This window comes from Miniopterus schreibersii (assembly GCF_964146895.1).
Source record: "Miniopterus schreibersii genome assembly, chromosome: 1".
Lineage (NCBI taxonomy): Eukaryota > Metazoa > Chordata > Mammalia > Chiroptera > Miniopteridae > Miniopterus > Miniopterus schreibersii.
Window position 1 is genome coordinate 30,870,419 of NC_138101.1, and position 71,740 is coordinate 30,942,158.

General features: G+C 44.4%; 1 protein-coding gene and 1 pseudogene across 7 annotated transcripts; one reads left to right on the forward strand and one right to left on the reverse strand.

Annotated features, from left to right (window-relative positions):
- Positions 1-18,375: 18,375 nt before the first annotated feature.
- On the reverse strand, positions 18,376-48,836 carry HOPX (HOP homeobox). 6 transcript variants are annotated; one of them, XM_081141430.1, is made up of 3 exons: positions 44,695-44,768; positions 28,213-28,372; positions 18,376-21,494 (listed from the first exon to the last, which is right to left on the reverse strand). In XM_081141430.1, exons 2-3 carry the CDS (start codon positions 28,354-28,356, stop codon positions 21,417-21,419), a joined length of 222 nt encoding a protein of 73 aa, XP_080997556.1. In that variant the 5' UTR covers positions 28,357-28,372; positions 44,695-44,768; the 3' UTR covers positions 18,376-21,416. The 6 variants fall into 6 exon arrangements, with proteins under 6 accessions (XP_080997556.1, XP_080997557.1, XP_080997560.1 ...); XM_081141431.1 differs by lacking the exon at positions 44,695-44,768 and adding an exon at positions 48,380-48,836 and having other exon boundaries at positions 18,377-21,494; XM_081141434.1 differs by lacking the exon at positions 44,695-44,768 and adding an exon at positions 48,380-48,664 and having other exon boundaries at positions 18,416-21,494; positions 28,213-28,369.
- Positions 18,748-19,130, forward strand: LOC308559133 (small ribosomal subunit protein eS12 pseudogene; annotated as a pseudogene). The gene has a single exon. The product of its transcript is annotated as a small ribosomal subunit protein eS12 pseudogene (transcript).
- Positions 48,837-71,740: the final 22,904 nt, after the last annotated feature.

Sequence of the window (71,740 nt, forward strand, 5' to 3'; positions counted from 1 at the left end):
ATGAAATAGTGTTGATTGAAAACAATTAGAATTCAAAATAGTACGCAGTTATTACAGCTATGGAAAAAACATAAACTCGTCTACTGATAAAGATGGGGACTTAATTTAAACTGATGTAAATTGTGCTTATATTCATTGGATCCCTCATTTTCTCCAGAGTTGTTTGTGTGATGAATAAAAGTAAATTGGAGTGGTTGCCAGGTTTGGAATGAGAAAGAAGCGAGGGATGAATTGGTGGAGCACAGGGGCTTTTTAGGGCAGTGAAACTGTTCTGCAGGACACTGTAATGGTGGATATGTGTCATTATACATTGTCTAAGCCTTTGGGCTTCACAACACAAAGAATGAACCCTAATGTAAACTATGGACTTTGGTCGATAATAATGCATCAGTATTGGCTCATCAATTAAACATATGCACCACACTAATGCATGATATTAATAATAAAGGGAATGGGTGAGGGTGGGGGGTAAGAAGGTGTATGTGTTGTAGGTGGCAGGAAGGGCACCAGGTGTTAGACCTGTGGGGTCAGGCCGGACCTGGGTTCGGCAACCTTAGTACTTGAGCTCTGACTAGGAAAGAATTCAGAGCCAAGATTCAAACTGTAAGAGAACATTTATTTATAAAATTACAGAGGTGGAAGAAGTAATCTGTAGAAGGAATGGTCTTAGGAAACAAGTTATAGAGTAAAGGAAGGGCCCCTGGAGCTTGGAGGTGAGGAAGCTAATGATAAGTAATGGGCGGGGGAGGGGGAAGGAGAGGGGAAGATGTGGGTGTGCTCCCAGGAGGGAGAGAGCACTGGGTCCTCCCTCCTAGGGGTTTTAAGGGTGGAGTTTTAGGGGAGGCCCCAGGGGAAGATCTTAATAGAATATTCAGCAGCTTTCCAGATGTGCCCTTTCAGAGTCTAGGTCTCCATTGATTGATTGGTCAGCACCAGGGCAGGGGGTTATTATCCAATGCAGCTGGTTCTGAAGTCAGCCATGGGGTCACTTGTCTGGTTTTACCACTTTTCTGGGTCTGGAGCTGAAATACAACTGAGGCCTAGATGTTATCTCCAGGGAAGAAAGGTCAGGGTGTCCAAACCTCATGACCAGCGATAAGCTAAGGGAAAGGTCACCTTGGGGGCAAGGTCCCACCTACGTTTGTCCTTTGCTAGGTACCTGGTGACCTTCTGTACCTGGCCCATAGTCCTTGCTCTACTCATGTCTGTCTAACTGCCTACCACATATGGGAACTCTCTTTACTTTTCAGTCAATTTTTATGAAAACCTAAAACTGCTAAAAAAAAAAAAAAAGAAAAAGAAATAATAGAGTCTATTAATTAAAGGAAAAAAAGTATATTGGTGGCAGAGGAGACTGCTGCATAATATATTCTTGGGGAAAACTTGAATCATCCAACACAAATCAGGCTAAAACATGCTCTCAGCTCCTTGTTTATTTTGCATGAAGGTGCATTGTTTATTTTGCAAGGGCATAGGATTAAGAAGCGGGGGAGAGCAATAAAATGTCTTGCACCCCTTGCCAAAATAAGCTTTCTTATTTGGTTGACTATCATGAACATTAAATCAATCTACTTGAGGAATAAATTTCACCCTTTATAGGAAAAGTTCCAACTTTCCCTCAGTTTATTTAGTAAGTAAACACTGTATCTTAGCAATTCTCACTACAGCATTCATCACATCAACAAACATATATGAAGGTGTTTAACAAAGTGCTTTATTGTCAGTATCTTGTTAACCAGAAATCACCCCTTGAACTTCTTTGAACACACAGCTTTTGCTCAGACAGAGGACCAGGTCTTTAACTCCCCCTGTGGTGGAAATTTGGTAATCCAGGAGCATTCCAAAACAACTCACCCTCCCCAACCACACCCCAATCTCCTCCAGCCCTGGAGCCACTTACATTCTCCCTTATGCCACTCACCACCTTTTCTGCCATGAAGCTTGGGCACAGGCACAAACTCAGGTCTATGAAAAGCATGCCTTTATTCTCTATAACTCAGCCTGCTTTCTGACCTTGAGCCAGTGGAAAAACAACCTCACACCTTTCTGGGCTTCCAGGAGCCTCCCAAGTGCCAAGATGTTGAGTGGTGGGGCTTGAGGGTGGGCAGGGAAGAGGTTACTGCTAAGACCTGTTATTTCTCGCCATATGTCCCTGCAGGTCCTCCAGCTTTCCGCTGCTTTTCTGCTGTGACTGGAACCCAGGAGTCTTTGGCAGGGCTGCCTCTGATCTTATCTACTTAGACACGGCCATTTTCTCTCTGGGATTTTCTGTCCTTAGTAGCGATCATGTTGCAAATCTAGTCACAGATCTTTTCTGCTCCTGGAATCCATGACCTCTCATTGCTCCCTTCTTTTACTCCCATCCATGGAAAACTCTTGCCAGTCCTGGAAGGACACTAAATGGCCCACCCCTAGATTTCCCTAAGAGCTTATGCTTTTGGAACAAAGAGCAAAATTACTTTATATCTGTTTTCTCCGTTGCAACATCCCTCCCTCAAGCAATGAGGCCACAGCCTGCTGAGATAGAGTAAAAAGGGCCCTACAGAGAGAAAAAGGCAGAAATTCACATATCAAAATATTATTTGGCCATGTATTTAATTTCTATGTAGGTCTGATCTTCCCTAGTATATTTTAAGCTGCCTAATACCTGTAGAGAAAGAAGTGTGTCCCCTGACAATTTCTGGTTGTTTCCCCTTAAGCCTTTGCCAGCTTTGAGGAAAGCTTTGGAGGTACCCTGCAGGGTCATGATGGTCACATCCCTGTTGCGAAATCATAAGATTTCTTTTCCCAGTCATTGCCAACTATTTCATTTTTGGTTACCTAAGGGACATTGGATATCTTTGAACACAGTTCACCAGAATGGATGGAATTTTAGTTTTTTTTTGTCAAATGGAAAGGTTTTGGTCCAAATCATTAAAGAGGGTGGTGAATATAAATCATCATATTTATTATGGTGGGGGGAAGGGAAGGGGTACAAATCTTAATATATTGAGTCTCCTACCCCCACATGCCACTGTGCTTATCCAAAATTCTGACATCCAACACTCCTTTAAGCAGACACACAGAAGGCTTATCTTAAAATGTAAACGTGCTATTTGGCGATGCTCTTAGAGTTCCTCTGTAGTTACTCAGCAGAGGGCAAACCCTGAAGGAATGAGACACAGGACAGGTGAGTTTTGATTAAAGAGGGTGGAAACTGGGAAAGGAAAAGGCCATAGTCTCCCATGGGAGATTGGAATCAGAAATGGAATATGAAGGGTCTCAGAAACCAATCCAAAAGTTTATAATTTTGTCCAGGATAGGTAGGCCCTGCTTTTCTGGAAAGGGGATGATGTGAGCCTGTCCACTTTCTCTTTTGAGAGTTGTCTGTGATAGCTTTCTGCATTCTCCACCCAATAAGGTAAGGAGCCTGCAGCTGCTCTCTTTAGCTCCCCAGGGTTCCTGCAGTGTGGGCTGGAGTCCCATGGCGCCAGGTCAGCAGCTCACCACTAGGAGGCGCCATGCTGATGAAGAGAGAAGCTCTGTACCAGCTGCCCAGTCTTCCTCCTGTTTCAACCACCCAGGGCTGAAGGTGTTCTCCACAGACCTGCACCCCACCCCACCCCCTCATCCCTAAACCTTGTCAAGGCCTTTAACTCTTTTATTCTAAACCTTTCTATTTCTCTAGCATTTCTTCTCAAAAGAAAGGTCCATACCTCACAGGTGGACCAAGACAAGCTATTTTAGTGCTCAGCCTTCTATTGCCCACTGGGAATGGAGAAAGGGTGGTTAGAGTGATCACCTTTCCTTCTTTAATTCCCACTTAAGTGGCTCTAGGGTGTGCCCTGATCCCCAAATAGGGTGAAAACCTCCTAAGGAGGCCCCGCTGGGACATCTCACAACAGGGAGAGCAGATACTCTTCTGTCTTTGCACCTTTTAAAAGCAAGAAAGGCAAATACCCTTATTCAAACCCCATCTACCTTAACCTGAGTTCATCTGAGTTCAATTCCGAAGATGCATGCAAACTTGGGGAGCAGTCGTACTGTATAAAGGGGCAGCACATGGCCCTCAGAGCTCAGCTGAAACGCTGAGTCGGGATGCTGAGCAATCTAGTGAGAGTGGGTCCAAGCCCAGTGCCCAGCCCTCTGTCTACCACCTTGGAGCCACCCAGTCAATATTTATTATATTGAAATGAAATTGCATTTAGTCCACATTTATGGAATTTGGGTCTATATTACCAAGCTTTTTAATATCCCCAAATAACTCTCAGGCTTTAAAAGTGGTAAATTAATTGTATTAATTGATTCAGAAGATTCTAATTCTTTGTCTTTGCTTTTCTTGTTGCTCCCCCCCCCCCCCCCCCAAGCATTAGGGAGCGCATAGTGCAAAGGAATAAAAAGTGACGGGAACGGCCCCTTCTTATTGTCATTCCAGACACTCATGTGCTTTTATGGAATAAGTATTTTGTACCAAGACTGGACAACACAGTGGATTCCTTCTGAGAGAAGATGAAAGGAATGACAGCGCTGGCCAGCACAGGAATACCAAAGGCTCTCCCTTCCCTCCGGCCAGCTGCTGACTCCTCAGAGCAAAACACCCCTCTGCCTGGGATTTGTGTTAGACTTGACCCTGCCGTGGCTTTTCCCCCAGACAGTGTCAGGCAAGCGCTTTATTATCTTTGTTTAGACTCAGCTAAATCCAACAGGACCTCTTAGGTTGCTGCTATTGTTTTGGAACTTGCTTGGCTTTGGAGATGGTTTATGACTTGTTTATGAATTGCAGAATACTAAACTATTTGTAAGGTTTTCACCTATTAACCCCCACAACTTTCAAGTGCTGGTGCAAATGGAAAACCTAATTGAAATGGTATTAAATTATCTAAACCTGCAGAAGATTCCGAATGGGTACTGCTTGATCTTGTGGTATATATGTGGCAACCCTGCTTCCTGAACCCCGAACAGGACACATTAGGACCATGAGAAAGAAGATTTGAAATCAAGACAGTCCTGGGAACAAGTCATATGGTCCCCTTTGTATATATTGCATATTATATGGATAACTGTCATTTTCCTAACCTTGTCCTGTTTAGACTGGTACTATAATTACTTGTATTTTGTAACCTCACACCAGTTTGAAGGCAGTGCAAAGAGCTATGGGTAAGGGGAAGAAGGGAAGAGAGAAACTGGTGCAGATGCTCTGAGCCAGGGCTTCAGAGACACAGGTGTTTTTCATTTAAAATTAATTATGTGGTTTATAATATTTCTATTTTATTTCTACTATATATAAATAAGTATATTTAGATATTATATATTATATATATTTATATATATTAATGTATATGTTATGTTAAATATATAGTATATGTATTTGATATTATATATTATATTAAATATATTATATGCATATAATATAGAAGTATACTTCTATATTATATGTAATAGAAATATACTTATTTATATACTATATATTAAATATATTAACATTATATTCAATATATTAGATATGTATTTGATTGGAAATTCCTTTAGTATATAAAACAACTTCTGCTGCAATGGCTCAGTAAATACCATTTGGTTAACCGGCTGAATTCTAGTCATTTTACCTTTAGGGCAAGAGTATTTTGCTGCCAAGGCTTTAGTTTAGCTTATTACATTTCCTCATTTTGCCTTCGCAAAGTTATTCTATGAGTTATCTATTGCTTTGTAACAAACTACCCTAACACCCAGTGGCTTCATTTTCCGCGGGTCTGGAATCTGGGTGCAGCGAGGCGGTGCTCCAGCTCCTTGCTGGCTGTTGGCCAGAGGCTTCCCTCAGCCCTTTGGCATGTGGGCCTTTCCATAGGGCGGCTCACAGCACGGAAGCAGCCTCCCTCAGTGAGTAAGAGAGTGAGCGAAAGAGCCAGACAGAAGGCATAGGCTTTTGCAACCTAATCTCGGAATTGACCTCCCATCCCTTTTGCCACAGGGTCTAGCCCACAACCAAGGAGAGGGGGTTCCACGAGAGCATGAATGTCGTGTGGGAGGGATCACGAGGGCCATCTGAGATGCTGCCTACCATAGCTAACTAGGCACAAGTGACCATTGTATTTTTGTAATTTTGTTATGAAAATTAGTATGACCCAGATATGACACCAAATATGCAATCAAAGAAAAATACTTCAATTGGACTTCATCAAATTAAGATGTTAATGTATCAAGGGATACTATCAGGAAAGTGAAAAGACAACTCATAAGATAGGAGAAAAAAGTTACAAACCATATATGTGATAAGGTCTAGTATCCAGAATACATAAAGGGCTCTTAAAACTCAGTAATAAAAAGAGAAATAACCTAATTTAAAAATAGGCAAAGGATTTAAATATAATTTCTCTAAGGAAAGTATAGATGAAAGTGAAATGAAAAGATCCTCAATACCATTAATCTTTAGGAAAATGCAAATGAAAACCACAATGAGTACCACTTCATACACACTGTGTGTGTGTGTGTGTATACATATAATAGTTTATTGATTTTTAGAGAGAGGGGAAGGGATAGGGAGAGAGAAACATTGATCAGCTGCCTCCTGCACACCCCCTGCCAGGGATCAAGCCAACAACCTTTTGGTGCACTGGACGATGCCCATCCAACTGAGCCACACTGGCCAGGGCCACACCGTATTTTTTAAAAATAAAAATAACAAGTGTTGGCAAGAATATGGAAAAATTGGACTCTTAATGCCATTCCTAGGTATATACCCAAGAAAAATGAAACTATACACTTACAAAAAAACTTGTATGTGAATGTTCCTAGCTGCATTATTCATAATAGCCAAAAAATGGAAATAATGCAAATGTCTATCAATTCATGAAGGGAAAAACAGAAGATGTGATATTTCCATACAATGGAATATTATTCAGCTATAAAAAATGAAGTACTGTTACATACTACAACATGGATGGACCTTAAAAACATTATGCTAAGTGAAAAAAGCTTGACACAGAAGGCCACATATAGTATGACTTCATTTATATGAAATGTCCAGAATAGGTAAATCCATAAGGACATGAAATAGGTTAATGTTTATCAGTGGCTTGGAGGAAGGAGAAATAGGGACTGACTGCTAATAGATATGGAGACTCTTTATGGGGGTGATGGAAATGTTCTGGAATTATATAGTGGTGCTGGTTATACAACTCTGAATATACTAAAAACTACTGAATTGTACCCTTTAAAATGGTGAATTTTATATGTAAATTATACCCCAATAAAAAAATTTTTTCTAGCTTACTATACCTTACAGTAACAAATATTTATTGAATGCTTGGTAGTCTACTAAGTACTCTATCGGGTTTAGGTTCTAGAACTTGGCTGCATATTAAAATCATGTGAAAACTTTTTTAAAATTCTGATACCCAGGCCACACCCCAGACCAATGAAATCAGAGAGGGATCCGGGCTTCAGTGGTTTTTAAAGCTCCACTCGTAACTCTAAAGTGCAGCCAAGGCGACCCACAGGCCCAGAGCCTCAGGGCTGCTTAGCAAGTTGTGTACACCAAGAAGCCATCATTCTCACGCCCTATTTTCTCTTCATCAATAGTAAACCAGTGAAGAAAACTGCATGCCCTCAAGCACAGACTCCTCTTCCAAGTCAAGCAAGACAGCTCCTTAATTTCTCTGCAGTCACCACTGTGTTCCTTTCTGTGGGTGATTCGGAATGTTCAGTACTTTGAAGAGGGCATATTTTATGCTTTCCAGTTTTTTTTCTCATTTTGGATTAGGTTTTTGTAATTCAACTGTGGGCCAAGGATCATTTGTCCCTCTTTGGAATAAAAGTTGGATTATGTCCAAATGGGTTGGTGCTTTTGCCCTGAAAAACCTGGACTTTATAGTTTGTGATGTTCTGAGCCAAAAATTATGATACAAGAAGCTAGCCATTTGAGGACTTTTATATTGGGCCTCCACACTCTCTCTCTTGTATTTATCATCTAACTGTCCCATTTGGGTTTATTTTACTGTTTTTAATCTTGGCCTTCCTAGTCTTAGCCTCTTTACTTCCATTGCCAGTAAATCACCAGTGGCCTCGGCAGCACATTCACTATAGTTGGCAAACCTGTCTGGGCTTGTGTCCCAAACCACATGGTCTTAATTAAATCCACCAGCCAAAGTATTAATTTTTTTTCATTCATCCCCAGAAGCTGGAGACAATTTGTGAAAAGATAGAAATGGATGAAGAAATAGAAATTAGAAGATTTAAAAGAAACACCAGAAAGGATTGGTAACAGCTCCTTTAGGCCACAGAAGGGCCAAGCCTGCGAGGTTCTCGCTGGGCACCCACCCTGGTGGTAGGTGATGGGAATAAATACGCAGGATTGGCTCTGGCCCCACTCACAGCAATAGCAAAGAGAGAAAACTCTAGAAGGGAGACTAAGCAGAGACTGACAGCTTCAGGAAACTTCTGGTGAGTAAGAACACAAAACTATTGCAGAGGCCTGTGGGGTGGAGGAAACCCAGCGAGAAAGGGTAGGGGAGGTGACATGCAGAGACATATGGACCTGCCCCTTGAGAGCAGTGGAAACCAGCCATCTTTCTAGAATTGAATAAAGTAGAAAGCACAGGTCTTAAGTATATAGCTCAATGAATTTTTACATGTATATACCTGTAAAACCACCAGCCAAATCAATACTTAGAACATTTCCATCTTCCCCCAAAATTCACTCATGCCCTTTCCAGGTCAGTGCCCCTCCCCTCACTTAGAAGCAGCCCTGTTATTATTAATATTACTGTAGATTAGTTTTGCATGTTCTAGAACTCCATGTGAATGGAATCATACAGCAAGGATTCATTTGTGTATGACATAATGTTTTTGAGATCTATCCATACTGTTATACGTATCAATGGTTTGCTCTTTAGTTATTTCTCTGTAGTTATTTCATGATATAAATGTGTGATAAGGCTTATCCATTCTCCTGTTAATGGACATTTGGGTTGTTTCAAATTTGGGGCTACTATAAATAAAGCTGCTTTGAACACTGGGGCATAGGCCTTTTTGTGGACATAGATACACATTCATTTTTCATGGGGATATATCTATGAGTAAACTTGTTGCATAATAAATTAGGTGTATGTTTAACTTCAGTAGATACTGCCAAACAGTTTTTCTGAAGTGGTCTAATTATTTTACACTTATATCAACAATGAGAATTCCAGTGGTCATTTTTGAGATAAAAAGGAAGCCAGCAACTCCCTCAACCTGGGCCACGCTCCTGGCAACATGAAATTTGCAAGGATTGGTAAGATAGGGAACCAGCAAAGCTTTGCAGCTGAGGGATCGAGGAAAAGCCATCAAATCCGAGGCCAGAGAGCCCACCTGTAACCGCCCCACCCCAGCTGGTGCCAGCCGGAAGGAAACCCTGCAGCTATTTTTGGGTTGTTTCCTAGCATGGACATTAACTAGTTAAAAGGGAGAGGGATTTGATGAAATGGGAGATGCTAAAATTGTTTCCAGTTAATTTATTGAAAAACAATAATATACTTTAAAAAGCAGGGCAGCAGGTAGCAGTGTTTCTCATACTTTACGGAGCAGGAGAGAACTGGTTAGAAACACAGAATTTGCATTTCTAAAGAGATACCCCAGGTGATGTCATCGGTGTTTCAAAAGCCACCAAGAAACCCTGTTTGAAGGTCTGGCAATGCTGGCACATTATGTGGACTGGGGATAATAGCAAGTGTATCCCCATCTCACCTGACTTTCCGTCGTAGCACCTTGTTGACACTGACCTTTACACGTTTTGTTGAGTGTCCCTTTAAACACATAAAAATTGGGAGAGAGTTTCCACCATTCACTGTGTCCCCTGGGGTTCCTCTTCCAGTAATGCGGGTTCAAAAGCCAGAGGCAGCTTTTTCCTCGCTTTCTTGTTGCCCAGCAGGACTATCACCACAGCTAACCCCAGCCACCTTTTAATGGGACTTGCTCCTTCATTTCAGTTTTGATCTATGAAAAGATATAAAAAATTACCAATGTAGCATTACAAAGTTAAAGCTATTTTGAACATAGAATGTACAAGTTGGGAAAATTACAGTCATTTCATTAAAAATGTGTTAAGTGCCTATTATGTGACACTATGCTAAGGCAAGGGATACCATGGTGAATACAATAGAAGAGGCTTTTTTTATTTTCAAGAGTTTTGGGTTTTTTTTATAAATATATCTTTATTGATTTCAGAGAGAGGAAGGGAGAGGGAGGGAGAAAGAGAGAGAGAAACATCAATGATGAGAGAGTCACTGATCGGCTGCCTCCTGCACACCCCCTACTGGGGATGGAGCCCCCAACTCAGGCCTGTGCCCTGACCGGGAATCGAACCCCGATCGCCTGGATCCTAGGTCTATGCTCAACCGCTGAGCCACGCCAGCCGGGCTCAGGAGGCTTTTATTCTAATGGGAAGGGTGTTAGTCGGGGTGGGATAACTGCTGTAACACACACACACCCCTAATTCTCAGTGGCTTAGCACAATAAAAAATGTACTCTTCACGCATTTCATCTCAGTTCGATCGGGGCTGGTAAGAGAACAGGTATTCTGCTCCAAGTAGCCATTCTGGGTCCCAGGCTCCTTCCACATTTTTCCCTGCCCACAGAGGCTTCCATTCAGCCGGGAGGTTGGAAAGAGAAAGCTAGGAGGTTGCGAGGCTAGTCTGTGTGGCCAAGCCCCGAAGTGGCCCCCATCGCTGGCCCACGTTGCGCTGAGCGGACTCGGTCAGACGGCCGCACCTCACTGCGGGGGGCGGGAAATGGAGCTGAGCACAGAGGAGAGAGGAAGCAGGGCCTGGTCAGGCACAACAGCCTCTCCCCAGGGGTGAAGAATAACCTGGTGTGGCAGGTGGGGTGCTATAGGGAGGTCAAGGGTGCTGGATGGCACACAGGGAGGACACCTAATCAGGACGGGGTTTGGTCAGAGAGTATCTGGAAGGAACTGATGCGCAGGCTGGGGCAGAGTAAAACGGTTCATTGCACTTTAGAATATAGTACCTTGTCCACTAATCAGATACCCCCTTGCGTGAACAATTTGTATAAATGCCAAAACATTTTTTTCCAGAGTTACCATTAGAAATAATAAGCCCTCTCCTTGGTTGCTCTTGCCCTCTGCTTTAGAAGAAACAGCGTAATGTGGCATCACTATTGGTGACTGCCCAATAGCCATTTCTTCTTCCTTGATAAGAAAATGCCAATTTTCTTGAGCCATCAATTGACCATGTGTTCTAGGAAAATGGATTCTAGGAAACGGACTGTAATTAGTGTAAGGTAACCATGGTAATCCAATTCACCTTTTTTCATTCAACAGATATTTAATGAGCTCCTGCTATGTGTTGATCTGTCCTAAGTGCTGACTATCTTTGCCAATTCTAGGCATGGAGTAGGCATGTGGCCCAATTCCAGACAATGAGGGATAAGGGGAAGACTGGTGGGGGATTCTGGGAAAAGGTTTTTCCTCCCTGAGAAAATAAAATGAGAATTGCCTGAAGAGAAACCAGGGCTTTTCCTTCCTGCATTTAGATGATGTTATGTGGCATGTGATGCCTGGACTGGAGCAGTCATTTTGTGACCATGAGGAGACAGAGAAGAGAATCTCAGAGAGGATACCCTGGAGCTCTAGCCTAGTTAGGTGGCTGAATTAGCCAAATCTGGAATCACCTACCTTTGTTATATGAGAAAATAAAAAGTCACGTTCAGTTGGATATTCAGTCATTTGTGGCTAAAAGCATCCAAACAAATACAAGTGATTTTGTTGGCATTGTTTGTTGAATATTTTAATAAATGGATGAAGAATCTGATATTTTTCATTTTCTTCTCAGCTGTGTTGTTTGATTATAGACAATTTCTATCCTAGATATCCCTGTGGATAAAAATCATCTTCCATGATCTTATTGGTTTCTCTGTTGGCTGCTGCAGATCCTCCATTGGAAGATGACATGTTTGGAAGTGAAGCCACATTTTCCCCTATCTGTATGCCCCTTGAGGGGCACTCCCCAATGAGGGTTTTGAGGGGTTGTTTTTAATGTAGAAGAGTATCTTTCTGATGAAAAGTCATCTTTCTTTCTGTGAACTTCATAGGCAGTTCCATGTTGTCCCTACCCTCATTCTCTCTCTCTTGATTTTTCCTTCTTTCACCATGGAATGAGTTGAGCTCTATACTTTGTGGCCTGTGAAATTTATGGAGGCTCCTTGAATCTTGTTCAAGCAGAAACCTAGCAAACCCCATGCTCTAATTCAGAGCTCCCTGGCTGAATTCAGTGGAACTCCAGCTAAGGAATTAAGTGGGTAAGCCAGTGATATTTGAAATAAATAATGGAGATATCTGGGGATAAGCTTTAATTCTTGGATAATTATGTCAACTAGCTTTTGCTGGAATGATTTGACATAAAGTCACAAATACGTAAGATGCTACTTGGCTTCTTACCATCTTGATGATGCCAATAAGGGGGGTTTCTTTCCCATGCACCATGAGATTTGGGTGCTAATGCCTGTTTGCTCTGATCATTACATTGTTGATCTAAAAGGTCACCCTCATCCTTTTGGGACTTTCATATCTGCCCATTTATCATGTCATAGCTATAACTTGAGGGAGAAATAGTGTATTGGTGAAGGTATGACAGGAAATAGATGGCAGAGGTCATTGAAGAATGTTTAATGGAAGGGCTCTACAAAGATGTGGGGAGTATTCAGGGAAACCAACAAAATATAGGGAAACATTGGGGCTAATCGCAGTTGCTACTTCTAGTCTTAGAATGGGTCAAGGAGAGAGAGGTTACGGGAAGCTGCAGAGACCTATAGCTATGGAGAGGTCCTAACAGAAGCTGTGCCTTTGCTAGAAGAGCATATCACTGTTAAACTGGGACTCTGGATGGACATCGACAGGGAAAATGTACCCTGACCTTATTCTACTCTTCTGATCTCCTGCTAGTGACTATAATCGGCTAAACCCAACCAGAAGTCAGAGGGCAAAGGAGTCTAGTCGAGACAATCTGTAAATGTCACCTTCCCTGGCCACAGAGGAGGGCAGGAAAGGATGGAGAGTGGCTATGGAAGGACAAATGGGAATATCCATTTGTGTGCCTTTATTCTCCTTGTCAATAACTTTAGAACAAGTTAGTAGGTAGGTGGGATCTAGACCCATTCTTTAACCTACATGCCTTTATTGCTTAGGATACAGAGTAGGCATTATAATAAGAGATCCCCAAACACTATGATTTAACCAAGATAGAAGATTATTTCTCTATTGGGTACCTTCCTGGATAGAAGTCCAGGGTTGGTGCGATGACTTGATGGTGCTGAGTGCTCTGCTGTAAATTAGTTCTACTGAAAAAGTATTTCCTTCCAGTCTCCTTCCTCTGGAAATAAGGGAAGATTGCTCTTCTCTGCCCCTTGGGGTTAGATGTGGCCATGCAACTTTTTTCAGCCAGTGAAATGTGAGTGTGAGGTGTGTCACAGAAGCATTTAGCGGCTAATGCACGGATGCTCCCATTTTCCCTTTCACTGAACTTTGTGGAAACACTCATGATATGAAGGACAGCCATCCTGAGAAATTTCCCAAAGCTGCAGCAGATTTGTGGGAGTGGGAAATAAAACATTGCTCTTTCCCCCTTTTTTATTTTTAATTAAATTTATTGGGGTGACATTGGTTAATAAAATTATACAGGTTTCAAGTATACAGTTCCATAATACATCCTATGTATGGTGCATTGTATATTTGAGGTTGGTTGTTAGTGCAGCTAAACCTGGTATTTCCTGACTAATACAGAGACCCAGCCTCTTTTTGTTTCTTTGAACACCAAACCCTAAGGTGTTGCTGTCATCTACATGATCTAAGGCAGCTCATTTCCATAGTCACATTCTAATCCACGAGATGTGGGAAAAGAGACAAGAGAGCACACTTACTCTTTTTAGGGGCATGACCCAGAAGAACAGTTTAGCTGGGTGGTTGTGGCCTTGGGCTCCACTTATCTGAAGGCTGGGGTGGGAGGAGAGGTACTTGCTGGAGGATGCTCTTCCGAGTTCACTCCCATGGTTGTTGGCAGACCTTTGTCCTTGCTGGTTGTTGTCAGGTCTCAGTTCCTTGCCACATGGGCCTCCCCATAGGGCCATTCCGCATGGCAGCTGATCTCCCCCAGAGGAGCTAATTTGAGAGAGAGAAAGGGGGGTGCACTACACTGTCTTTTGGAACTTAATCTCAGAAGTGGCACACCCCATTTCTGCCTTTTTACTGGTCACACAGACCAACCCTAGTACCATGTGAGAAGGGACTATGGAAAGGTGTGACTACCGGGGCAGAGATTATTGGAGGCTGGCTAAAAAACCTACCTATGTGAGAGGTGAAAAAATTAGTCTTTAGCTAGGCAGCCATTTCCTTAGATAAAACTACAGGAAGGAGAGATGGGCCAAGGAACAAACAGGTCTCTGCCTCAGCTCTCTCCTCCGGCTCCTTAAACGTACAGGGGCACTTTCCTTCTCATATGTGAATACATATCCTGTGTCCTGAAAAGTCTATGCTTCTGGATTATAGCTCCGATGCCCCTGAGGATTCTTATCCTTAGATCACTATCCCCAGAAATGTGCCCTCTTTACTCCCAATGTCAAGTTCCCATAAAAAAAGAAACACCAAAAAAACCCCACAAAAACCCAAAACAAACAGCTTTTTGAAAAAAGAGCAGGGGAGAGGGAGCATCCATCTGGAGGAAAGAGAAAGAAAATCCTTCCGCATTGCTAATCTGGAACTCGAAGGATGAGTCATATGAACCATGAGTCAGTTTGTCACTGTATTTAGTAGTTAGATTGCGATTCAGATCCAATGTTTCTTTTGTTTTTCTAAGCACAAGCGGTAAACTCTTATAAGGCGCTGCATAGAAACTCATGTTTATAGGAGCACACCCCAGTGCGGCAGTATTGAAACATGAGCACAACTGATGGTGAAGGTGCAGAGAGCGTCTCTAGAAACCTTGACTTCTCCCTGCCTATAACTGTTCTTACTGCAGGCCACAGCATCATAGCACCAGGCTTCATAAAACCAAAAATCTATTCCCCTGCCTTGCCAACATAAGCAGTGGCTGATGTCCCAGATCCTTGCCTGACATGTTCACTTTACTACCTCTTAGTACTTCCATTATGGTGAAGGAATGCGAAGTTCCAAAAGATTTTACTTGTTACTATTGTTACTGCTAGTTACTTTGGCATTGAGTTTGGGCAGGGGTGCATTTGAAACAGTTGGCATGAGGCTTTTTAATGACTGTTTAGTGGACAGTGGAATTATGTGGAACAAGATTCCTAAATGGAGATGGCAAGCAAGATGTCCCCAAGAAGGTGACAAACTCCTATGTACCATACATTTGCACATAGTTCAAAAAAGTATGTACTTGATGTTTATAAGCTTATCTACTTGTTATCTTTTCCTTTGATATGCAAAATAATTTTTCTCAGTCTCCTTCAGCTGAGAAAAGTCTGGTTCTCTGCCCAGTTTTCAAGGCTTGTTGGCCTATATACCCCTGGCTATTCTTTTACTCTGAATTCCTGCTTCTCCTGGATTCTTAATGACTCTAGTGACTGCCATTCCTCCTTCGATGAACTCTTCTCTTCCTTTCTTCACTCTGCCATTAGTCAGGACTCTTGCTGCACGTGACAGATACACACTAAGAAGGGAATTCATTCCTTCACAGAGCCAGGAAGGCTGGGGTAGCCCAAGGAAAGAGTGGGAACCAGGGTCTCAGTTAGCCTTTCTCTCCAACTCCCATCCCTGCCTGGCTTCATGCTCTCACAGTACAGAGCGGCCTTCTCTATGTGGCTGGGTAGATGGCTGCCTGCAACCCCAGGACTCCATCCCCACAACCCTCCTTGCAAGAGAATAATAGGGAACTAACCCTAACCCATTTTATTCATTTAAAATAGAATAGTTGACATTGTACACTCCCTGAGCCACCTCCAACAGCCTTCTGAGGCAGCTGACATATTGACCCATGGCCTTTCCAGATCTTTCCAGATCATTCTCTTCCATCCCTCGGATCCCAAATACCCTCCTACCTGAGTTTCCATGGGACACAATCCTAAATTCCTGCTACTCTTTTGTGCACAGCCACTGAATTATTTTTTTTTCTCCTATTAGACCTGCTTCACAGCCAAACCCCCCACCCCCAAATCCAAAAACCAAACAAACAAAACCTCCAACACATCACCAAGGTGTTATTATAAACCAAAGAACAGATTTTCTTTTTAGGAGAATCTTTCCATCCTGTGATATTGTGATTTAGAGTAAGAAATCCATATGCTTGGTCTCTGTTCTGCTCCTGCTACACGGCTCCTGAAACCCTTGTAATGTTCTAAGTAATAAGAACACTGGAGTACATTTGTTTTCATATTTGGTATTTTGCCCTCAAATAGCTCCAGCTTCTGAAATAGCTCCAGAATGATGAAGGTGAAAGGACTGTCTTGTTCATAACAAATCCTTTCAACCTCACCCGAGTTTATGTTAATGTGGTGATTTTTGGAAAGCCCCAGACAGGATGAGGCTTGTTGCCAGAGGAATCAACCCTATGATTAGAGCAGCAATTTTCAACAGTTTTCATCTCATGGCATATAAACTAATTACTAAAATTCTGTAGTATACCAAAAAGTATATTTTTTGCTAATCTGACCAAAAAATAGGTATAGTTTTGATTCATTATACCAGATGGCTATTGTGTTAGCTGTTGTCTTTTTTTTTTTTTTAAATCCTCAGTCGAGAATTTTTTTCCATTGATTTAAAAAAAAATTTTTTTTTTAGAGAGAATGGAAGGGAGAGAGAAGGGGGAGAGAGAAACATTGATGTGAGAGAGACATATCGGCCTCCTGCACTTGCCCCAACCAGGGCCAGGGATCAAACCGTCAATCCCTTGACTGGGATTCGAACCCAGGACCCTTTGGTCCACAAGCTGACACTCTCATCACTGAGCAAAACAGATGAGCACTGTTGTCATTTTCTAATTTGACAAACTAAGGGAAAAGAGGTCAGTGCCCCTGACGAAATAGTCAGATATTGCAAGTTTTAAAAATTTAGGCAGTACACCAGTGTGCCCTGGCACACCAGTTGAAAATCGCTGGATTAGAGCATTGGAAGGTTCAACCCCACCCCTTCACCCTGGACCTCCAGGTAGGGGAGCCAGGGGCTGGAAATTGAGTTTAATCCTGTATGGCCAATGACTTAATCAATCTTGCCTACATAATGAAGCCTCCATAAAAATCCCTAACATACAGGATTCAGAGAACTTCTGGGTTGGTGAACACGTGGAAGTGCTGAAGTGAGGGTGCCCAGAGAGGGTGGGGAAGCTCCACACCTCTCTCTCCATATCTTCCAACTGGCTGTTCCTGAGTTTATATCCTTTGTAATAAGTAAACTGTTTTCCTAAGTTCTGTGAGCTGTTCTAGCAAATTAATCAAACACAAGGAGGGGGTCATGGGACCCTCTGATTAAAAAAATCAACCATGCCTCTACTCAGCATAACATGATAATATTAAGGTTAAGGCCTGGCCAGGCGGGGCTCAGCAATTGAGCATCGACCTAGGATCCAGGAGATCGAGGTTTGATTCCCAGTCAGGGCACTTGCCCGGGTTGCGGGCTCGATCCCCAGTCGGGGGCGTGCAGGAGGCAGCCCATCAGTGACTCTCATCATTGATGTTTCTCTCTCTCTCCCTTCCTCTCTCTGAAATCAATAAAGATATATTTTTAAAAATTAAGGTTAATATTAAATTTACTTCTGGCCAGTGGGATCCTGTGCAGTTTTTGTTGCTTTTATTGTATGTCTCATTTTTTGCTTATCTCTAGTTCTACAATTAGCAAATGACACTGGTACAAGGCAAGAAGGGAGGAAAGGACAGAGCCTGCTGTCTGTACTTCTTACCAAGAAGGGCAAAGCCCTTCCCCCCACGTCTTCAACCTACAGGTCTTTGGCCAGATCATGTCCCATGGCCTCCACAGCTTCCATGTGAGGACAGAGGAGGCAGCACTCCAGCTTCTCAGCCTCTACGACCTTGAGCAGAGAAAGGTGGTGATAGAGAAAGGGGCTGGCGATAAATATCAGGGTAAGCAACAGTGTCTGCAATGGTGAAACTGGGACGACACAAGGCGAAGAAAGAGAGATTGTGCCGTTTTTCTCAGCCTTGGGTGGTACTATCACTTTGGTGTGTGACCCTGGGTTTCCAAGAGACTCCTGATAACAAAACTAAAAGAGCTCTGAGTTCTTTCTCCTTAAGACTTATCTCAGGAGTCAACGTGAACCGCGCCCTGTCCTCGTTAGTACTTTGTAGCAATGGTAATTATTATTACTCTTTACAAAGTGCCTTTTTAAAAGTAGAGTATTGCTATCCTTGTACTACAGTTGAAAAAGTAAACTCAAGAAGGTTAGTGTTGGTAACAAATTCACATTTTATTTATTTATTTTTTAAAAATATGTCTTTATTGATTTCAGAGAGAGGAAAGGAGAGGGAGAGAGATAGAAACATCAATGATGAGAGAGTCATTGATCGAGCCCACAACCCGGGCATGTGCCCTGACCGGGAATCGAACCCCGATCGCCTGGATCCTAGGTTGATGCTCAACCGCTGAGCCACGCCCGGCCGGGCACAAATTCACATTTTAAAGGCACCAATTCTTTCCCTGCTGCTGCTCAGCCTCACAAAAAAGCTAGCTGTCATTCAAGATTCGGCTCCACCTGTAACCCACCCGCCACCCACCTGTAACCCACCCGCCACCCACCTGTAACCCACGGCCGAGCCATGGCCAAAGGAGGCATTGCAGCTGGAGGGGTAACGGGTGTTAATGCGGCTTTACAAGAGGTACCGAAGACTCGCCTCATCCACGATGGCCTAACGTGGAATTCGAGGAGCTGCCAAAGCCTTAGACAAAAGCCAAGACCATCTGAGTGAGCTTGCTTCCACCTGTGGCGAACCTGTGCATGTCAGGTTGGCGGAGGCCCCAAATCAACCTCATTAATGTTGATGACAACAAGAAACTGGGGGGATGGGTAGGGCTTCCCAAAAATTGACAGTGAGGGAAAACCCCTTAACGTGGTTAGTTGCACTTGTGTGGTAGTTAGGACTATGGTGAAGACTCTCGGGCTAAGGATGTCATTGAGAACTACTTCAAATGCAAGAAATGAGCGAATAAAAAACTTGGCTCTTGTTCAAATGAATGAATGAATGAATGGACATGAATCCTCATTTCCTCCCAGCATGTGCCATTCCAGGACTCAGTGACTCTTTGGCCTGACAAGCACAGGAAGTGATCCTTTGTCATAAACAGCTCTTCCCAGAACCAAGCAAAAGGCACACTCTCTGCCCAGTTGGTCAGCTCTTCTAGTCCTGGATGGATTGTTCTTGAATTCTCTCCCTGCTATGCCAGAAAGACTTTTGACCTGGGTCTTAGACCTGGTTTAGCATCTCTCTCATTGGTTGACATGGGCAAACTACTAATCTCTGTGTCCACTTTGCCCACAGACATATTAGCAGCACAGCTCTTCCTCCCTATCTGTTCAGCAGCGCCTAGTATGAGCACACGTTCCTGGCTCATCCTCACCTTCTCCCTTCTTTCTTTCCAGAAAGTGATGTCAGCATCCAGCCCTGGGGGCTGACAGCTGCTAAGACCGTCACTGGTGAGGGTGCAAGGGAGGGCGCCTGCCAGATGAGGCTGTTCTCCCCAGATCCTGGTTCACTGAGTACTGTTTACAGAAGAAATGTTTTGAGGAAGAGGAAGCATGTCGAGGATGTTTAAGGGGATCTTGTAAACATTTGCATTCTGGATAACTATTAGTATTTCCTATTTTGGACTCTTTATTTTAAAGAACTGAAAAGACTGTGTAGGTAAGAGTATAGAAGTGTCCACCAGTGTCATCCAGGCTGGGCTGGCAGACACTTGTAGTGGCTTTTCCAACCTCCCCGCCCCCTCCACTTTCCTAGCAAAAGAACCCTGACCTTGCTCCAGGCAGCAATATGCCCAATTTAAAATACTTGCCTTACCACACTCACTTGCGCTAGGAGTGGCCATGTGACCTAATTCTGGCCAATGATATGTTGGTAGAAGTTGTTGGGGCAGGGCTCCCAGGAAACCTTTTTTAAGGCGAGAGTCATATCTGGCATTTGCCTTTTTCTTTTTCTCTTCCTGTTATTTCCCCCCTTGAAATGCAGACTCAGTGTCCAAGCATCTATCTTGCATCCACGAACACTAGAGCCACATGCTGAAGACAGCAAAGCAGGGAGCCACCTACCTGCTCGTGTCTTATGGAAAAACAATAGTCATTTAAACAAACAGACAAAAAACCTATTTGGTTAAACCATTGTAATCAAGTTACTGTTCCATGCAAACACAACCTTAATTGATAGACTGTTAAGACGTTTAATGGGCTATGATAGCAAGTGGATGCAAATGGACTGCGGAATCCTTTAGAACAGTGCTGCTCAGACTTTCATGTGCATGTGCACCCCGTGGGGACCTTGTGAAAGATGCAGGTTCTGATAGATCTGGATTGGAGTCTGAGATTCTGCATTTCTCACAAGCCTGCAACTAACGCTGATGGTGCCAGGCCTGGACCACGCTCTGAGTAGCAAGAATTTGGAAAATGACAGCTCTTTTGTCAGTCTGCTTCTATGTTGGAGCTATTCTGTTTTTCTTTGATACGCTTATTATTCAATAAAAAAAAATCTTCAGAGGATTCACTCAGTGCATTTTCAACAAAAATTTAAGGTTTTATTTAGAATATCATTTTAGAGACAAAAAGCAATTCATTTTGGTTAGCAAAATAAATTTAACAAATGCATTTAAATAAAGTAAATTAAAGACTTTAGTGGGTTTTTTCTTAGTTACTTGCTTTTCTGTCTTGTTACTTGTGGAGTTTCTGTCTTTTAGCAAACTGGGTTCTTTCTAAGTTAATGCAGCTTTAATCCAAGGAACTACTTTAAGACACCTGAATGACTCAGATAGTCCTCTGCATTCTCAATCAACCTCAATGAATTCAATGAAACACAGGAAAACAAAGTAGGGAAGTAGATTCAGAAGGAAATGTTTCTCCCTCTTGGTCACGTTCTCTCTCAGCAGAGGTCTTGCCTAGTCTGAAATGGATGTTGAAAGTAAATTGTTATTGGGAGGTGATGGTGAAAAGCAAACTTAGATGGTTTTCACACTATCTGTCATCATGACCCAAAGAGAAATGCAAGTTACACCACTTTCCCAGCCAAGCCACTGCTTTACACAGAAGCTGCACATAGCTTCCTATTGTTATTTCCTTTTCTAGTTATGTACATTAAAAAAATACAACATTGTGTTAAATAGCAGGACAGCTAACAGTGGAACATACAACATTACACTGAAAAACCAAAATAGCTTGGTTAAGCCGAGGAGAGGAACAGCAGACGGTCTTCATGGAGGGAAGCTGCCAGCGCCCACCATCTCCTTAGTCCGTAACGGATCTGCATTCTGAGGGGAGGCCTTCTGACTTCCGCCACTGGGCTAGGCGCTGCTTAAACCATTTCTGGAGGAGGGAAATGTGCAAAATTACCTGTCACATACTGAGAAAAGAATTAAACATCCATTCCTTTCTGAAAGGTAGTCTCTGTGGTCCAAATGGAAAGGAGGAGAGCAAGGAAGGTGTCCATGAGATGGTTCTTCTCACTGTGACACCTTCTTTGCCTCAGGACGTTTGCATATGCTGTTTCTTATGTTTAGAATTTTCTATCTTTATTTGTTATCTGATGGTCTCCCTCTCATCCTCAGGTATCAGTTTAAATAGAAACTTCTCAATGAAGCCTTCTCTGACCACTTTATCTAAAGTAGGTTCTCCACCCATTTTGGGACTTTGTTACCTTCACAGAACTTTTAATATCTGTAATTGTTTACTGGTGTATTCACTTTTTAATCTGCATTTCCTTCTAGAATGTAAGATTTATGAAGGCAGAGGCTGCAATCCTCTTATTATCATTACATCCTGAGTCCCGAGTACAAGCGCTTACCAGTTAGAGAGTAACCAATGTTTACTGAATGGATGAAAAAAAAAAGGAAGCATCTCCCTAATACCCCAGGTAGATACCTACGGCTGTTACAGCTCATCAGCATGTGCTGATCTCACCAAGGGCTTTGCTCATCCGTGGTGCTTAGTAAGTATCTGCTGAAACGAATGGCGAAGTGAGCACTGTACAGCCTCAGAGAGCTCCTTGGGAGTTCATTCTCTTGCTAGCACATTCTCTCCTGCTCCAGGGCCGCTGAGCAATGAGAGAACATAAAGTGGGCCTAACACTTTACTCAGAATCTTCTAGCTCCTTGTGACCCAAATATTCACACCTCACAAAAGTAATCATGGATTTAAGGAAGCCCCCAAATGGGATGCTTTACACATGGTACCATATGAGGGCAAAAGCATTTTTACATTTTGAAAGGCAGTGGCTGCCTTCATTATGCTACTGAGGGGAGGGGGCACCATGCAAAGAGGAGGTAAGGAGACCCACTCTGGGGAAAAGACTAGGGTATGAACCAGGTTGGCCAGGAGAAAACTGGGATTTTAAAAAAGGAGCCCCAGATGGGTAGCTCAGTTAGTTGGACGACTGTCCCTTATACCAAAAGGCTGTGGGTTCGATTCCCAGTCTGGGCACATACCTAGGTTTCAGGTTCAAGCCCTGGTCTGGGCGTGTATGGAAGGCCACCAATGGATGTTTCTCTCTCACATCAATGTTTCTCTGTCTCCCTTCCTCTCTCTCTAAATCATTAAAACATATCCTTGGGTGAGGGTTTAAAAAACAAAAACTTGGAGGAGGGACTAGTGAGAAATAGAAGCAGTGATCATTGATCCACCTGGGAGAGGGTGAGTTAGAGGACTCTATGGGAAGTCAGGGCGGCAGGATTTATTCTACTCTGTATATCATGGTGCACATTCAGAATGCTGACATTTTCATGTCCCACTGGTGTAAACAGGCAAGCTGCTTGGGTAGGTGACCACGAGGAGCTCTGTGGTCCTGGGCCCTGCCAACAGGAAACTATATCCCAACCAACTGGCTCTGAGAACTTGAGGAGGTCCCTAAAAATAGAGCACCAGTCAGCTCAACTGTAAATGAAGAGGTAAGCTCAGGGGGTCTCTATTGTCCCTTCTGGGTTTTCTAAAATTTACCTATTCTAGGGGTGAGCAGATGCAGGGATAGAAAGGAAGCAGAGCCCGGCCGGGTGTGGCTCAGAAGTTGAGTGTTGACTTAGGATCTGGGCGATCAGGGTTTGAGTCCCGGTCAGGGCACATGCCCGGGTTGCGGGCCTGATCCCCAGTCGGGGATGTGCAGGAGGCAGCCGATCAATGACTCTCTCATCATTGATGTTTCTCTCTCTCTCTCTCCCTCTCCTTTCCTCTCTCTGAAATCAATAAAGATATATTTTTAAAAAAGAAAGAAAGGAAGCAGAAAGAGCACAGCTATGGGATGCCAGGCCTGGGATGTGCTGATGGAGGCAGTGTGGTGAGAAACATCTAGCGGGTTCTGATTTAGCAGAGATGGACACCTGCCCAGCTGCCCATTTAACCTCAGAACAAACAGGCTGGGCTCTAGGGCCATGCTGGGGAAGATGTCATCTCTGCAGAGATCTGGGGAGCTAAAAGGCAGTTTGGCATAAGCTCAAGATCAGAAGAAAGGGTGAGAACCACAGGAGAAGGGGTGTTCTAAGGATCCAGCCTGCAGAGTTAGAAGGAAGTGAGGCCACAGGACACTTCAGGGCTCTGCAGCAACTAGGCTGGCTGCACAGCATGGGACCATACCTGCAACCTGCCCTAACTGTACAAGATTTACCCACTGAAATGCCGTACACGGCTGTTAAAATCAGTTGTCTTATACACCTTGCACCTTGGTACTGTGGGGTAGCAACAGAGAAAAGTACTCTAAAGCCAGGGACAGCAGACTACCCACCTTTAGGGGAAGCCTTCTCTTTGGGGATTGCTCGCCAGGTGCCATAACTAACCTTAAGGAGAAGAGGGAGCTCATTGTAACCTCGGTAGCTCTAACCAAAGAGGTGGGCACCATTTTCTTCTGTAACCCAAGTGTGTGTTTAGTTTACTCTGAAATCTGGTGCAAGGGCAGCCTGGCTCCAGCTTTGTTAATAAGGAAGCTCTGTGGGGGGTTTTCAAGGCCACAAGGTCTGATTCAATAGGATTTCCAGTTACCAGAGCTGCATAAAGGGCAGAGTTTTAAAGACTGACTAATTAAAACTTGGAAGAGGAAAGTCTCATTTTTATCAGGATTCATTTAGGACAAAATGATTGAGCTGGCCTCACTCAGAAGAGCCCCCCATCTTTACACTGTTAGTGAAGCAGAATATTAATGGACAGTTGCCGAAAATAACTTCAGCAAGGACCACATTTGTGAACTGGCGAGCTGGCATCCAGATGCCTAACAAATAAACCCCCACACTGGGGGATGGGACAAAGTTCAAGAAAAGCTCAACTATTTTCTAAGATACACATTTGAAGTCAAGCACATATATAATAATTTAGCAAACCAGTTCTTGTCCAACAAAAACCATTCAATACCCTGCTTGCTTCCCCCCCCCCCCAGCTGAATCTTACCACCTCTCGCTCACATCAATACTAATTTTCCACCTGCTCTGGCTCTCTCCTCTTTGTTTCCGTCATCCCCTGGGAAAGGCATTCATCCCTCTCTTGCTTACAAATGAATGCCCTCATTACCCTCACCCATTGATGGAGATTTATTTACCCCAAGTGAACAGATGATAATTAGACACTGTGATGGGGAGGGGCTGAGGCGACATAACATTGTTCCTGTCCTTGTCTCTAGTAACTAACACTTCATCCTTGTCAGGGGGAGACCTTTAGAGGTCTTTATTCCACTGATAAAACATCTAACAATTAAAGCCACTGAGTTCTGGGAATAGTCCCAGGACACGAAGAGGAGATAAAAATACTGGAAACCTCTCTAAGAACCAATGCCAGCTACACTGGGCTCGAGTTAGTGATAATAGAAAACGCCAGATCATCTCAGCCTCCCAAGGGGCTGATGAAAGCGCTTTCCCAGAGGCTTCTAACACTGACTTCAAAACAATAAAAGATATAGGGGTCGGTATTCTGTCAGCTTTATCTGATTTAAATATAGGAGATATCAAATTACTGTCATGGGAAAAACCCATTCTAGGATCTAGGAAATGCAACTTAAAAAGTTATTCCAATTAGATCACCCTTCATGTCACTCTGGGTTCCTATAGGTCTCCCCGCCCCCCCAGCAGAGAACATTGTCCTGCAGTGGGACAGTTAGAAAGAGGTCATCAAAGCCCCCAGTCAGAGAATGTTTCAACCTTTTAGTCACTCTTGCCCCTGACAAAGTACCAGCAGTGTGAATCAACTCTAGTTTATCATCTCCTAGGAGCATCTGATGTTTATTTTTTTTCTACTGACGTATTAGTTGTTCTAGGAAAATAATATGATTCCAGTTTTGGAGGTGGTGGTGTTAGGGATGAGGGAATCAGGATATGAAATAATAATTATTTGGGGCCTTTATTAGTGTTGTAAAGGGACAACACTAATAAAGAATGGAAACGGGATGCTGATACCAGACATTGCTTATGTGCAGGCCCAGCATAACCTGGCCTCCAAGAGTTATTTAAAGGGCCCCTGCAAAGCGGGCTATAAATGAAAATAATTTTATTTATGCCTGAGAGTTCTTCATTGGCATAATATCTCCAGAAGACACTTTTTAAAATGTAAATGTTGTTTGAAAGATCAAAGAAGAAACCATTCTCACCCACAAGTGCACACTGGGATGGGAGGGGTTGGGAAGGGGTGAAGGGGGCAGGAGGGTGGGGGTGGAAAGAATGGGAAGTTGGAAGATGAGCCCCAACCTGATAAGGGATGACAGAGGGTTACCTTGGAAGCCTCTTTCCCCGAACTTGCTAAACGCAGCCTCTCTCTGAGCTCTGGGCTCTCAGATGCTTCCCTGTGGGCCTATGCAGTAAGGCAGAGGGGCAAGCCCGGCTGTGGCAACCTCGGGGAGGAAGGAGGTGTTGGCCCCCATGGCAGGAAAAGGAAGCCAGGGGCCCTGCTGTGAGGCTGACTCACCCCCACACCCACTCATTGCAGGGCTGGGTCCACCATAGATCGTTGGAGGAAGGTAGAAGAGGGGAAATGAGAGGAGGGGCAGATGAACCTGCGGTGCAGGGTCTGAACTGGCTGACCTCAATCACAGAAAGAAGCAGGGGCCCTTTCTTTCTTCCTGGTCCTCACTTGATTTCATTTCAGTTCTCTAATATAATGTCAACCTTGAAGAAGGACTGAATATACCCTGGGATGACTGTCATCTAATGCATGGATTTTTTTTTTCCAGGAAGAAATATAAGTTGAATTTTCAGTCTTTTCCTCCCAGCCCACTGAGTTGTTTGCATTCCTCCTCTGTGGAGACAACATAGCATCCTGGTTAGGAGTCTGCATTGTGCCCAGACCTCCAGGGTTCAAATCCTAGCTCTGCTACTCCTTAGTTTGTTCTTGAGCAAGTTATCTAACCGTTCTGTGCCTCAGGCCCCTTATCTGTACAATGGGGCTAATAGTGCATACCTCACAGCATTACTGTGACAAATAAGCGATCTAATACTTGGAGGGTGCCTGGATCAATACCTGGCAAGTGTCAGCCATTACAAAGGTCAGCATAATTATTCTGCCTTACGGGGAAGGGAACGATGATAATTTACCACAGGAGAGTCAGAGGCTGAGAAGAGCTTAGACCCCTGGTTGGTGCTGTGCCCACAATAAGTCCACAGCCTTCTAGTTAAAAGATGAGTAATCACTGTCTCTGTGATCACTCTTCTTGATAAATATAGTGTAGGGTTTTAAATGAGAAAACTTCAGCAGGCTGCTTCCTCATGGGTTCCCAGAAACATGAGCTGTAGGACTTGGGTTACAGTAAATCACCTTCTACTGAGTTCTGCCGTTCCCTTGGCTAAAAAAACAGGTACGCTTGGCCTTCTGTTTGACCCAGGAATGACAAGATTTTCTAGAGACAAGTTATCCAAAGTGTGTCTGGCTTAAGTAGTGAATATCATTTTGGACTTGGGGTCCACGGTTCTAGGATCCACCGGAGCACCCACTGCAAGCTTTGAAGCCTCAGCTGAGTATGGTTCATGGTGCAGAGAGGACAGTGTCTGAGCTCTGGCCCTGGCAACGGGAAGAAGAGTGAGATCTCTGCCTTAGACTGAGCCTGGAGGTGTGAAGCGCTTTGGGCTCCCGGGGGAGAGATCCTAGAGCAGTTCCAAGTGGTATTATCATGCATAACTAATTGTCTTTCCACCACCAAAGGGAAAATAAAAGTCAGCGTCTAGGCAGGGTTACGAAATAAATAAATTTTAAAAGTCGGTGGGAGGGGCCAACACTGCACCTGGAGGTTAATAAGCACGGATAGTGTTTCACTCTCTACCCTAAACAATTTTCAGGATAATATAGGAGGTTTTAAAAACAAACAAATAAATAAATGCATGTAAGGGGACATCTGCTTCCACTCCCTCTAGCTGTAATGTCAGGTGTCTACCTTCTTGAAAAACTCAAAAAAAAAAAAAAAAAAAAAAGCCTAAACCTTAGAGCAGGCGGATTTTTCAATATCCGAACCAAACCTCCCCGGCTCTACGCAATTTTCGCTCTGCAGCTAAGGGGGAGCTGGCGTGCGACGGGGTGGGAAAGCGTGCTCCAGGGCCCGTCCGGCCTGGCAATTCCCTTCCCCCGGGCCTCAGTTTCCTCGTTTGCAAACCTGAGGGCTGAGCCTATAGCTGATCTCCAGAGTCCCCTCCAGCCCGGAGGTTCCCGCGGAGAATCGGCGAGGGCGCCGGGCTCGGAGCGCACGCGGCCCCTCGGGAGTCGCTCCGCGCCCAGGGGAGGAACTGAGCCGGGAAAGCGGGGCGAGCGCGGGTCAGCGACGCTGCCCCCGGGGGGACAGAGCGCGCACCGGGCTGCGGAGGGAGGAACGTGAGGCCTCTAAGCAGCTCGGGGGGCGGGGGGGCGCGGGCGGGGGTGGAGGGGCGGACGGGGAGCCCCGGGAGCCGGGCAGCTGGGGGGCGGCGGCGGGAGCGATGTAGGATCTGCGCTCCCGGGCTGGGCTCGGGGTGCGGCAGAAGCGACGAACGATCGGAGCAGGGCGGCGAGGAGGGGCGAGGGCGAGGGCGAGGGGCGCCCTCACATTCGGGAGGGGGGCCCGGGCAGGGTCGGGGGGCGCGGGCGCGTGGGGCCTCACCTGGGTCTCCTCCTCGGAAAGGCCGGCCTCGGCCGCGATGAGCAGCAGCGTGGTGGGGTCCGGGTGCTTGTTGACCTTGCTGAAGTTGTACTCCAGGATCTCCACCTGGTCCTGGGTGGGGCCGCTCGCCGTCTCCGCCGACATGGTCCGCGCGCGGCTGCTGCAAGACAGGCGGCTGCGGTGAGAGCGGCGGCGGCGGGGCGCGCGCGGGGGGGCGCGGGGGCGCGGCGGGGCGCCCTGGCCCGCGGGCTGTCCCTCCCGCGGGGCTGTCGCCTCCCGCGGTCCCCGGCGGCGCCGGCTGCGGCGGGACCTGCGCGGGGCCCGGGTCTGGGCTGGGGGGAGGAGGCTGCGGCGGCGATTTCAGGCTTCAGCGGGGAGAGCGAGCTGCCCGCGACCCGCCTGCCACAGGGCGTGGGTGGTACCCCCGAGTCCGCGGCGGGGCGGCCTCTAGAGGGGCCCTCGGCAGGCAGGGTGTGCACCCCACACCGCCTCCTAAGGAGCGACCCGCAGGACAGAGGCGACTTCTCCCGGTGGGGCGGCGCTTTTCATCTCTGCCTTCCCCCGAGGTGGAGGTAGGGCCACAGAGATGAGCATCCCGAGAATTTCCACCTGAGCGCTGGTCTGAGTCGCTCTGCCATCTGCACCCTCCTCCGTCCCTCCGCCCCGATTTTTAGGCATAAGTCTGGGGCCTCCCGCCCACCTGGGTGTTCACTGCCCGGCGTGGCCCGGCCATAGCTCCCCAGGGCAGGGGGAGGCCCCTTCACTATGCGCCCCCTCTAGCTAAGGACTAGACAGACAAAGCCCAACTGAGGAGAATCTGCAGCAGCTGTCCTTTAAAATCTCAGACTGTCCCTGTGACTGTGTTAAAACACACTGTGAAGTCAGGAGAATGGGTCCATCACACGCTTCAAGGTTGCCGGGGGGGGGGGGGGGGGGGGGGGATCCCCAGCAGGGGGCATGCAGGAGGCAGCCGGTCGGTGACTCTCATTATTGATGTTTCCATCTCCCTCTCCCTCTCCCTTCCTCTCTCTGAAACCAGTGGAGATATATACATATCTGTATCGAGGTGTAAGTTAGAGCCTTCAAGACCTTGGCTATGGATTTGGTAGGAACAGGTCAGGACTTGACCTTGCTGACAGTAAAAGACTAGTGCAGGTGTGGGAATCGCATTGGTTTGTTGTCCTAACAGACAATTGCAACATCGTCGGCTACAATCCTGAGCATGTTCTGATGTGGTTTGTGCCCGGGAAGAGCCACCCTCCACTGAACTGCCTGAATAATGTTACCTGTACCTTTTCTACCGGGACCTGCATCCCAGGCTCCCTAAATAAATGCTTTTACCTCTCCTCTAAGTCATTTGAAGAGGCTTTCAGGTAAGAGAGAATCTTGGGCTCAAGCCACTTGTCAGGTCACTGTAAAACCTCTCTGTATTTTTAGGGAGCTCTGTGTTCCCCCCACTAAAAATCTGTAGCGGTGATGGCTGTCACAGTGCTGAGTCAGGACAGGGCCCAGCCAGGTCAGAAATGCTTCCTCTCCTGTTGGCACCGATCTCCCCCTTTCTTTGACACGGAACTTCAGTGCTGGAGAGAACCTTGGAGATTAACTCCAGTTTTCTCCTGTGACAGCCCAGGAAAATGAGGCCCAGGAAGACTTACTTTTCCAATGTTGCCCAGTTAGTGACCAGCACCCTAGAATGGAAAGCCTTGGCTTCCGTTTCAGTCCTACGCTCTGCTAGACCCTTTTCAACAGGCCATTCTGTCTCTAGTTTGGCAGAAGAGATCATGAGGGCAACAGTCTAAATGCAGGAAGGTGATTGTTGCCATTTTGAATGGGCACTGGTTGCCCCGTTAGGATATCAATTCAAGCCACAGCCGCCCACCAGAACCACCCACCACTGCTCATTTTGCCTAAAAGAACACAGGAGAGGGGAAACCGCTGCCTCTGGTTTTATTACCTGAGCTAGAAAGGTTCCATCTAAATCCATTGACACAGCTATGCTGCTCTTCCTTGAAAATGTTTACTACTTCTTTGTGGAGTCCTCAGTCCTTCAAAAATATTAATCAAATGCACAGATTTCTAACCTGGACTCAGATGCAAAGACTGCTATGCATGTACTTTCCCTCTTTTTTAAAATTTAATTGCTATTATGTATTTCAAGGGCAGGCTAACGTTCTTCTACTTAATCAGATGCATTTTCTCTTATTATATTTTTGTGGCTTCCTGTTACGGGACTTTGTATGAGGTTTCATGGGTAGGCCTCCATTGAGTTTAAAGTATTCCCTGGGTTGGTTGGCTGCGGGCCATTGGACTTGGCCAGCTGCTAAGGAGATTGGTGGGAGGACCACCTGAAAGCACCTACTTCTTCAAGGTACACCAAACAAACGAACGTGATTTCTAGAAATGAAGATGAAAGACCTAAGCTCTACAGTCAGATCTACTTTACTTCTCCACAAAACTGTCATTTCAGCCCCGTCTGGTTAACAAGTGCTTGCTGCTGCTTTGTTTCTCTTTCTTTTAAAGGAAGCTTAAAAACCAAATCGTTCTAGTGACCTTGGCCTTATAAAGCTTCTCAACTCTCTCCAGTAAGGAAACTGTTGGAAAGTTTCTCTGAAGGTAGTCTAAACAATTTCACATGAAAAGAACTAAAAATGTTTTAAAGCTTCTTAAACTTTGATTTTAGCCCAGGTTCTATTGTTGCTGTGGTTATTAATGTCTCATGAAAATTTCAAAGAGTGATTTATCTTGGGGCTGTGTTTCCTTTTGTGCCTGGCGGAAGATAGCGCACAAACATTTCCAAAGTGGTTAAATGAAAATTGCTGGCTTTTTTCTAAATTAATTCCAATGCCTGGTAGACAGCTTTACCTTTGTCCTCTAATCCTATTTGTTTATTTTAAATGTACTTATTTTAAAGGTGTTTACATCTATGAACTAGCTCACAGGAAGTGCTACAACTGGTAACCTGTGGAGGATGCTCTGGACTCACATTTATCATCTTCTCCTTCCTCTCCCAGCCTTCTAACCTCTTTGTAAAGCCACTAATACCAAACCAAGAGAAAAAGATTATCAGTGGCAGATAGTCCTCATAAACAGAGTCCCATGGTGACCTGGCCAAAAGCAAAAAAGCAGATGAATCATTCTTTAGGGCCATCTTCCAATTTTCTTAAGCTTGAATTTCCTTTATGTTCATTGCAAACTTCCTGAAAGCAATGGGCTGTTGAAGCATTTTGCATTTTTTTAAGTGAAAAAAAATGATGTGCTGCCATTTCCCCAAGAAAGGTGGTGAGTCTTTGGAAGGGGGTCAAGTGTTCCCACTCATCACTTACTAAACAACTCTGCATGGGGTGGGAGGGGAATCACCCAAGCTGTGTCTCTCAGAAACTCACAAATAGGAGTGGAACATTGATCTGCCTCCCCAGGCTAACACCCATTTAGTTAAAGAAGAGAGAGTTGGTTTGTTTTTTGATTGGTTAATGTCCTTAAGCTTAGGGCAGTAGTTCCCATGCCTGGCTGGGCCTCTGAACCACCCTTAGAAATGTCCAGGCCCTCCCAGATCTCTTGAATCAGGACCACATTTTAAGAATCCAGTGTTGGAGAGATACAAACGGTTTTCCACCTCTTACAAGATTTTGTGGTTTAATCCTTAAAATCAACTATAAATGTTCAGAACTTCTTATACTTTGTAACTATGAAGATGCATTAAAATATCTTCTAACTCTAACACTGTGCATCATTGCAACAGTTGGTTAGAAGGTAGGTTGAAATTATTTTAAAGGACTATAAGGTTTTAAAAGTACACATTGGGGGCAAATGTAAACAGCGTGCTATTAATTTTTTGTATATATGGTCAGGAATAGCGAAATTGCCTTTAAAATTATGAATGATCAAAAGACAGTTTTCCATGATTTTAAAAATTAGAAATAATGTAAAACCCCTTTTAAAATCTTTCAGCAAAATGTATTCTTGTGCTGAGATAAGAGTTTAAGAAATCAGGTCATCAAAAGAAAAATTTCTTCCACCCCATCACACCGATTTCCACAATTGATTTAGAAGCTAAAAATCACAGTGAAAAAGATTTGGCAACCTTGAGTTTGATTGTCCTCTGGTTCCTTAACTTTTCCAGCCAGGGAATTGCTAAAAGTTAAGTTGTCATTTAAAGCTTCTTACACTTTAATTTTAGCACTTATGTAATAGAACTTAAAACTGAACATTAGACTATGAATATACTTTGTACACACAGCATCATTGCTGTCTCCAGGGAAACAAGATTCCAAACCTTTATGGGAAATACATTTTTAAATGCTATATTGATTCCAATTTTACATAGCAAAAAAAGAAAACTGGCAGAAAATATAACAAAACATTGTGGTTATATCTAGATTGTGAGACTGCAGATGACCTAAAAGTTTTTCTTCTTGATATTTTTCTGGTTTTTCACAGTTATTACTTTGAAATTAGAAAATTTCTTATTTTTTTCTTAGAAAAAGGCACCCTTGATCAGACCAATGGTCTGCCTTCCGTTTCATCGGTTATTGGTACCAAATTCCATTTTCAGGATAAGATGGGAGCTGTTTTCCATCAAGTCTACCTTGATGATTAGGGAAGTAAATATTTTTATTTTCCACTCAAAGATTATTAGGTATCTAAGAATATCTGTAAAGTACATGTAAGTTATGAGGCATAGATTAAATAAATGCTCGTGAATCCCGCCCAATTTAAAAATTAAATTATTACCAGGCCTGTGGAAGCTACTTGTACTTCCTTCCCAATTCCACCCTCTGGCTTAACGGCCTCCAGAGGAAACCAAGGTTCTGATTTTTGTATTAATCATTCCTTTGCTTTTAAAATCAGTTCTATCACATATGTATGATTCCCTAAAAGAACACATTTTTTTAGTTTTGTATATTTTTGAGATGTATAAAAATGGTAACACTACATATAATTCTTCTGTGAATTGCTTTTCTCATTAATGCGCTTCCAAGATTCATCATATTTCTGCATTTAGAGAAGTTCATTCATATTCAGCGCTGTTTTAATTTTGTGAATATTTGAGTGTTTTGGGTTTTTTTTTGCTATGATGAACACTGCCTTTCTGAACATTTTCATATATGCTGTCTGAAGCACATCCAGGAGGGTTAGACTGGGCTATATACAGGGAGTGCAACTGGTCATAAGACACATGGCTATAAACTTTACAACATAATAGTAAGTTGTTTTCCAAAGTTGTTGAGCAAAACTACATTTCTACCAGCAGTGTGTAGTATTTCCTTTACTCTGTATCCTTGCCAACATTTGCACTGCCAAACTTTTAATTTTTTTGCTATTATTTTTATGTGTTCTTTTTAACCATGAATAATATCTAAACCTTCTTGGAGCTATTTATATTTTCAGCCCGCTTAACTTCTTGGGGCTAATAGGTTCCAAATGTTTACTGTTTACTTGGAAAAGTATTTCCTGTTCCAGCCCAGAAGGAGATTTGAGGTATTCTTTTGAGAATTTAGACTCTGTCCCCAGGCTGCTCGTTATTTCCATGAGTGACCGAGAACGATACAGAAGGTGTATGGAAAGCTAATCACAGCAGCCCGCCTGGTCTGCACCCCGTTGAAGATGTTACCATCTCCCCTTCCGCGGGGCTCCCGACTTGATTCTGCACCTCAGAGCTGTGCCAACCGCATCAGTCAAGCAGTGAATAGCAAAGTCTCCCCATAAAAACCACAGCGATGGATTTTACATGGCTGAACAAAGAAGGAGAAAAGTGTAGGGGCAGACAGGAGGGATGAAAGAGAGAGACTTAGGCTATGAGTTTAAAACAGGACATAAACTTGTAAAATCGCATAAGACACTCACGTGCTACAACTGCAGCACCAGGTCATGGGTGCTGGGCTACGCTTCAAAAGCAGGTTGGTATTAGTGCTTTTCGTTTCTCTCACAGCCCTTTCTTAGGAATCAGAATGGAATAAGTCCTGTTTTGCAATTAGGAAAAAGTAACTAACTTGTCTACAGAGTCAGAGGAAGGCTCAGAATTCTACCTTCTCTTCTGGCTACAGCATTAAAGGCAGTCTGTGAGGTCGTCAGCATCAAGACTGATTTAGACCTATAAAATACTGTATACTCTCCTCATGTTCTATTGATGTCGGAAATTCTAAGATATCTCTGAATCACCTATTTGGATCGCCGAGCTCTAATTTTAGTCATTGCCTGCCACTTTTAGTGAAGAATTGGGGCTGGGGAGCCGCTCTTGCTTGTGCAGGCCAGCCCATTGCTGACCTACTGTGGTTCCTCCAGCCTCATTCCCTTGGCTGCGGCTGCAGACTTCTCGCAGACCCCCCCCCCCCCGAAAGCCTTAGTGTCTGCTTGACACCAAGACAACCGAGATGACGGAATCGGCCCTTTCAAGTTTCGTTCTAGCTCCATTTTTTGAGGTGCAGATAAATTGGGGAGATCGGTTCAAGTCTGTGCTGTAAGATCTGAGCTCTTAACTTCCGTCCCAGGGGAACAGCTCCAGGCACATGCAGAGCCACCTGCCAGCTCACTGACAAGCACGATGTTCGCCCAGAACACGCTGCACTTGACCCAGTGAGGCAGGGAGGCCAAGATGCCAGCTCACACCTGAATTCATGCCGTTCCAGCTGGTCGCCAGGGACCATCCCATCCTAAGCACCTCTTATGCCCCCAAGTTTTGTCAGACAAAGATGTCATGAGGTTTGGTTTCCGATGCCTCAGCCCTGTTCTGGGTTTGCATTGCTCGGTAGTTAATCCGAGGCTTAAAACTATGAAGTGCTGCCTTCTTTTCAGCGAAGTTCTGCCGATCTGATGTGCCGCCTGCATGTGCTCTGTGTCGTTGCTGATTCAGCTTACTGCTTCCCACGCCCTCCTCTTGAGATTCGCTTCCCTCTTGCCTAGAAGCCCCCCTGTTTCAGGAAACCGAGCAGAATTAAGAGCAAAATGAAATTTAAGTTAATGGAGTAAAAGGGTCAAATAATTAGAAGTCCTGAGGACTAATCATTCAAAATGTCACTTTGCTGAGCATCTGTTTTCTCTTATGTGAAAAAGGAACATCGTAATAGGTGCCTTAGCGGAGCTCACAGATTTGTTATGTTCCTATGTTATTGTAGGGACAGCGTTTCTAAGCTGTGAAGTGCTTGCTTACAGAAGATACCGTTGTTCTTAAAGTGAGCATGAGCTAGATGTTCAATGGGGCATCTCCTGGGTAGCCAGCTGGTCAGAACAGCTTATAAGTTCACTCTTGCTGGGTTACAGGCCCTTTCTGTAAGCTTTCTGGACTGGTGAAGCACAGTGGTTGAAATCAGAACCCTTCTTTTAAAAATCAAATGCTGTATATATATTGCATCATCAGAAGATGTGTCCCTGGGTGGGACCTCTCAAGACTAACAAGGGGAGGGGGGGTCATGTCTTAAGCATGTTTTCTCCTTAGCACTTCTCCATGGCGCATTGATTTCAGCTGAGCTGTTGGCATTTTCACTAAAATAGTGGTTTCCTGCTCAGCCCTCCACTCCACTCCCCAGTTTATCCTTCTCTCTTACGAGGAAGCATGAATAAGAAAGAAGATGAGTAGTGAGAAAGTTAAAAATAAGCAGAAACAAATATACGACGAATTGGTGAGTAGATTTTTCTAGGCATCTTGGCCTATGAGAACAATGACCATATTGAAATTCTCTTGAAATAGTTTGTTCATGGGCCTGTCTTCCCACCAAATTATATGCTCTCCTATGAGGGCTATGTCATCCCTTATACGTTTACATCTCTCAGCATTCATTAGAAGTATCTGGCACTTAATAGGTACTCATTAAATGTCTGTTAAACTGAACTTAACCAATGCCATCTGGCATGACTTGATTTAGGACATAAGTTAGGAAGACACTGCTCTGTGTTTCCAACAATCAGGACTGGCCATGTTCAAAACCAAAACATAACATTGGAAGAAATAACTTTCCAGCCTTCTAATATCTTTTGATCCTCACTGCCCCAAACAGCACAGAGCTGATTCATATTTCTGAATTGCATACAGAAACCTCACCCCTGTTATTAACAACAAAATATGTATTGAATGATTACTATGTACCAGGCACAGTCCTATAAATATCTTAAATGCATTAACTCATTTAATCATCAGAGGAATAGGCACTTTTAATGTCTTCATTTTACACATATGGAAACTGATGCAGGTGAAAACTTATATAACCTTCCCAAGGAGATGTATACAACTTCCCCCAAATACAAATCTAGTGAGTAGCAGAACCAGTTTCAGACCCAGCAAGTCCAGCTCATGCACCCGTGTTATTAACCACTACACTATATTTCCTCCTTGTACTGTGTAGCTATGCAGACAGAAGAGCCTTGATGAGTGGTTGTGGAAAGAAAGGCAGTAAAGCAATGTGGTGCCACCTGGACAGGAGTCACATGGTGTCCTGTGTCTGCTCTGGCTCCCCTGTGGGGTGGGGCTCGTCTGGGAGCAGCATCTCCCTCCCTGTGGCATGTTTCTCATCCTCGGTGACCAGACAGCTCTGACCCAGCTACGCAGACAGGCCAGTGATTCCAGTTAATGTCACCAGCACCGCTAGCCTGACTGGCTTTCTTTCCCCCACATGCTCTCCTTTAATTGGTATAGACGTAATTGGAAGATGACATTATGTTAATAATATAGTATACAAAGGTCTATCTTTATGATGATTGTTTGGAATTCAGAAAGAGTTTTCTCTGGAAAGAACATTATAAATTGTAGGTAGAATCCCAGGCTAACCCACAAAAGGGAGTGTAACTAAAATTCTACATATTTGTTACTAAAAAAAAAAAAAAGTAAAAAATAATCCTGTTCATATCCTGGTGAAATTTAATAAGAAATCATTTTGTTTTGATAGCAAATACTGAAGAAAAAGCAATTGTAATTAAAATTTGGCTTAGAGAAATGAGTGGTTTTTAAAAAATATATGTTTTTATTGATTTCAGAGAGAGGAAGGGAGAGGGAGAGAGAGAGACAGAAACATCAATGATGAGAGAGAGTCATTGATCGGCTGCCTCCTGCCAGCTCCCTACTGGGGATCAAGCTCGAAACTAGGGTATGTGCCCTGACTGGGAATCGAAACATGACCTCCTGGTTCATAGGTCAAACCTCAATCACTGAGCCACTCCAGCCAGGAGAGAAATGAGGTCTTAGTGCAGCTATTGACAAGGTTTTCTGGGAACTTTTTATGATCTTAGTTGGATCACAGCACAACTCCAATGTATTTCAATTATCCGGAATAGCCTCTGACACATTGTCGGGTGTCCAGAGAAAGCTTATTGAATTCACATAGATTGAACTTCATTTTCACTGCAAAAAGTATGACTTTGCTTTATCTTATAAAGGCATAATAATTAGAGCTGCTTTTATGTCATAGATGAAATAAAGAGGGGAAAGAGGAACAAAGGGAATGTTGAAAAGTATTGATGTGACAGGTAGGTTGTTTGAGACATAATTAATGACAATAAAGAGAAAGCCAGAGATTACTGTGCGCGGTCCTCTCCTCACCCTTCTTACCAAGGAACAAGGAGGGAGAAAGATTTTAGGCCTCGCACATCCTGAGCCGGCCACCAAGCAGCGCTGCCAGACAGGAACAGTTTAGGTGCTGGCCAGGGCTCTTTGTAGGTGGGAAGAGAAAGGGAGAAGCAGAAATAAAGGTGTTTTTTTTAATATACAGTATTAGTTACAGAGGGAGTGTTTGTATACCTTTAATGCATAAATTGTATATAGGGGATACATTTTTAAATCCTATTACTAAATGAAAATATTAAACTGGCATGCAGCAGTAGAAAGAGCACTAGGCAAGGAGTCAGGCCTGGTTTCAATGTTAACTCCTCTACCTAATAGTCGCATGACTGTGGCTGAGTTTTTAAGCCTACTTGAAAGGTAGCTCTCTTCTCTCTAAAATGTGGCCGAGAACTTCCTTCCTTGCCTAGTTACTGCAGTTGTGGTCCAGTGAGATTATGCTCATGAAACAACTTAGAAAACTAAACTGATAGACACGTTTCCAGAAGTGTTCTATTATTTCTTCATTCAGAACAGTGAAGAAATTTGGCCAGATGACCTCTGAGATCTTTTTTTTTTTTTTTTTTTTTTTTTTATCTTTATTGATTTCAGAGAGAGGAAGGGAGAGGGAGAGAGAGAGAGAGAGAGAGAGATAGAAACATCAATGATGAGAGAGTCATTGATTGTCTGCAACCCGCAACCCGGGCATGTGTCCTGACCGGGAATCGAACCCCGATCTCCTGGATCCTAGGTCAATGCTCAACCGCTGAGCCACGCCCGGCTGGGCTGAGATCATTTCTCCTCTAGAATTCTGATGATCAGAATGGCCCAGGTTTTCATTTATCGTGTTATTTCTCACCAACAGTTTACTGATGTCATTGACCTGAGAAAGGGGCGTAGTACAGTGGTCCATTCTAGGCCATGTGCCTGATTTGCCAAACACTCTGTGCCTAGTTTCTACTTCAGAGGACAACTAAAGAGCCCATGAAACATTTTGAGCCAATGTGCTTTTTAGTAGTCAGCCTATCTGTTAAATTAACATGAACATACAATTTGTCATCCAACCTGGAACACCTAAGTTTACAAGGGGTGCTATGAATAATCACACCAAGATACCAGGCACACATCACAAGTGTCCCAGGCAAACCTGGACATCTGGTCCCCTTATTATCTGTAAACTGTTAAATTTCCCACTTAGGTATAGAATGGTAAAAATGTTCCTGTTGAATTTAGGCACCTGTAATGCTGTTACAGATGAGCAAGATGCGGGTCTGTTAGGATCTTAGATGACAGAACCACAGTAACAGACAGGAGGTTGTTTTTTACTCTTGCGAAAGCATATTGTTGCAACACTGCCACAGTTAAAAGTAAGGAGGCTACGGGATGGTTTCAGATTTCCTGACCTTTCATTTTTATCGCAGTTTGAATACGTAGGGTAGAAATTTGTCTGGTAGGATGAATAATGCTTGGGCCTCTGCCTGCTTTGGGTATTGTATGGTTGTGCTAATGCTTAGTAAGTGTGAATATCAATTACATCCCAAACACTGTTCAGTCCTATGATCAAATATAAACAAAGGGGAAGAAAAAACAGCTTGTACTAGAGATTTCCATGGAGCACAGCCATGTGCGCAGGGCTTTTCAAACTAGATAATGCAGGAGAGGTGAGACTTGTGAAGTAAATGAACGATCAGATCTCCTCTTTGAAAATGTCTGATGCCCTAGGACACCAACAAATTTGACTAATAGATTTCTGCTATGGAGGGGGCAGCGATCTCAGCATTTTCTAAAGAAAACCATTAAACATCCAAAGAAATTTGCACTACTAAGCTTAGAAGAGATAACAAAAAGATCAACTTTCTAAACAGTTTGTGGAGAGAAAAAAATGGCACAAGTAAGTCAAAATGACAAGTAATAAATATTCTTTTTATGTTTTAGCATATGTTATTAATTTTTGGTCACCCTTTTAGCTTCCTAATTATATTTTATTTAGGAACGCATTAATTAGATTAATTAGACCAATAGACTGTAGGGTAGGGAAGAGGAGGGGTTCTCACAAACTTAAGTATTGATGACAGAAATCAGTATGGTATTTTAAAAATCTAATAAAGACAAGCCACACATAGATCATTGGAAATCAAGTAGTTAGAACTGTCATCATGCTCTGCAGCCATTCAGTCACTTTAGAATGTTAAAAAATAGAGTTTCTTTCTGAAAATGTTCTCATTCCCAGGGCCTGACTGTGAAATGGGCTGTTCATTTGTAAGTCTGGGGACATGTCATCATGATTTTTTTTTAAGTGTATGCTGGGTTCCATGACACTTTTGCCAAAGCCCTAATTGCTTAGTGAGGAACCGCAGTTAGACCTTCACGGTACTGCATGTCATGATCAGTAGATGTTTAGGCTGCCCTTTCATAGGCCTGCCTAATGCAAGCAGGCCTGATTTCCTCCGGTTGTTTGCACATTGTGAAATGTACAAAAAAGACTCTTCGTAAAAATATACTTGAATCAATTATTTTTTTTATGGTCCAACGACCATTCTTATTTTATGACTGTAATTAGGTAATGGATAAAATGATACACACCTGGTACTTTGTAGAACCGAAGATTATGCCAAAGTCCAACCATGCATGATGCTTGTTGCCATGTGACTCAGTTACATGGGCCTTATTGAGTTGTTTTTATGAACAGGTGTTCAATTAATGAGACAAACAGAGGCTCTGCAGCTCTAAACTACTCATTAATATCACAAAATCATTGAAAAGGACAGATACACCAGAAAGTCCAGCTCAGGGGACAACTCTGAACCTGCAGTAGATTGTTTCTCTGAGCATCAGACATAGTGTTGCCAAAGGCAGCTGGCTGGAGCCCTTAGAAGACCCGCACTTTCCTTTCAGCAACATCACTGCAGTCTCCAAGTGACTTTGGACAACTCACTTAATTGCGTTGAACCTTCATTTCTTCACCTACACTTGAAGCTATAATCCTACACCCACCTATCTCACAGGGTTGCTGTAGGGTTCAATGAGATGGATTATGTTTATAAATAGCACTTTAAATTATACAAAGCACAATTATTAAGGTTCTAATCCGGCTTCCCCAGTGACTCAGGATGTAACGTTGGGCAACCAAATGACAGCAGGTTTTGTAATCATTAAAAGAGGGAAACATTTTAGAAACCTCAATCTTATAACTAATAAGATTTCTTAGAACATTTTGTTTGCTTTGCCACAGTAATGAATGACCAATATGGAGAAATTAAATGCTTCTAAAACTGACTAGTTCAAGTTTAAGAAAGTAGCACTGAGAGGGGGATATCACTCTCTTTAAGTTCCAGAAAATTATTTCAGGCACTATTAAAGTCCTAGTAAAGCACTAAAGAATTCAGAGAAACTTCTAAATGTTTGAAATACTAGACTAGAACTTGTGATATCGTGTGTCTCCATTTCTCATGGACAATTCAATATTCCCTATTCCTTAAAGAAAGTATAGGCCATCTAGCTCACCCCTTTCCCTACCTGTCTCCTACCAACTAGATCTAAAGGGCAGTTGAGTGTATGTATAAAGATATTCATTACAGAATTATTTATGGGAACTGGAGGCAGCAGAAACGTCCAACACTAGAGGATTAGGTAAGCAGAGAGTGTATATAAATAGCAGGTTATTAAAAGCAGTTAGAAACAATGCATTAGAAATATTAGAAATATAATCAGCCACATGGGTAGCTTAAAAATATGGTGTTGCCCGGCCGGGCGTGGCTCAGTGGTTAAGCATCGACCTAGGATCCAGGCGATTAGGGTTCTACTCCCGGGCAGGGCACATGCCCGGGTTGTGGGCTGCAGCGGATCAATGACTCTCTCATCATTGATGTTTCTATCTCTCTTTCTCTCCTTTCCTCTCTCTGAAATCAATAAAGATATATTTAAAAAAAAAAAAAAGAAAGAAATAGATTGAGATGTAAAACTTAAGAAGGGTCTTGTGTATTATAAATTAAGAAATATGTTACCTCAACATGAGCCTAAATTGAAAAAAAAGGAAAGACTTCAAAAATTAAAAGATTGTTGGACTGCCCCATCTTCCAGAGCTTGCCTGTATAATTCTTTCCAATGTATTTTTTTCATGATGGGGGACTACTCCATGGCTCACTTAATACCCTTCATGCTGCAGCTTACACCAATCACTGGGCTCCCCCCCCCAAAGGGCAGGGTGAATAACTGGCCGTTGACCTCCATGACCACCCTCCATGCTTTTCCACACCACCCATCAAATGACTTTCTAGCCCCTTCTTCTCCAAGTGAAATAACTTCAGGCCCTCTTGCTGTTCCTTACAGATTTGGCTTTCTTATTAATTAGCCGTCGAGGAGCCCTGTTAACCTATTCCAAGGAGTCCCCTCCCTTTTAAATTATGGAACCTGAATCGGGCACGGTGCTCCTGCTCTCTGCACTCCTGCTTCATAAACCCGCTTCTCGCCACCTCCAGGCAGCGCTGTGCCGCTCCCCAGGCAGCGTGTGAGGGAGGCGTAATAAAGCGTAAACACTCCCAGGCCTCGGTTACTGAATTAAAGTTTTTCCTAAAACACATTTCACTCCTGGGCACCAGTAGACCAGAACTTTGGAAAGGAGTGGGGAGTTATAAGAGCTAGAGAAGATTGTTTATGTAAACCTCCATAGGGAGAAACCGCACAGGAAGGACATGAAAATACATCAACAAAGGCTGACTATCTAAGCAGATCTGGCAGGTCCTTAAGAATTCTAGGAAACTTCAATCATAATCCGTCTAGATCTAATAGCTAGAATGAGTGGCGTTAGTTTCCTGCCCAATATGCACTAAGAGATTAGAACTGATAGATGTCTGCCTTAGGTTGTTTTGGGCTGTGTTTTTATTTTTTATTTATTAATTTTTAAAATTTTATTACTGTTATGATTCTTGATTTTTAGAGAGGGAAGAAGGGAAAAGGAGGGAGAAAGGAAGAGCGGGGGAGAGAGAGAGAAAGATCTATTGCCTCTCACACGTGCCCCAATCAGGGATTGAACCCAAAACCTAGGTATGGTTTTGGGTTCCTGACCAGGAATCGAACCCATGACCTTCCAGTGCATGGGACAAGGCTCCAACCACCTGGGCCACACCAGCCAGGGCGCCTTTCTTTTTATTTTTAACATAAAAGGACAAAGCGGTTCTGAAAGATCTAGAAGGGTTTTCATGTTTGGTCAACATTTTATCAAAACTACCGGAAGCAAATTACAAGAAATTATTTGAGGATGGTGAAAATTAACTTCTCTACTTTTAAAAGAGCTTCCATCGCTATCCACCATGGCCATAAGCTAACATTAGAACCTGAAGCAAACAGAGTAACTTGCCTTTGTGATGAATAGTTTCCCCAGCTTTCATACTGAACTTTTTTTTGGCAGGACAATATAAATACACCAGCATTCTGTCTGCGCAATACAGATACAATGCTTCCCATAAGGAAACTGAGTCATGGCAGGAGCGAGCGACTTGGCAGAGAGGCCAGAATGGGGCATGGGCAGGCCTGGGTTCCAGAGTCAGCTCAGCTACTAACTAATCCTAAAATGTAGAGCAACTCACTTTACTCTCTTGTGAATTGTGTTCATAGGAGACACATAGTTCATTGCTCAGGCCAGGCAGTTTTGAGAATGAAAGGGGGTGTTATTAATAATCCACTGGACAACTGATCTTTCAGGCTCCCTCCTGCTTTAAAATTCCATTACAGCTGAGTTAGAGCTGCAAATAAAACCCGGGTTCCTGATCCCCAGCCCCGTACTTTGCTCCCCAAGCCAGGCCATCTTCTGCCAGGACTTGTCTACACTGGGGTTCTGTGGAAGGATCCAACATAAAGATCCACGAAGGCAGTTTCCCAGCAAATAAAAAGGACAACCTGACCTGTTCCTGCTTGCCTGTGTTCTCACACACCCCAAACCCACGTGTGTTCAGAATCAATAAGGCTGGAATGACAAATCCACATCAGGGTCATTGAAAGGCAGAGGTGGCTAAGGGCCCGGCAGAGAGCATATGCCGCCATCCCCGCACCCCCAACCCCCACTTGGTGTATCAGGAGAATCCCTTTTATTTGCACCCTCAAGCCGGTTCTGCACCAGCCCACCCAAGGCCAGCAGACAGCATGGGTGCCTCAGATCCAGGGGCTGCCTCAGGCTCCTCGGGTGTGGTTTTTTTGTTTTTGTTTGTGTGTTTTTTTAATATTTTTTACTGATTTCAGAGAGAGGAAGGGAGAGGGAGAGAGAGAGAAACATCAATGATGAGAGAGTCATTGATTGGCCGCCTCCCGCACACCCCCTACTGGGGATGGAGCCTGCAACCCAAGCATGTGCCCTGACTGGGAATTGAACCACGATCCCCTGGATCCTAGGTCGATGCTGAACCGCTGGCCCATGCTGGCCTGGCAGGTGTTGGTTTTTAAATGGGCAGGTTAGTGCTTTATAAATCACTCCAGCCCACAGCTCACCCTTCTGCCAACAGTTTCATCTTTGCACAGCCCTGTCCACCATCCCCATTCACGTGGAACTTTACAAATGTGAAGAGGCAATCAACATTTCCTAAAAATTTATCTGGGTTAAGTTATGACAAAGCCTTAAAAAATGTCTCTGTGAACTAAGCCATTCCACAAAGAAATAATTTGGAGACAAAGGTGAGGGGAAATGTTCAAAGAAAAGTCATCCAAAGAAGGCAGAAATTTTGCCAGTTATTCAAACCTATTTTATCAGCTGTGGAAACCTGTCACTCACATTTTAAAGAAAATTATTATCATTATTATTATTAACATCATTATTATTATAATTTTGGTGAAACTTTGAATGGCAAGAAGAGGAAACATTTGGCTTCCAAACAGCAGCATGAAACCAGAGTTGGCCACCAACCTGACACCAGCAGCCTAACCCTTTCCCCCAGAGCTTGAGTGCCCTGTCCCTCGTCCCCCCAGCTTACCTTCCCCTGCCCTCCTTGCTGTGGCTCTCACCAGTATGGACTGTGCCCTCTGGCTGCCCGGCCGCCTGCGACTCTGCTTCAGCCCAGAGGGAGGTTAATGACACACCTGGCCACGCCCCTCTCCAGAGGCGGGAGGTGCCACAAGCAGCCGCCACTTGCCAACAGGAGCTGTGGCATTCTCAGCTCGCCAATGGAAGAAAGGGCTGTCAAGGGCCCAGAGTGGCAGGAACTGAGGGGACCCCTTGCCCCAGGCTGCAGGAACGGGTTCCTTGTCACCATGGCAGGGAAAACTGCTCTGCCAGGGGCAGCCTTCTGCTCTAGAGAAGGAACCAGGTAATATTTATAAAGCCCTGTGAGAAGAATTTCTTGACATTTTAGTAACCTTAAGGTGGCTTTCCTTTTTTTTTTTCCCCCCCCAGAAAGATAAGCTAAATGCAGGCATCTCCTATGAGGATGAATGCATTCAACAAAAAATAAACCAATTCAGAAAAAGAAACCTCTCAAGGGCCCACATCCTGTAAGGAATTCCCTATGGGATTGATTTGAGGAATTCTACTGAAAACCCCCAATCTTGGTATATTTTCCCCCAGCAAGTTGCTTGGAATCTGACCAGGAGGGATTCTAAATTTTGACTGAAACTTTGATTTTCCCGATTGTACCAAACGGTAATTATATTTATATAACATTTTGAAGAACTCTCAGATGCCTTATCTTGCTGGAACCTATTTAATATTCCAGGGAGAGACATAACTCATTAAACAATTATTGTCTATTAACATCATAACTTTAATTAGTTTTCCAGAAATGGGTAAGCAAAACTTTGAGGAGCTGAGACTCCAGAAATCAGGCACGTTTGGGTTGGAGGAGAGATGGGAAACTACGTACAACATGGGCACCCCTGTGCCCACATAGGTGCCAAGGTGAGGGACAGACAGGAAGAGCAGAGGCCACCCACTCACGCTTCTGCCTGGTGTTGAGATCTGGAAATCACTTTGAAAAGACCCTGTAGTGCCAAATAGACTCATCCCAATGCTGAGAACTCAGGCTAGTTCCTGAAAGAACAGCTTGGCTGTCCTCCAGAGCGGAGTGCCTGGTGCGTCAGCCACGATTCCTTTTAGTAATTATAATCCTCTGGCTTATACCAGATATTATGTAGGGAACAAAAGGAAGCTTTAGTTTTGAAACATCCTTTCTTACCACCCCTTCTCATGCGTTAGCACAATCCTTAAATAATGCACCTTTGAGGCTCTGAGTAATTCCTCCGCTTGGCCGCCCCAGAGCATGTCTGGGTTCCAAGAATGTGCCTGAAACACACTACATACCCTATCCTAGCTAGAGCTGGAAGTGTGGTTTTGAGGACCCAGAAGCCATGGCTTCAGGGGTCTCTCTTTTTTTGAGGTCCTGTTGCTCCCCTTCCTAGACCTTGAGGCACGTGGTCCAGTGGCGAGGAGCAGACCCCCCCTCTGGGCCTCACGGTCCTCACCTGTGAAGTGAGGGGTTTGGGTTTCACATCAGAATCACTCGGAGAGTTTCAAAAAACAATGTCAGGCTACACACCCAGGGGTTCTGATTTAATTGGTTGGGGTGGGGCCCAGTCCCAGGTCCAAAATTGAGTTAGATGGTCTCTGGGACCCTCCCAGTTCTACAAAAGTCCACAATTCTGATGGTCTGCTTCTCTACTTTATTTATTGAATTAATGTTTTCCCAGACATACTCACTTTTTATTTTCAGTATGTTGCATAGGCTGATTGTTAGAGATGATTTTAATGATTAAAAAAAGAGATATATTGTGCCCTAGCCAGTTTGCTTCAGTGGTTAGGGCTTCGGCCCTTGGACTGAAGGGTCCGGAGTTTGATTCCAGCCGAAGGCGTGTACCCCCGTTAGGGTGCATGCAGGAGGCAACCAATCGACGTGTCTCTCTCACATCTCACATCTCTCTCTCTCTCTCTCTCTTTCCCCTTCTACTCTGTCTGAAAAAGCAATGGAAAAAATACCCTCAGGTGAGGATTAAAAAAATACATGTATATTGTTAAACTATTGTTTGTTGGGGTTTAATTGGCATACAATGCTGCAGTGTCTACAGTGTACAATCTGATGTTTTCACTTATAAGAAATGGTTATCACAGTCACAATAGTGAACATATCCACCATCCCCAACCTTGATAACCCTCCCAACCCTCCTCCCCCCGCCCTCCTTCCCCAGGTAACCACTGACCTGTTTTCTGTTAGTATCGATTAGTTGGCGTTTTCTATCATTGCATACCAATGGAATCACACAGTATGTACTGTGTTTTTGCCTGGCCTCTGATCATTTTGTTTTTGTACTTTAGATATCAAGCTCTTTGAGAACAGGAGCCACCTTTCACTGTTCCCTCTTCCTCCTGGCCCCCAACTTCTCTTTGCTCAGAGCAGCCACTTAATAATTTGCCTGACTGAAATCAGACCTTTATGACTTTACGACGGAGCTTCGGTTTGGTGGCTAAAAGTAGCCACCGTGTTAAGGGTCTCAACTTCCCATGACATCTCTGCAGGTTCCTAGTGAGCAGCTTCAGCTCAGTGAAAAAAAATAAAGCCTTGGTTTCAACCAGAGGTCCTGATTTAGGGTTTGGACTTCTGGTGGTCCAGGAAACCAACATCATTGTGTGTGCTGGGGACAAGGGGGTTGTGGGACGACCTGCGAAAGGCTCTTGGCTTTCACCAGGTTCTTAATCTTAGTCACAGGTTTTTGACCCAAGGGAGGAACCATGGAATTAATGTCATGCTTTATTCCTTATTGTGTTCCTATATGCATTTGGGGACGGTGGTGTCTAATTATAAATCCTCTATCTGCTCCCCTTCTCTCCCTTCCCTCCTGCCGGGTGCCTTTATTTTGTCTCTGCCTGGTCTGGTTAAACTAACCCTTCTTAGCTAAATACACCGCAGACCCTGTCGAGCGGAGTGCTCCCTCATGGGCACTCTCTGCATTCCTCTTCTAAGGCCGCCTCACCTAAGCTGTGTGGTGTGTGGTCCATTTTTAGTCAATAATTCTTATTCCACTTTACTTAACAGTTTACCTGGACACCACTGTGCTCGAATATCACAACCCCACATTTCCTCAAACCCCCAGAGCACAGATTCCTTTTCATCTCACACAAGATCGATATTTTCATTTTCATAACTGATAAGTATTATGAGAACCAGAAGTAACAATAAATAGCACTACAGGCTTACAGTCAAGCCACCTCTACTTGGTCCAGAGATTCCTCCCCTTCCCCACTACATTGAACACACACACACAAAATTTTTAAATGCTATTAGGTCTGATTTTAGACTGAGATGGAGAATAGCGTTATCAACTTCAAATGATAAATTCACATGCAGTCCGACACAGTCATACAGGCGCTGGTTTCAAAGTGACTCTCAGAGATAGGCGAGAGTGAGAAAAATATCTCACCTACTGGCCAAAAGGCCAACAGAGACAGCCCCTTGCTCCGTCCAAGCCCACCTCTGCTCCGTGCACGTTTTACAAGGGCCTGGCATCCCCCACACCGCAGCCTTCTGCGGGACCAGCTCTAACCCGCCCTCTCCCGCATACCCCCTCCGCCTGTCCCAGCAGAACAGCAGATACGGGACCTACAGCACTGCAGTCGCTTCTGCACAGAGTTCATCCCTCTGCATTAAACGCAACCCCCTGAAAGTGACTTACGTGGAAGGTGGCAAAGCTGGCTGGGGAAGCTGGGCGCTCCGATGCCAGCCTGCTTAAATAGCTGGGCTGCCTGACAGGGCTGTTGACGGCACGTTATCTACGCCGTGAGTTCCCTCTCAAGCAAGGACCTGAAGAGCCTGCAGCGTGGGCAGGAAGAAAGCAACTGAAAGTGTGCCGAGGTTACGTCTCTTCTGGTTATTCAGGTTTCATATTCAGGCGGTGACTTCTGAGAGCCAGGGAACTTTCTGGGCACTGCCTTCTTGTTCCTGATCTATTTCTCAGCCCAATGAGACTCTACACCGAGATGGGACGAGAGGGTGCAGCCGAGAGGAGACACACAGGACCCTGGAGCCATGTGCCAAGTTCCTTCTTTTGAATGGGCTTCCAGTTAGATGTTTTCTCATTTCAAAGCATAGGCTTGGTGAGGCTGATTTCACAGCTCTGGGGGCTGGGTGCCAAGCTAAGAGCCTGGACAATTGCCCAATCAATGAGAAGTTATTTTGTTTTCAGGCACAGAATGTACAAATAAAGAGCAGTTTTAAGGGAGGTTCAGGCTAGGATTGATACAATTTTAGGTCCCTTTCAAAACTATTGTCATTTCTTTCCCCCTGCATCTATACTTTCCTCCTGATTTCCCCTCCCCTTCTTTTGTTAATGAAATTCCCATCTAAGAGTTGAGAGCGCAGATAAAAAGCCAGTGTGTAAGCAAGCCTGTGGGAAGATGCTCTCCAAGGGTGAGAGAGTGTTCAGTGGCTCGTGTGACCATCGGTGGAAATGTTTCTAAGGGTGAGGGTATGTGTGTGGGTGTGGGGACCTAATTAGTCAACGTTTATCTGTAGTTTATAGCTAAATATGGCAGTTAATAGTCAATTAAAGAATACTAAACGTATTAAGGGGGTATGATTTTGAGAGGGTGAAGGAAGAGAGACAGGGCTTGGTGAGGTCACTTATGGGAAGATCTGTGTGTGTTTGCACAGACTCAGACTGGTAAGTGCCACCCAGACATACGTGTCCTATACTTTTCACTTCACTGGAGAAAGAAAAAGCCCACTTGATTCTCTTGGGAACAGTGGCTGTCTGTAAAAGAAGAGCAGCAATCATTCAGAATATTTCTTCCCTTCTTGGAAAAGGGGATAATGGTTATAAAACATGTGTGGGAGAAAAGGGGAGACAAGGGGCCTAGCCTACCCCATCCCTGGTTACCAGAGGAATTCTTTTGTTTCTTGCCTAATTCATTGCCTAACTTTTGACTGATCTATAGCCAAATCTGAATTCTTGCCTCCCACGTTTCTTGAATGCAGGGTCTATGTCTTGTTCATCTTTTGACATTCTCAGTGCCTGGCACAAATTATTATGACAATGAGAATGAGGATGAGGGTGACCATCATCACCCCCATCGTCATGATCTAGAATCTAGAGAAACTGACTGTATGCCAGGCTCCATGTAAAGCACTTTACAGTGAGTTTCTTTGCTTATTTAATCCTCACAACCCTAGGAGGTAGTTTTTTATTATCTTTATTTTACAGTTGAGGGAGATTTAGAAAGATTAAATCACTTTCCCAAGGTCATAGCAAGTGGTAGAGGTGGAATTTGAATTCAGATTTATCTGATTCCAGAGCCTAGGTGTACACTCAGGACTGGTTTGAAGAATGTTTTCATCTCCCCTTATTTCTTTACTTGTTTATCATCTGTCTTCCAGAATGTGACCTTGCCTCACTTGTCCACTCCTGTGGCCCCAGCACCCAGCACAGTGTATGACACATAGTAGGTGCTCCATAAATATGTGCTATTTGCTTAGTTTCTAAATTCCTTCGAAGGCTCTGTAACCCAGCAGACTGAGGGCCTGGTATTATCAGAGTCTTATCTTGGTTCAGACACATTTCTTTTGCTCCTGTGTAATGTGTTGGCTTCAAGCGATTCTCCCTATCCAGTGCATCATAGGTGAAACTCAGAGTGGTAAAAACCACAGGGCAGTTTTACACCACTGAAGAATTCTGAGACTTCCAGATAAGATGGTGGCGCAGGTAAACACGGCACTCGCCTCCTCCCACAACCACAGCAAAATTACAATTAAACTACAAAACAACCATCGTTCAGAAACAGTGGATATCTAGCTGAAGGAAATCCCTACAACTAAGGAATTAAAGAAGAAGCCACATCAAGACTGGTAGGAGGGACAGAGGGGCAGAGACACAGAGCGGGCTGGTCCCACACCCATGTGTGGCAGATAAAAATCAGGAGGGATAGCTTGGCTGCAGAGGTCTCCCCCGAGGAGTGAGGGGTCCCAGCCCAACACCAGGCCCCCAAGCCCAAGGTTCCAGTGCCAGGAAGAGAAGTCCCCATAGCTTTTGGCTCTAAATCCAGCAGGGATTGAGGCTGAAGGAAACAGAGGCTGTTGGGGTCCTAGGCAGTTCCTCCTAAAGGGCCCACACACAGACGTACTTGGACTCACACTCTGAGCTCTAGCACTGGGGAAGCAGCTTGAAAGGCACCAGAGACAATATGGGGAGGAACCAAATTATCCGGCATCAAGGAGAGAGCTGGGGGCAGCTTTCTCTCAGACAGATTGCTGGCAGAGGACATTGTTACTTTGATGAGCCCTCCCCTAAAGAGTCGGCAGGCAGGTGCCATATCTGAGACTCCTTCAACCTGGCTCACACCATTCACCCCATCCTGGTGATTCCCTCAGGCCCTGTCCCACCCAACTTTTAGGCCCAGCCAAACTGTTTCCAGTGGTTTCTCCATATGAGTGGCCTCTCTTGGCTCATGCTTCAGATTTTCTTAAAATCTCGCACACAAGCAGCATCTGGCCTCAGTGAGCCCCATACCCCTTGCTAAGTGGCCCCAACCCCAGCACTAGCAGTAGCCAGCCTTGGTTTGCAGCTTGGCTTCACCGGGACACCTCTAAGCCCAGCACAAGTAGCAGCCATCTGCAGATCGCTTTGTAGCTCATGCTGGGTAGCCCCAGGCCCAACACAGGAAGTGACTGATCTTGACCTGCACCTCCTGAGAGGTGCCAGAGCCAGCACACACAATGGACAGCTTCAGACCACATCGAAGCATCACCACCCAACCACCTCCACAGGTAACACATTCAAGTGGCAGACTCAGCTGGCACCAGAACCCCGCTGAAGTAAGTCCTACTCTGTGGGGTAGGCCCCTGCACAGCTGATTCTCCATGGAGATCAATGTTCAGTGCTTGCAACTGGTTCTTGTAGCTGATCAGCCTGGGGGTAAAGTCCCAAACAAGATGAATCTAAACAGGCCCATACCAGGACACATCATAATTAAAACACAAAAGTTTAAAGACAAAGAGAGACTCTAAAAAGCAGCAAGAGAGAAGCAGTTAGTTACCTACAAGGGAGCACCCATAAGACTGTCAGCTGATTCCTCAACAGAAACTTTGCAGGCCAGAAGGGAGTGGCAAGAAATATTCAAAGTGAAGAAAAGCAAGGACCTACAACCAAGGTTACTCTATCCAGAAAAGCTATCATTTAAATCAAATGACAAATAAAGAGCTTCCAAGACAAGAAAAATCAAAAAAAGTTCATCAGTATTACATGAAATGTTAGTCTTCTTTAAGAACAAGAAGACAAAAAGATAAAAAATATGAACAATAAAATGGCAATAAATGCATATCTATCAACAATTGAATCTAAAAAACAAAATAAACAACCAAGCAGAACAGAAACAGACTCAGATATTTTGACAGTTGCCAGATGGGAGAGGGCTTGGGGCATGGGTGAAAATGGTGAAGGGATTAAGAAGTACAAATTGGCTGTTACAGAACAGTCATGAGGATGTAAAGTACAGCATAGGGAATATAGTCAATAATAGTCTAATAACTGTGTATGGTTGCAGATGGGTTCCAGATTTATTGGGATGATCACTTAGTAAGTTAGGTAATGTCTAATCACTGGAGTGTATACCTGAAAGTAATATAATAATGTATGTCAACTGTATTTGAAAAATAAAAATGATTTTAAAATGGAGGGGGAAATCTTCAGGTATGTAGTTTCAGGTTGTTCAGTGATACAATGAAGTCACCAAGAACCCACGCTTTTTCTCTTTTTCCATTCTGTAGCCCTCACTACGACAGCATTGACTCCTCTCATTGTGGCAAGATTGCTACTGTAGCTCCGTATATCACATCCTTAAGCAGAAATATCCAGAGTCAGGTAGGCAGGGACTTGGGCTTTCTCCTTAGTATTTCTTCTTGTTTGTTAGAGAGACAAATCTTTCCAGAAGCTACTAAAAGAATTCCAGTTATGTCTCCTTGCTAAATCCATCATTTGCAAAGAGGAAATGAATCAGGTTGATCATGGTTCATTTCATAGGTCCAAGGAAAGGATCCACCTTCCCCAGACAAATTTCTGTGATATCTGAACCAAAACAGGATTCAGTTAAGAGGGAAGAAGTAGAAAAGTGCTATCAACAGCCAATCCAAGAAGTTCTTTAAAGTATGATAACCTAACTGCTTTATTGCCTGGCCACCAGTCTTAGCCATGGCTATTGGATTTCACTACATCAATTCTCTATTTCTGTGAGCTTTGTGGGGGGTTTTTAATCCTCACGCAACGATATTTTTTCCATTGCTTTTCAGAGAGAGTAAAAGGGGGGGAGAGAGAGAAAGAGAAACATTAATGTGAGAGAGACAGATCAATCAATTGATTGCCTCCTGCACACCCAACCAATGCTGGGATCGTGCCTGCAACCGAGGTATGTGCCCTTGGCCGGAATCAAGCCTGGGACCCTTCAGTCCAAGGGCCGACGCTCTAACCACTGAGTCAAACTGGCTAGGGCTCCGTGCGCTTTGTTTTTAATAAGAAAATTTGCTTTGGCTCTCAGCAAAATTAAAGCCATTTCAACAGCCCACCATTAAGGGACACAGTGATTTTATTTTTTTTCTGCAGGTTTAGATTCTAGGTCTTTGTACTGCTATTGATTTTCTGCATGTCCAGGGAGTAACACACAATCTACCAGCCTCTTGTCTTCTCTTATGTCAGATGGGATTGATGATGCTGTTGATTTCTTAGAAACATCAACTCCAATACTGCAAGTAATTATAAAAAGGTTGCAAAACCGTCTCTAAGCTTGAAGACTCATTTTCCTGTTCCTCCTCTTGTCTATTACATTTCAGTGGAATTCCATAGTCCCACATGTTTGCATCTGTCTCTGCCTGGGAGCTCCAGCTACTGCCTGGGATGTGTAAACGAGAAACATATGGCTGCTACAGTAATTCTCGAATACTTCTTTTTCTCCTGGTAGCTAGCAAATTTCACATTAACACCTGCAGTTAGATAATTCTTTTCCTTCTCTTTGCTGTTCTGGACCTCAGTGTGCTTCAGAAACCCTCTTCTCTATTGTCACAGATCAAGATAATTAGGATGAAGGTTGAGGTGAGCTAGATGTATGCTCCCCAAAGAAAGAACAATATCTGGGAGATGGTAGGTGATCAATAAACATCTGTTGAGTGACCATAAGAATGGCGGAAAGGAAAAGAGTACAAGCTTCTGAATCATGCAGGCTTGGGTTCAAGTCCCACCTCTGCCACTTACAGTCTCTGTGATCCAGGGCAAGTTATGTAACTTCTCTCAGATTCAGTATCCTCATCTATAAAATGGGAATCATGATGCTAATCTTACAGGTTTGCTGTAAGGACTAGAGATAACATATGTTAATCACTTAGCATAATGCCTAGGACATAGTATATGCTCAGTAAGTGGTAGCTACTGCTAACAGTTACAAGAAGCAGCCAGATTTTCGCACGTCATCTTTGTGCAATGCACACATGGTAGGCATGAAATAGTTAAACCTAAAACCCTGAAGTGCTACAGCAGGCAGAGGTGTTTGGTAGAGCCACACAGAAGGCAGCAATATCTGAACAGTGGGGGAAGCTGTTTTCTGGAGATCACTGAAGTACAGGGAGGCACTTTATGAATGGGGAGCACGTGGAGCCAAGCAATGGTGCAGAGAGAGAAAAGCCATTCCTCGGCGAAGAGAAAACCACCAAAGGCATTTAAGAAAATTCCCTGTGGAGGACATAAACCCCCCGAGGGAGTCTGACTTGTCAAGAAGTAACTTCGGAAGCAGGGTTGCTGGAATGTAGGAGCATACTTGCTGAAAATTCTGCCCCAGAAAGACAGAATTGTCTGCAGATGGCGTGGAAATTCTGACTCCCTGCGTCCTTCCTGGCACAGCCTGCCGGGATAAGGAATGGTGTGGGAAACGGAAGGGGATCAGCAGATGTCAGAGACCTGGGACACCAAAGAGGATGCCAGCTGGCCTAGGTTGGAGGTTTCCCTTGGCTCTTCCTAGGGGAGGATTTCACAAGTTCTCTGGTGGAGGGCGACTGGAAGTTTTAACATCACCTCTCTCTGTGTTCTTTGTAGCTTCCTGTATACCAAATAATGATTAGGTCATCCTTTCGGTGGACTGTAGGTATTTCATTCTAAGCATGGATTCCATCATCTTACCTAATCCATTTGTCCTGAGTCAGCTGAGGACTGGGAGTTAGGATACTCTCACCCACAGCAACGCCCACTACAGGAGCCTGGGGAAGGCTGCTCCATGCGGTGTGACCCATGTTGCCTTTGCTCTTTGATGTAAGAACCACAGTCCTTTCCTGTTCCATTTGGTTTCGTCCAGAGCCTAATGAACAGGGAGGTCACAAGCCTTGTTTTCCTTTGAAAATCCTCTTATGCTATTGGTTGGAAGAGGGGAAGGCCTTTGCTAACAGGGAGCGTCACCGTCTGTGGAAGGAGGAAGGGGGGCACCTTTCTTCACCATGAATGCCTCAGCTCTGTCTCTCAGCATTAGGACTTGCTGTTGCTGTCACCAGAAGCAGCATGGTGACATTCTCAAGAGGGGTGGGGGTGGAACCTCACCTAGGAGGCTGCCTCTTCCATGAGTGATGGGAAGATATTGCAGTTGGGCCACCTCAGCCTGACTGTAATCCCCTAACACACAAGGCAAGGACAGAGTGTCCCCACACCCACTACTGAACTTTCGGGGATGGGCCCTGTGCTTTTAGAAAGTAGGGGGTGGGGAGCTCTCTGGTAGAAAGCTCGCCTGACTGGGCGGCAAACCCAGGCACGGCTCATGCTCCTAACTACTGAGGAGCTCAACCTCTGCAGCCAAGACTCGAGGAGCCCCAGGAAGGAGAAGAGCAGGATCCACCCTGCCCCACGGGGTACCCCCAACCTGGAGCTCTGAGCATCACTTATTTAAGACACTTGATTTCTGTAAATGGTTTTACTTGGGAACAGAGAGGAATAAGAAAGGAAAATGGAGCTAACAAAAATATAAAGTTTGAAGACAAAACAAAACATATACACACACACACACACACATTGCATGTTTGACACAGTGGAGAAAGGGTTGAAAGTAATTTGGGGTAAAATCGTGCATCAGCTGAAGGAAAAGAAGGAGTTTTATTTAAAACACCCTTTTCTTCCTCTCTCCTGCTCCCCACCTCAGGGGCACCAAAGTAGAGTGTCTGTGTGACTGGAGGCTCACATCTGCTCTCCATGCCTTAGCCCCTGTTACCGGGGAACCCGTGGGGCTCGGGCTGCCTGTCGCTGTATCCAATTCAACAGAGGCAGGGGTGAATCATACAAGGCATTTATTGACGGAGCAAGACGACAGGGAGCATACGAGCATCCAAAACCTGTCTTAAGGAGTGGCCTGAGGGATCGGGTTATATGGGGCAAACTGAGGCTGGGATGGAATGCAGCTACGTGCAGTCCTGGAAGTCATCTGATCTTGGTCACCTGGCGATGTCTCGATAAGGTGATACCTTGACTCATTGTTAGGTCAGCCCGGCCATGCCTCTTAGTCTCGATAAGGTGATATCTTAACCCATTCACAGCCGGACCACCTCCTTAATTGCTTCACTCAGGGATCAAGGGGAGTGCAGGGTGCAAAGGCCTAGGAGAAAGAAGCCTAAGGAAAAAACCTTAAATCCCTGCTTACATAAGGATATGTGTTCTACAACTTTATAAGTAGTATAACTATATTTCAGATTAATTCAGGTGCTCAGTCTTTAGAAATTATAAGCGCCCCTATCACCTCTGCATAAGGAGAGAGGGTTACAAACCTTTTTACCCATTCAGAAACAACGATCTTTAGAGCAACTTAATTTCAATTATGCATCTTTATATTTTATACCTTTTATTATTAAACCATACAGGTTCTTTCAACTTAATTTGAATTTTTTTAACATGTAGAAACCTTATTTTTTTTTTAGTGACACCTAAAAATAGCAATTAGTATTATTTTGATTGGCAAATATATTTTACAATTTTTAGAAATTTATACCTTTAAGAGAGAGATCTAATAAAATATAAGATATTCATTAACAGCCCCAAATTTATTTTTTAGCTTTTGTAGTAATAAAAGCCCAAAAGTAGGTGAATTTAAGACTTGTCTAGCCATCAGTCTTTAATAACTGAAATAGGTTAATTTGATCTGCTTAGATGGCTATGGTTCTTTCCTTTGAATAGGGTTACCTTTTAGAAACTTGCATTTCAAAAGCTGGTCCAGATGAGATTCGATGGGCTTTGAATTGTTTCTGGATCCATACCTCTGGCCCTGTAAAGACTTCATTTGTAAATAAGGACAGTGGTTTTTAATATCTCAAGATGTAGTTTAAAGGCTGTACATCGCTTAGGGTCATCCCTGAGAGTCATGAAGACGTGGGTGTATGGGACCTTGATCCATTTTCCTGGGACCAGAAAAACAGGTCTATGCAAGTCTTACAAAGGTCTGGGTTGTCCCTTAAGGCCACAAAGGCTTGGACATATGCGACTTCAGTCCATTGCCCTGATTACGGCAGAAAAGATCTAGCTGGAAAATGGTGCTCAAATTAAGACTTCCGTTCTCCGGCCAGGCCTCCTGGTTCCCCAGTTGGTATTGGGGCCATGCTGTATTGCAAAAGAAGACTAATCTCTTTTTCTTTAGGGTTTGGGGTCAAATGCTGACCTGTTCTTGAGGATGTGTTCTAGGGGAGAGTTCAGAGGTAGGGCGGGTTGGTTTCCCATCTGGAAGAGAACAGAGGACAGTGTGGGAGAAACAGGCCGCCCGTTTTCCCCTGCTGCCTGTAGTGGGCTCCAAGGAGAGCGTCCCCTGCCTTGTGCCTGGTTTTCCGGACTCTGCTCGCCTTACCGCGTACCCCGCCCCTAAACCAGGACCCTAAACTCACTGATGGGACCTCCCTCCTCTCTGACCCCTTGTTGCTAGGGTTCAGGTGCACACCTTAGGCTTGAGCAACTGAGCTTGACAGTGCGTCTCTCGACTTTCCCATTCCCATTTCCCAAGATGCATAAGAAGGCCTAGCAGGACAGCACCTGGTGTCAGTGACAAGGATCTGACTCCTTGTTGTCCTTTTATAAATTTCTCAGATTCCCAGAAAAAGTGGTGGCCACAGTGGAGATGACTAATGGTGTGCAGAAAGATTTGCCACCCTCTCTTTTGTCCCATTCCCATTTCAGTTTTCTATTACCCTTCTCAAGATGACCTGCTCTCCACAATAAAAGCACGCACAGGAGGTTCCCAGCAGGCCCTACTTAATAATTCTGTTGTTTTGCTCCCAGAAACCAGTAGATACATTAATTGGAATAGGTCAGAAAGGCCAGGACAATATCCTCTTTAACAGTTAAATTAAATTCTTTTGCAAGCCCACCAGTGCCCCCGAGGAAGTCAGGGAAATTTCTAGGCAGATTCCTTAATTCTGTTCTAGTATAAGGAATGTATACAATTCCTGTTTCCCTTCTCACCTGAAACTGGCCTTTCTGGTTCTTCTATCCTGGTTGCAATTTACCTGTACCTCTCCTAGAAGCCTCTAATTTCCAGTCAATATAAGGTTCCCATTCATTCAGTTTTCGTTTTAGAGCTGGATTTTTCTGATTTGCATGAAAAAAATTAATTTAGGCATCAAAATACCTGCATTTGACCATCTTAAGTTGAGATCACTTTCAATTTTTCCCATTTCTGTAAGTACTTGCTAAAGACTTTCTGTTAATTGTAAGAAGTATTAATGGGGGCTGGAGACTGGGAGTTTCCAGCCTTGAAAGCACAATTTCCCATGTTGCTTTTAGTTTTATTTTGAGATCTGTAGGGTCTGCACAAATTTCTAGGGATACTGTGTAGTGAGTCGAAAGTGTGCTACGTGCCTCAGTTTCTCTCCCCGGCTGTCTAATACAGCCATGAGGACTTGGAGCACTAGGTAACCAAACTTTATGGGCACTCCCCGGATAAGTCAAATAATTAATTAAGTTGAGCTGGGATTCCCTATGGGCTCCTGTGCGTCATGAGGTATGCCCTCTGACACCTCCACAGAGATTCTTAGTCCCCTGAGAATACCCTAGACTCGGGCTGGAGGGACCACGTGCCCCTCGTCTTCAGAGCGAGCAAGCTCAGCTCTCATTTATGGTAAAAGATTTTGTTCAGACCCCAACTGAAAAGCCAAAGTAAAACCCAGCCATTCATTTTTCTCCCTGTCCATAGTTACCATGACCCTTATCTATAGCCTAGGTTCTTCTCAACCCTTCAGCTTTAGCTCTACCCCAAGGATTTCAAAAAAAGCTCAAAGAAAGTCAGCCTGAATTTAACTTCAGCCACTAAGGAAGGAAGAGAAAGGGAAGAAAATAACATCTTTCCAGTCAAAGGGCAAGGATCTCTCTCTCTCCACGGGAACTAGTAACCTGACAGGGAAAAGCCACAGGGAAGGGCCTTGTGTGGTTCTTCCGTGTTCCTGGGCACATGGACGTTGTCTGCCAGCCCGCGGGGTGCCTAGTGCACACTTCCCCGGTCCATGATTGACTCACCCTGTCACAGGAGTCTTCTAGCCATGAGCGCCCTAACAGCTTTTAAATGCTTGTCCCGTGCCCGCACAGTGCAGCAATCTGGAGAGAGAGAGAGAGAAAGGAGAGAGAGAGAGAGAGGGAGGAGAGAGAGAGAGAAAGGAGGGGGGGAGGAGAGAGAGAGAAAGGAGAGAGAGAGAGAGAGAGCAGAGAGAGAAAGAGAGAGAGGAGAGAGAGAAAGAGAGAGAGGAGAGAGACTTGCCAGTGATGAAACAATCCGAGACACAGTAAGAACAATCCAGGTCATGGCACCAAACATGTTATCGGTAAGATGACAAGATCTTGGTTGTTGTCTTCTTGAAGGAAAGATTTCAATCAAGGGACAAAGTGTAGCAAAGTAACTAAGAATTTATTGGTCACAGCGAAAGTTTACTTAGGACAGTGAAACAAGAAAGGGCATAGAGGAAGCAACGGGAGAGCCTGGGCTGGGCTGCTCTGGCTCACTGGGAAGTTGGAGAGAAGGGGGCCTTGGAGACCAGTTCAGGGGATTAGCTCCTGATGAGCTGCCGCTGCCCATTGCTCCCCTGGTTGCAAGTCTCCTGGGGTCCCTTAGAGGGAAGAAGAGGAAAGGGAATGGCACTGCTGAGCTCACCTGGGGGAGAGTGCATGCTGGGTCCTTCATCCTGAGAGTATTTATTTCTCTCTTGCAGGTGGAAATCTAGGGGAGGCCTCAGGGGACGGTCTCAATAGAACACTGGTCACCTTTCCAGGTGTGCTTTTTCAGGATTGTGGTTTCCATTGATTGGCCGGCACCAGGGCATGGATCATTAGTCACTGCTGCTGGTCCTGAGGCAGTCACAATGTCACTTGTCTAATTTTGCTATTTATCTGGGCCTGGAGCTGAACTATAACTGGGGCCTAGATGTGACCTTTAGGGAGGAAAAGACCAGGGGTCCAAACCACATGACCAGCAATATGCTAGGGAAGGATAGGTTACCCTGGGGGCGAGATTCTTGTTTTCCCAGTTTTACCCCTTGTTAGGCATCTGGGGCTTTCTGCCCTGGTGAGTTTCTGTACCTGGCCCACTGTCCTTGTTCTGTTCATGTCTGTCTAACTGCCTATAAGACTAGTCTTTCCAGTGGGTTCTGAGTAACCTACAAGAGGCCCTGGTGTCCTGGTTAATCTCCCAGAGCTGATGCCCTTGACTTTCTTCTCTGACTCAGAGGAAAATGAACTCTTCATGGCATTGCCAGTAGCTTCCTGATCTGTCCCAGGGCCAGATCTCAGGCTAAGGACAAGTCAGGATGGTGTCAGGGATCAGAGGAAAGGCTTTGGAGACAGTGCAGACCTGGTTCAAGCCTAGCTTGACCAACCTTCCTGGCTTCCTCAGAACTGTCCTGGTTTTAGCACTGAAAGTCCTACGCTCCCCCCAAACTCCCCCATCCCAGGTGGTTGGTCACCCTGTCCTAGGTCTGTCACTTCACAGCCAGTAATTGAACCTCTTTGAACCTTAATTTCCTCACATGTGAAATGAGGATAATGATAACCTCATAGGTTATTTTGAGGAGTAGGGTTGATATCTATCCAAAGATTGTTTAGAAAGAAAGAGAGAATCGGGTGACAAAAATAATGTCTTTCTGCCTCTGCTCCAAAAAGGAGTAGCTGTCTCCTCTTCCCAATGTGTTTTGACTTTTCCAGGTGTAGGTGTGAAGACAGCACTTGGGGATTCTGGAACAGTCTTCAGAAAACCTAGCAGGTCCTGGCTCACGCAGAAGGGTGGAGTAAGGACTCTCCTGGCCCTATGATTATGTGATTAAGGGTAAATGGCAGAAGCAGCTGCCTGCTGGCCAAAGTCACTTTTAGCAGCTACTTCTTGGGAGTCACAAATAAGGGATTATGGAGCCTTTTCTTTTCCAGTCTTTGCTGCCCCTCGGCTATTGTCTGCAGAGATGCTTAACTAATAGCCGTGTTCTGAATGACTATTTGCCAGTAACTACTGTTCCAGGGCTAAAAAAGGGAAAGAAGTCAATGTTTTCAAAGGACTCCATTGCAAGGCATTTGCAGAGCAAGAGTGGATTTCATAGGCAACTTAATCCCTGCCTGAGGGCTGTCTTGGAGACCAAAAGCAGCAAGCAAGAACTCCGATAACAAAAAGGGAGGGGTTTATTCAAATGCCCTGTTAGAAGGAGGCCTAAGTGAAAGACACCATGGAAAACAAGCTGCAGGCTGCTAAGGAGTATTTGGAACATGAAGGTGTCAAAGGGACCCAGGCTTTTTCTGAATGGAATGAAATGACTGGGGGAAATGGTCCTTCATAACTGAGCAGAGCCATGTCAGCACTAACAACAGGAGGGGTTCTCAGTAGGAAGATGCCAAGAGCTGGGGATTATTCAAAGTGCAAATATCTTCGTCATTCTTGCCTTCCCGCCCCCATCACAAAGAAAGTAAGAATCATTAGAATTAGTGCCATAACCTGATTGAAATTAGAAGTCTTCAAAAGTTGGAAAATTCAACATGCAAGACTCTGGTATCAGTGATAACTCATTAATTCATGTCCAAGGCAATTGATGGGCAATTTTGCATAATTAGGACACATTTGGGGGTAGAGAGCAAAAAGGACTCTCCAATCCTGAATTCACTGATTTACATAAACATTAGTGTGATCAGTGGTTTCCAATTCTATGGTGTCTCCTTCACATTTACATTCTAAATTAACCATGGGGCAGAATGCCAAGGAGAGCAACACTGCTGGGTTTTGATGGCACACAAAACTGCCCGCCAGACTCTGGGGGAATTTGCAAAGTAGATGTTTCTAGGTTACTAAATCATCTTTTTTCCTGTGTTTCCCACCCTTTTGAAAAGAAAATTAAATTCTAGAACAGTTCATTTAAAAGTCAAGAAATTTGATTATCAGAGTAATGCATTAAGGCATGCCCATTAGCCATTGCCACATAATAAATCACCCCTAAGCATCGTGACTTAAATCAACCACAATCACTTTATTGTCTCTCCCCATTTCTGTGGACAGGAACTTAGGAAGCCTCGGTGGGGAGATTCTGGTCTGGGGTCCAATATGTGGGAGCTAGAACAGCAGAGGGGCTGGAGCAGATGCAGTCTTGCTGGGTGTCTCTCTCCATAAAAGCTGGTTTGAGCTTCTTCACAACATGGCAACCACAAGTAGTTAGGTGCTTCGGTGCAAGCATTTCAGCTCCCAATGCAGCAGTTGCATCAACTCTTAGGACATGGCCTCAGAAGTCATGTGGCATCACTTCTACTGCACTGTGTTGATTACAAGTGAGTCACAAGCCCACCTAAATTCAAGGGGAATTAATCTTACTACTTAATGGAGAAATGGTGAGGTTCTAGAAGAGCAGTGTAGACTGGAAGATCTTGTAGTCACCTTTGGAAAGTACAATATGCCGTAAGGTATAAATAACAGATGATCATAACCTTTAAAGGAAATTTTTGTATTTTAAGAAATGCATATATTAAGCTAAATAAAACTCTAAATTAGTGGAATAAGTACTGAAGAACATTGTATTAACTACCTTTAATCTCTTCTTTTCCATGTTACCTCTGATTCTTCAAGGTATGATGTGCTGGACTAGTTTGCTAGGGCTGCCATAACAAAGGACCACAAGTTGAGTGGCCTAAACAACAGAAATTTATTGTCTCACAGTTCTGGGAGCTAGAAATCTGAGATGAAGGTGTCAGCAGGGTTGATTCTTCCCAAGGGCTGTGAGAGAAAACTGTTCCATGCCTCTCCTCTGGCTTCTGGTGGTTTGCTGGCCATCTTTGCTGTTCCTCGTCTTGTAGAAGCATCACTCCAACCTCTGCCTTCATCTTCACATAGTGTTCTGCCTGAGTGCCTGTGTCTGTATCAGATTTCCTTTTTATATGAACACGGTCATTGAATTAGGGCACGCTCCCTACTCTAGTATGACCTTATTTTAACTAATTACATCTGCAATGGCCCTGTTTCCAAATAAGGTCACATTCTGAAGTACCGAGGGTTAGGACTTCAACACAGGAATCTTGGGGGGACACAATCCAACCCGTAACATGTCTCTTATTTTCTGAAGGAAGGAGCTTCTTTTGATATGGTTTCTGAGAGTATGAGTGGAGGAGCAGGGCCCAATCACAGGTAAAATTTTCAAAATTATGTCTGTCTTCTCCTTTCCATGGTCCTTTCCAAGCTCTCTTACCTACTAAACACTTTATTTAAGATTTAGTACAGATTTTCATAAAGGAAATTAATGCCATCAGAGTAGTTTAGGATTAAATGTCTTTCTTATTAAAATGTGATTATCAAATGTTGCTTATGGAGTCTCATTCCTTCCCAAAGTTTCTATAGTCCTAATGCCCCTAGTTATATAACTTCAAGCTGCATAGGATTTTCCAAGACTTTGCCCCTTAACCTGGGGCTCACCTACCCAGCAACCTAGTTCATTAAGGAGGCTCAATGAGCACTTTATTATATCTAAGGATTCAAGATTGTTCTCTCTCCATATTATACAGATCTTTAAATTTTTATTTCCCTTGGAGGTTTAAAGGGAACAGAAAAAAAAGACAGGCACATCCTGCTGCCTCATTAAGGAAGCCACAAGTTTTGGCTTTCTTGCCCTAGCACTTATCTTGCACTTGATATTTTCCAAAATGCTGATCAATCATTAAAGCACCAAGGTGACCTGTGCAAGGTGACATAACAAATCAGGAGCAGGCCCAGGTGTCAGCCGTCTCATGAACAAACACTTTGCCCTTTCTCCTCCTTCCAGAAGCCAAACGTCTGCTTTTCCCTTTGTTCTGCAACGGGAGCAGCAGGAAAGGCAGGAGTTAGCAGGTGCTCAGCAAACAAGGATGGTGCTTAGCAGGTACCCATTGGGAGCAGGCCTGCTACTCGCATCTGTAAGACACTCCCTGGAGACTCCCAGAAGTCGTAAGGGGAACCTTTGGAATCTGAAGCCCTGAGTCAGCAGCTGGGCTTACGATCTCTTTTGTACCCACTGGGTGGTGAGATCTGGGACTTAGGCCACATGAACAATAGTGGAAAAGGTGTTCCTTCTACTCCTGGAAAACTAATCTGCCTGATCATAGGATCTATTAGAAAGAATCCCCCTGAAATTGGGTGTAGTCTTTGGTATAGTCTTAAGCCAATATACAATAATTGCAACATTTAAGGACTTTCCTTAATTCTAGGAAGGTGCTAAAGGAAAGAGTCCCAGACATCGTATGTGGCTGCCTCCCAGAAAGGTTGGGAGACACCATAATGCCCTCTATTATTTGCAAAGTTCTCTCTGCTGAGAGAAAATTGCATGTAATTGGCTGGTCCTGTACTTGAGTGGAGGGAAATCAATGGCATGCAAATTATTTTATTTACTATACTTTAAGATGCCATCGTGAATAGCATTTTACTCTTAGGCAAGGCATTGAAGCAAAAAGCACACCCAACTCACGTTCTCCTCTCCTGAGATACCAAGCATATCCTTTGCCCTGCTTTTTTATTTAGGCATTCGCTTTAAAGCTGTGGTTGGCTGTCTAATCAGCGTAAAGATAGCTAGTAAGGCATGTTTCACTTCGATTATATAATACTCAGGTGGAGTAGCACATGAGCAAGAATACAAGTTGAAGCCTCTCTTTTCTTATCAAAATGCCATCTTGGTCCAGCCCGTCTAAATTCTAAGCACAAGGATCTGAGCATTTAGGTCCATTTTCATAATCAGTTCCAAGAAACATTCAGTTTTTCATTTCATCTTGGTTTCTAGGAACCTCAGAGCCAAATTTAGTGTTTGGTTTTACTTTATATTCTCATTTTAGATTTTCAGGTATAACGTTTACAATCACAATGTTTATTATTTACCCATATATGAATGATTTTATTTTTTAAAGAGTTGTTTTACTACAAGGCACCTCAAATCTTTTTAAAAAAATAATTTAAGTATGGCATTAATAATAAATTAATACATTTTATTTATTAAAAAACAATATAATATTCAACACTGAGAATGTCCTTAAAAATCATAGTTTGTTTTGTCCACAAGTTGATTAGAGAACACTGGTAAGACATAACTAGTTCTGGTGTTTTTCTGGGACACACCTATATTGCCATACTGGAAGTTAACATATTGAAATCTCTATATGAGTTGTTTAAAGCCACTGCCTGAGCTTCCTGAGGACCTGCCATGGTCTCTTAGCTCCACCCCTTTCAGTGCCCTTTCTCCACCATCCAGCAACCAAAGGGGCCCTACAGGACCAGCTCCAAGCTATGACCAGTAGCCATTCTCTCAGGTTAGTGACCCAACCATTCCATGTACTTTGATACATAATGTTTTTGCTACTCTTGCTTCCTCTTAGTGCAAACAATAGCTTGGATTATTAATAAAAGAGCAGGGTAGTGGTGAGGAATCCAGACTCTGAAGCCGGACACCATGGGTGCCAGCCCTGGTTCAGCCTCACATTGCTCCTGTGACCTTGGTGAGTTCTGTGTCTTCCCTATGCCTCCCTCCTTCATCTGTGAGTGGGAGGTAATGTTGGTGTCTCCCTTACAGGATCGTTTTGAGGAATGAACGAGGGAATGTAGGTAAAGCAGGGAGAGCAGTGCGGGGGGTAAGCGCAACGTGTTAGGCATTATTATTGAGCAACTACTATGTGCCAGGCACAGCGCTAATGCTCTGTGTTGGTTACCAGGTCCCCAAACACCCCATCAGGTGGTATTATAATCCCTATCTCAAAGAGAACTGGATCTCAGAGAAATGAAGAAACGTGCCCCAGGTTACTGTGCTGATGACAGAGCAGATTTAAATTCCTCTCTCTCTGACCCAAAGTCCATGTTTTCCCCACCATCCAAGAGTCTTCTCTCGTGGAAGCAGCACTTTGCAGCGAAGAAGAAAGAGAAGGTGCCCGGCCGGCGATGCCCTCGGGGAGCGGGGAGCATGGGGAGGAGCCCAGTGGCTGCAGAGACCCAGCGGAGGGCGAGTCAGAGGCGGTTGGTAGCAGCGCAGCGGCACCGGGCTTCGAACTCGGTCTTCCGAACGGATTGTGCTTGAACCCCGAGGCGCCCCTGTATTGCCCGGTCACCCGGCTTTGGCAGTCACCCCCGACCCCTCCCGCTCCCTCGCTCCCAGATCCTGTCCCCAAGCCCTCAGCTCTGCTCTAGTGGCGCCTCCCACATCCCTCCCATTCCGTTCGTGCCTTAGGCTAACACTTGGTTTTTAAGTTCTCATTACCTCATGTCTAGATCATTTCCAAAGCCTCTTAACTTGTCTCTCAGCCTCCACGTCGCTAAGTCACCCCTCCCGTCACCGCCACATTACTCCTAAAGAAACCGCTTCCATTGCAGGATTTCACTGTTCGAAACCACCCAGTGTCTACCGAGGCCAGCTCGGCTTTTTCCAATGACATTCAGATTCCTTCGTAATCGAATTCCAATTCATTGACACCCTGCCCCTCAGGACTCCTCTGGGAGGATCCCAAGACTGAGCGAGGACTTCTCCTTGGCGCTCCTTAACCATGCTGTTTCCCTTCCCACCCCCGGGCCTGGGCCTGCGCCACTCCCATGCCCGGCGCCCCCTCCTCCAGGCTCCAGCATCCTGTGTGTCCATCAGAGCCCAACTTGGTCACCGTCCCTGCGTCCTCACTTCCGGGGAAGTGACGTTTCTCCCTTACCTGAATTATACCATTCATTTGACACATAATCCCCACTGCCTTATATTATACATTTGCTTTTTTTGGTATATGCTCTGCTTTCCCTGTTACATTGCAACTGTTCTACAGCCAAAGGAGTGGAGGAGACAGGTGATGGGAGGGCTCTGGCATGGGAGGTGGTGGAACTGCCTGGTGGTTAGGTTTTGGGGCTCAGGAATCAGAGAGGCTGGGTTTGAATCACATCTCTGCACTAACTAACTGGGCAATGTTTACCAAGATGCCATATTTCTCAGTGTACCCATCTGTAAAATGGGAATAATGACTGTCCCTTCCTCATAGAGCGGTTAGGAGGATTCAGTGAATTAATATATAGAGAGCCCTTACCCAGGGCCTGGAACATAAATAAAGCTCAATTAATATTAGTTCTCATTACCTTCATTATCAAATAAGAAGAGTTTATGATGTCTAAACATCATATATGTTACCTTATTTAATTTGTGTGACAACCTTGTAAGGTAATAGGATGCCCTAGCTGTGGAATTCTGACCAGCCCTGAACTGCTAATTGAGGACTTTTACATCAGAAAGAAATGCACCCCAGTCACAGTTAGGCCATGTTTAATGTTCCTGTTGCAGCTGAACTTAATTCTAACAGGCACAATTCCTGTCCTTCTGGTGCTGGAAATAGTAGCACTTCTCTCTAGTGGCCATTAGGAACTTCATTTCCAGTATTTTACACAAATTCTATTAATAGGGAATGACTCAATTTAAATCTCTCTCTTTAGAGTGAGAAGGAGGATATGAGATTGGAGAATATATATATATAGAGAGAGATTCTTTCTAAATAGGTGGGGAGGAAGTAGGAGAGGACTGAACCTGGGGACCCTACGCTGCCACCACCCATAATACTTGGGGATGCCGGGGCAGGTGGAGTTTCACTGTTTGCACAGTCTCTTCAGAATCATGTAACAGGCATCAGAAATAGATGTTTTGAGCTATGTAGATTTTAAGTCCAACCTCAGATCAGAAATATATCTGGAGCTGGGTATGGGGATTTTTTTGGTCATGAATAGGCAATTTGCATTCAGTCATAACCTTATTCTGTCCTTTGTGTATTTAGACATAAAGAAAAGTAAAAATAAAAACACTAAATAGGTGGTGAATCAGTGGCAAACACCCCTCATCCCAGCCCCTCCTTGCCAGAGGAGCTTGTCCTTCCAGTAGAGCTGTGAATTCTAGCTACTCATGTACTCAGATTCCCTTGCAGCTAGGGCACAGATATGAGACCCAATTTAATCCAACTGACCTGTAAAGTCTGCTGAGGGTCTTATGGGAAATTCCTTCTTCAGAAGGTTTAATCTGTTTGACACATGGTGCCTGGAACTTCTGTAGCTGTCTTCTTAGTAGGAGGGGGACATGGCTGATACACTGAGGAAGGCAGAGCCAAGAAATGGACAAAATCTGATTCCTTGATGACATCATGGATCCAATTCAGTTGAACTGAATTTAGCTTATTGCCATGTGCAATTAAGTCCTTACTTGTTTAATTAATTTTGGTTAGATATTCTGTTACTTGTAGCCAAGAGCATGCTTACTGATACAGTGGCCAAAAGCATTTTAACATTCTAAGCTGTAATGCTATATTTTTACTGGCCACCCTAGTCAACACAAACAATTCTTGCCCTCACTAGCATGTTATTTCCCCATTTTCTAATTGGAGATAGGTTAGGGAAATACGCCATATCCACTTAATGGAAGATTACGCAGCTAGGTAATCCGAGTTTGAAACCTGGCTTTACCTGTGTGACCTTGGGCAAATTACTTAACTCCTCTCTACCTCAGTTTCCTTACCCATTAAATGGGGGAATAACCATTCTGCCTTATAGGATTGTACTGAGGATCAAATGAGCTAATGCATATAAAATACTTCGAACAGGGCCTGGCCTATAGCAAGTCGTCAATCGGTTTACATCAGCTTTATCTTCATCCTGTCCAGCAGTGCGCCCTTCTGCATGTTTCCAAGCATTTTGTCATCACACTTTCCACCCCATTCTCCTTTGCCAAGCACTTCTAGGAATAACTGAAATGCGGCACAAGCATGGCCAGCTCAGTTCTCTTCCTAGCATGCGTACCACAAGATCACCAGAAAAGAATTTTAACAACTATTTTGTCTGAAAGCACCATATAGAAGCCAAAATTCCCTACACTCCCCAAATCCCACACTCTGGGTGTCCTTCACCCCATGCACTGAGATCGAGGTGGCAAGGACTCCTCAGGGTTGGTTTTCCCACAGGTCTTTGGGGTGTGCCCTTAGCACTCAGTGTATCCCTCAGACATCTATACCGCAAGTGAATAGAAATGGGAAAACCCCACAGATCCTCTTACATCATTATCGCTTTTCACTTTGCTGCCTGCCATTTCTCTCTTTCTTTAGCATTTTGTTGGGCCAATAATTTCTTCTTGTTTTCTTCTCTTGGGAGATTCCTCTTCCCATTGATGATGATTGGTCATCCCTGTCTGGCTACCATGCCCAGGGACTGCAGAGGCTGTTTCAGCTTCTTACATCTACATTATGTTTGTCCATCTAGGTTGGCTTTCAGCCAATCCTTCTCTAAATCGTATCTTTGGAGCCCTTGGCAGCTCTTAAAATACTTTTAAGTTATTTAATCTTCACAAAAATCTTGTGTGGCGCATGTTTCTATTCCGAACCTGACTCCTTGGGGACCTTTTCCCTTTCCTGTAGAGATCAAGGGCAGAGGGACAAAAACACTTCACTTTCTTTACAGTATGGACCTGAGGCAATAAGGACCTTGTCTAATTTGACCTCAGCAGTGACTAAGTATTTCAGGTGGAAGGAGAGCAAAGGCCCCACAGAAATCACTCAAAGTCTACCTGAAATTTGAGGACTTGGCTTTTGAAGGAAAAACAAACACTGGGTACTTCTCTGAGTAGAAGGATCTGGTTCTGCCTTCTAACTGGTGGTCCAACTAGAATAGAAGGACAGGAAGGAAGAGAGCTGTGGAAAGTAGCTGGCTGAACAAAGTACTTCCTGGTATGAAATCTTTCACCATTTGTATGTGTTAACCTCAAGCAAGAATATATCTGCCAAGAAGGACTTCTTGTGATTATCTGGGCCCATATTCATAACCAGAAGCTTGTAGCCATTGCTGATAGAGGCCTCTCATGTACACTGCTTTTTTTTTTTAATCTTTACCCAAGGATATTTTTTCCATTGATTTTTTTTTAGAGGGGGTAGAAGGGAGGGAGGAGAGAGTGGGAGGGGGGAGAGGGGGAGAGAGAGAGAAACATTGACCTGAGAGACACATCGATTGGTTCTACTGGTTGCCTCCCGCAGGGCCCTGATCAGGGCGGGGGATCAAACCACAACCGAGGTACATGCCCTTGACTGGAATCGAGCCTACGACCCTTTGGTCCGCAGGCCAATTCTCTAACCACTGAGCCAAACTGGGCAGGGCTCATGCACACTGCATTTTAAGGAAAAGCCAGATTGAGCATTCAACCTCCTGCGCTGTACTCCTGCATTCTGAGTTGACCTTTATAATGAAGCTCCTGGTATTGTCTTTCCACCAGTGGACTGAGACCTACCCTGTCCAACTGGAACTGTGCAGCTATATCTTCATTTGCATCTACACTGACAAATCAAAGCCTCTCAATAACAATGAATCAGAACACAGGAAGCCAACCAATGAGGACCATGCAATTTAGATCAATCAGAGCTGTGTGATTTGGGCTTGTCATTTGCATAAAAACTGACCAATCAGGAACCAGAGTAGGAACTTTCTCTATAAAAGCAGCCTCCCCTTTGTCTAGGTGGAGCTCACTTTTGGTTTCCATCAGAAGCTGAGTTTCCTAGGTTTGCAAACTGTTCACCTGAATAAAGTTCCTCCTTTTGCAGTACCTCAGACTGGGAACTTTGATTGAGATATGAGACCAAAGATGCACAATACTTGGAGCCCTTCAGATTAAAGATGCCCTATTGATTGATTTATCCAAGAGCCACTGAAACACATATTAGAAATGACTAGGCTAGAATTGAAGAGCCCACCCTGTCCCCTTCAGGGGTGGAGGTTTGAGATTCTGTGTGTGGAGCTGATGTGCAGTTGAGGTTTCCCTGAACAGGACTGCAGGTTTGTGGAGCTCTGCTTGCTAGGTTCTGGAAGGTACAAGGACATGCAGGCCTCCACATGTGGGCTGGTACCACACGGCTCTGTCACCTCAGCATCTGTCTTAGCTTCCAGACTTGTGGAAAAGTTCCTTTCCTTTCTCTGGTTTTTATTCAGTGCCAGGTTGGGAGGCCCAGAGAGGGGTCAGGGGCCCAACCATTGTGTGAACCAGAGCAGTACAACTGACAAATGCTGTTCTTTCCTTTTTTCTTTTCTGCTTCCAGGAGGATTTTTTAGAAACAAAACAGAAAAACAACAACAAAAGAACCACCTCACTTGCTACTTTCAAGCACACCCTGTTCCTTCACAAGGAAAAAAGTCCACAGAGCAACATTTGTTCATAAAGTCTCTATTCAGCTGTCCTTGCTTGTTTTTGGCAGCGTTCAGCTAACTGGTTCCCAGAGTGCTGACCAACAGGGGAGGTGGGGTCGCAACAGAGAACAGTAGCAAGCTCTGCTTTTCCAGAATGCAGTGGAAAACCACAATAGTTGTGGATGAGCAGCCTGGGGCACAGCGGGGACTTCACTCCTTGTTTCCCCCTTGGATTGGAGCCTGCCTGCCTCAGGCCGCCAGGCCAGCCCACCCGACCCTGCCTGTCCCGTCTTCCCTCTGGAAGGGGCTTCTTTGGGAGTAAATGGGGCACCTTCACTCACTGTCGCGTGAATGGGCTCTTTCGGGTGGCTTCCACAGTAGAGCGATTCCGCCTTAGAGGGAGACCGTGAAGCCTCCTTCCA

What these genes read in the sequence shown, in the direction of transcription:
- HOPX (XM_081141435.1), bottom strand. Translation starts at nt 28,850, where the DNA reads ATGGCAGAGCGACTCAGACCAGCGCTCAG. An exon ending in CGACTCAGACCAGCGCTCAG is followed by an intron (nt 28,370 to 28,821) that starts GTGGAAATTCTC and finishes GTCTTGCAGCAG; the next exon opens with CCGCGCGCGGACCATGTCGG. An exon ending in TTTCCGAGGAGGAGACCCAG is followed by an intron (nt 21,495 to 28,212) that starts GTGAGGCCCCAC and finishes TCCCTCCTCCAG; the next exon opens with AAATGGTTTAAGCAGCGCCT.